Source organism: Osmerus mordax, chromosome 9 (assembly GCF_038355195.1).
Source record: "Osmerus mordax isolate fOsmMor3 chromosome 9, fOsmMor3.pri, whole genome shotgun sequence".
Lineage (NCBI taxonomy): Eukaryota > Metazoa > Chordata > Actinopteri > Osmeriformes > Osmeridae > Osmerus > Osmerus mordax.
In genome coordinates this window covers 18,496,491-18,568,579 of record NC_090058.1, presented here as the reverse complement: position 1 = coordinate 18,568,579, position 72,089 = coordinate 18,496,491, and the positions used below count along the sequence as shown (strand labels likewise).

Here is a 72,089-nt window from a genome sequence, read left to right as displayed (position 1 = left end):
TTCATGGAATCAACAGTAAGTGATCATTTGGTGGGCAGGTCATATACAGGTCTTTAAAATTGGTTGGAATCGGTACCTTAACAATGGCATTGGCTTGTCCTTATAACAGAGTAAGTGCTACTTGTTGGGGTAGTCTTCTGTGACTTTTACATCTGTTATTCATACACATTGTGTTTGTCATGTGCTTCTAAATTCCACTATTACATTGCTTTAAATTGAAGCCTTGATTGATTTCAATGTTCTTCAGTGCTTGTCTTGGGGCAGTGTGGTCTGTCTCTTCCTTTTCTATATTTGACCAGTGTTAGCAATCTTCTTTGCATTTTACACTGCCTGTAGTAAATGTACCTGCATTTAGGTGCAATGTTTGCACGGAGAGTCCCAACCAAATCTGTCTTTGGATTGTTGCGATCGGTACCCTAACAATGGCATTGGCTTGTCCTTATAACAGAGTAAGTGCTACTTGTTGGGGTAGTCTTCTGTGACTTTTACATCTGTCATTCATACACATGTCATTTGTCATGGGCCTCTAAATCCCACACTTACATGACCTTACAGTGAAGCATTGATTGATTTCAATGTTTATAAGTGCTTCTCTTTGGGGTAGTGTGATCTGTGTTTGTTCTTTCTCTATAATTTCCTCTGGTCAATTTCCTCCGTATCAAGTTCATTGAGAATTATCCTTCAACTTGAGTGACTCTCTTTTCTCTAATCACAGAAAGTGCTATTAAGTTGGGGGACATTACCTTAAAGTGAAGCGTTGATTGATTTCAATGTTCATAAGTGCTTCTCTTTGGGGTAGTGTGATCTGTGTCTGTTCTTTCTCTATAATTTCCTCTGGTCAATTTCCTCCGTATCAAGTTCATTGAGAATTATCCTTCAACTTGAGTGACTCTCTTTCCTCTAATCACAGAAAGTGCTATTAAGTTGGGGTATTATTCTTCAACGGATGGCAACTAATTTTATATGACTGTGGGAATTACCAGAATGGCTCCCCTTACAAGATACATTTTTGATGTTCTTTTTCTGAAGTTAATTGAACTTTGTTAGAGTATCAAGTTATTGGGAACCACACATTGCCTGCATGCTCCATTAAGTTTGCATGTATTTACAATAGGTTACAATAGTTGTCTAGAAACTCTATATAGAATGAGTGCTGTATGAAGTTTGCCCCTCTGTAACTGCTGTTTTTGCATCGGAAAAGACTCAAGTCTAGTAGACCATTCAAATAATTGGGCCTTTAAGGCAGAGAACCAAAACTCCTCTCAATCCTAATGTTTTGAATGTGTGAAATAGTTTCTCTTGATTAAAATGACAAACCTTAGATAAAGGCAGAGCACTCGTCAAGCTTAAGTACCTGAGTCGTTCACAGCACAGCATTTACCGACATGGGAGTGGTTGTGTTTGCTGAACATGAACCAATCTTAAGTTCTTCCTGGGAGTTGAGGGCAGCTCCTTGATATAAGAAATACTCAGGAACATGTCTCTAGAGGAAGATGGACTTCATGGAATCAACAGTAAGTGATCATTTGGTGGGCAGGTCATATACAGGTCTTTAAAATTGGTTGGGATTGGTACCTTAACAATGGCATTGGCGTGTCCTTATAACAGAGTAAGTGCTACTTGTTGGGGTAGTCTTCTGTGACTTTTACATCTGTTATTCATACACATTGTGTTTGTCATGTGCTTCTAAATTCCACTATTACATTGCTTTAAATTGAAGCCTTGATTGATTTCAATGTTCTTCAGTGCTTGTCTTTGGGGCAGTGTGATCTGTCTGTTCCTTCTCTATATTTGACCAGTGTTAGCAATCTTCTTTGCATTTTACACTGCCTGTAGTAAATGTACCTGCATTTAGGTGCAATGTTTGCACGGAGAGTCCCAACCAAATCTGTCTTTGGATTGTTGCGATCGGTACCCTAACAATGGCATTGGCTTGTCCTTATAACAGAGTAAGTGCTACTTGTTGGGGTAGTCTTCTGTGACTTTTACATCTGTTATTTATACACATTGTGTTTGTCATGTGCTTCAAAATCCCACTATTATATTACTTTAAATTGAAGCCTTGATTGATTTCAATGTTCTTCAGTGCTTGTCTTTGGGGCAGTGTGGTCTGTCTCTTCCTTTTCTATATTTGACCAGTGTTAGCAATCGTCTTTGAATTTGACACTGCCTGTAGTAAATATACCTGTATTTGGTGCAATGTTTGCACTAAGAGTCCCAACTAATTCTGCCTTTGGATTGTTGCGATCGGTACCCTAACAATGGCATTGGCTTGTACTTATAACAGAGTAAGTGCTACTTGTTGGGGTAGTCTTCTGTGACTTTTACATCTGTTATTCATACACATTGTGTTTGTCATGTGCTTCTAAATTCCACTATTACATTGCTTTAAATTGAAGCCTTGATTGATTTCAATGTTCTTCAGTGCTTGTCTTTGGGGCAGTGTGATCTGTCTGTTCATTCTCTATATTTGACCTGTGTTAGCAATCTTCTTTACATTTTACACTGCCTGTAGTAAATGTACCTGCATTTAGGTGCAATGTTTGCACTAAGAGTCCCAACTAATTCTGCCTTTGGATTGTTGCGATCGGTACCCTAACAATGGCATTGGCTTGTACTTATAACAGAGTAAGTGCTACTTGTTGGGGTAGTCTTCTGTGACTTTTACATCTGTTATTCATACACATGTCATTTGTCATGGGCCTCTAAATCCCACACTTACATGACCTTACAGTGAAGCCTTGATTGATTTCAATGTTCTTCAGTGCTTGTCTTTGGGGCAGTGTGATCTGTCTGTTCCTTCTCGATATTTGACCAGTGTTAGCAATCTTCTTTGTATTTTACACTGCCTGTAGTAAATGTACCTGCATTTAGGTGCAATGTTTGCACTGAGAGTCCCAACTAAATCTATCTTTGGATCGTTGCGATCGGTACCCTAACAATGGCATTGACTTGTCCTTATAAAAGAGTAAGTGCTACTTGTTGGGGTAGTCTTCTGTGACTTTTACATCTGTTATTTATACACATTGTGTTTGTCATGTGCTTCAAAATCCCACTATTATATTACTTTAAATTGAAGCCTTGATTGATTTCAATGTTCTTCAGTGCTTGTCTTTGGGGCAGTGTGGTCTGTCTCTTCCTTTTCTATATTTGACCAGTGTTAGCAATCGTCTTTGCATTTGACACTGCCTGTAGTAAATATACCTGTATTTGGTGCAATGTTTGCACTAAGAGTCCCAACTAATTCTGCCTTTGGATTGTTGCGATCGGTACCCTAACAATGGCATTGGCTTGTACTTATAACAGAGTAAGTGCTACTTGTTGGGGTAGTCTTCTGTGACTTTTACATCTGTTATTCATACACATTGTGTTTGTCATGTGCTTCTAAATTCCACTATTACATTGCTTTAAATTGAAGCCTTGATTGATTTCAATGTTCTTCAGTGCTTGTCTTTGGGGGCAGTGTGATCTGTCTGTTCATTCTCTATATTTGACCTGTGTTAGCAATCTTCTTTGCATTTTACACTGCCTGTAGTAAATGTACCTGCATTTAGGTGCAATGTTTGCACTAAGAGTCCCAACTAATTCTGCCTTTGGATTGTTGCGATCGGTACCCTAACAATGGCATTGGCTTGTACTTATAACAGAGTAAGTGCTACTTGTTGGGGTAGTCTTCTGTGACTTTTACATCTGTCATTCATACACATGTCATTTGTCATGGGCCTCTAAATCCCACACTTACATGACCTTACAGTGAAGCATTGATTGATTTCAATGTTTATAAGTGCTTCTCTTTGGGGCAGTGTGATCAGTCTGTTCCTTCTCTATATTTGACCAGTGTTAGCAATCTTCTTTGCATTTTACACTGCCTGTAGTAAATGTACCTGCATTTAGGTGCAATGTTTGCACGGAGAGTCCCAACCAAATCTGTCTTTGGATTGTTGCGATCGGTACCCTAACAATGGCATTGGCTTGTCCTTATAACAGAGTAAGTGCTACTTGTTGGGGTAGTCTTCTGTGACTTTTACATCTGTTATTCATACACATTGTGTTTGTCATGTGCTTCAAAATCCCACTATTATATTACTTTAAATTGAAGCCTTGATTGATTTCAATGTTCTTCAGTGCTTGTCTTTGGGGCAGTGTGGTCTGTCTCTTCCTTTTCTATATTTGACCAGTGTTAGCAATCGTCTTTGCATTTGACACTGCCTGTAGTAAATATACCTGTATTTGGTGCAATGTTTGCACTAAGAGTCCCAACTAATTCTGCCTTTGGATTGTTGCGATCGGTACCCTAACAATGGCATTGGCTTGTACTTATAACAGAGTAAGTGCTACTTGTTGGGGTAGTCTTCCGTGACTTTTACATCTGTTATTCATACACATTGTGTTTGTCATGTGCTTCTAAATTCCACTATTACATTGCTTTAAATTGAAGCCTTGATTGATTTCAATGTTCTTCAGTGCTTGTCTTTGGGGCAGTGTGATCTGTCTGTTCATTCTCTATATTTGACCTGTGTTAGCAATCTTCTTTACATTTTACACTGCCTGTAGTAAATGTACCTGCATTTAGGTGCAATGTTTGCACTAAGAGTCCCAACTAATTCTGCCTTTGGATTGTTGCGATCGGTACCCTAACAATGGCATTGGCTTGTACTTATAACAGAGTAAGTGCTACTTGTTGGGGTAGTCTTCTGTGACTTTTACATCTGTTATTCATACACATGTCATTTGTCATGGGCCTCTAAATCCCACACTTACATGACCTTACAGTGAAGCCTTGATTGATTTCAATGTTCTTCAGTGCTTGTCTTTGGGGCAGTGTGATCTGTCTGTTCCTTCTCGATATTTGACCAGTGTTAGCAATCTTCTTTGTATTTTACACTGCCTGTAGTAAATGTACCTGCATTTAGGTGCAATGTTTGCACGGAGAGTCCCAACCAAATCTGTCTTTGGATTGTTGCGATCGGTACCCTAACAATGGCATTGGCTTGTCCTCATAACAGAGTAAGTGCTACTTGTTGGGGTAGTCTTCTGTGACTTTTACATCTGTTATTCATACACATTGTGTTTGTCATGTGCTTCTAAATTCCACTATTACATTGCTTTAAATTGAAGCCTTGATTGATTTCAATGTTCTTCAGTGCTTGTCTTTGGGGCAGTGTGATCAGTCTGTTCCTTCTCTATATTTGACCAGTGTTAGCAATCTTCTTTGCATTTTACACTGCCTGTAGTAAATGTACCTGCATTTAGGTGCAATGTTTGCACGGAGAGTCCCAACCAAATCTGTCTTTGGATTGTTGCGATCGGTACCCTAACAATGGCATTGGCTTGTCCTTATAACAGAGTAAGTGCTACTTGTTGGGGTAGTCTTCTGTGACTTTTACATCTGTTATTCATACACATTGTGTTTGTCATGTGCTTCAAAATCCCACTATTATATTACTTTAAATTGAAGCCTTGATTGATTTCAATGTTCTTCAGTGCTTGTCTTTGGGGCAGTGTGGTCTGTCTCTTCCTTTTCTATATTTGACCAGTGTTAGCAATCGTCTTTGCATTTGACACTGCCTGTAGTAAATATACCTGTATTTGGTGCAATGTTTGCACTAAGAGTCCCAACTAATTCTGCCTTTGGATTGTTGCGATCGGTACCCTAACAATTGCATTGGCTTGTCCTTATAACAGAGTAAGTGCTACTTGTTGGGGTAGTCTTCTGTGACTTTTACATCTGTTATTCATACACATTGTGTTTGTCATGGGCCTCTAAATCCCACACTTACATTACCTTAAAGTGAAGCGTTGATTGATTTCAATGTTCATAAGTGCTTCTCTTTGGGGTAGTGTGATCTGTGTCTGTTCTTTCTCTATAATTTCCTCTGGTCAATTTCCTCCGTATCAAGTTCATTGAGAATTATCCTTCAACTTGAGTGACTCTCTTTCCTCTAATCACAGAAAGTGCTATTAAGTTGGGGTATTATTCTTCAACGGATGGCAACTAATTTTATATGACTGTGGGAATTACCAGAATGGCTCCCCTTACAACATTTTTGATGTTCTTTTTCTGAAGTTAATTGAACTTTGTTAGAGTATCAAGTTATTGGGAACCACATATTGCCTGCATGCTCTATTAAGTTTGCATGTATTTACAATAGGTTACAATAGTTGTCTAGAAACTCTATATAGAATGAGTGCTGTATGAAGTTTGCTTGTCTGTAACTGCTGTTTTTGCATCGGAAAAGACTCAAGTCTAGTAGACCATTCAAATAATTGGGCCTTTAAGGCAGAGAACCAAAACTCCTCTCAATCCTAATGTTTTGAATGTGTGAAATAGTTTCTCTTGATTCAAATGACGAACCTTAGATAAAGGCAGAGCACTCGTCAAGCTTAAGTACCTGAGTCGTTCACAGCACAGCATTTACCGACGTGGGAGTGGTTGTGGTTGCTGAACATGAACCAATCTTAAGTTCTTCCTGGGAGTTGAGGGCAGCTCCTTGTTATAAGAAATACTCAGGAACATGTCTCTAGAGGAAGATGGACTTCATGGAATCAACAGTAAGTGATCATTTGGTGGGCAGGTCATATACAGGTCTTTAAAATTGGTTGGAATCGGTACCTTAACAATGGCATTGGCTTGTCCTTATAACAGAGTAAGTGCTACTTGTTGGGGTAGTCTTCTGTGACTTTTACATCTGTTATTCATACACATTGTGTTTGTCATGTGCTTCTAAATTCCACTATTACATTGCTTTAAATTGAAGCCTTGATTGATTTCAATGTTCTTCAGTGCTTGTCTTGGGGCAGTGTGGTCTGTCTCTTCCTTTTCTATATTTGACCAGTGTTAGCAATCTTCTTTGCATTTTACACTGCCTGTAGTAAATGTACCTGCATTTAGGTGCAATGTTTGCACGGAGAGTCCCAACCAAATCTGTCTTTGGATTGTTGCGATCGGTACCCTAACAATGGCATTGGCTTGTCCTTATAACAGAGTAAGTGCTACTTGTTGGGGTAGTCTTCTGTGACTTTTACATCTGTTATTTATACACATTGTGTTTGTCATGTGCTTCAAAATCCCACTATTATATTACTTTAAATTGAAGCCTTGATTGATTTCAATGTTCTTCAGTGCTTGTCTTTGGGGCAGTGTGGTCTGTCTCTTCCTTTTCTATATTTGACCAGTGTTAGCAATCGTCTTTGCATTTGACACTGCCTGTAGTAAATATACCTGTATTTGGTGCAATGTTTGCACTAAGAGTCCCAACTAATTCTGCCTTTGGATTGTTGCGATCGGTACCCTAACAATGGCATTGGCTTGTACTTATAACAGAGTAAGTGCTACTTGTTGGGGTAGTCTTCTGTGACTTTTACATCTGTTATTCATACACATTGTGTTTGTCATGTGCTTCTAAATTCCACTATTACATTGCTTTAAATTGAAGCCTTGATTGATTTCAATGTTCTTCAGTGCTTGTCTTTGGGGCAGTGTGATCTGTCTGTTCATTCTCTATATTTGACCTGTGTTAGCAATCTTCTTTACATTTTACACTGCCTGTAGTAAATGTACCTGCATTTAGGTGCAATGTTTGCACTAAGAGTCCCAACTAATTCTGCCTTTGGATTGTTGCGATCGGTACCCTAACAATGGCATTGGCTTGTACTTATAACAGAGTAAGTGCTACTTGTTGGGGTAGTCTTCTGTGACTTTTACATCTGTTATTCATACACATGTCATTTGTCATGGGCCTCTAAATCCCACACTTACATGACCTTACAGTGAAGCCTTGATTGATTTCAATGTTCTTCAGTGCTTGTCTTTGGGGCAGTGTGATCTGTCTGTTCCTTCTCGATATTTGACCAGTGTTAGCAATCTTCTTTGTATTTTACACTGCCTGTAGTAACTGTACCTGCATTTAGGTGCAATGTTTGCACTGAGAGTCCCAACTAAATCTATCTTTGGATCGTTGCGATCGGTACCCTAACAATGGCATTGACTTGTCCTTATAAAAGAGTTAGTGCTACTTGTTGGGGTAGTCTTCTGTGACTTTTACATCTGTTATTTATACACATTGTGTTTGTCATGTGCTTCAAAATCCCACTATTATATTACTTTAAATTGAAGCCTTGATTGATTTCAATGTTCTTCAGTGCTTGTCTTTGGGGCAGTGTGGTCTGTCTCTTCCTTTTCTATATTTGACCAGTGTTAGCAATCGTCTTTGCATTTGACACTGCCTGTAGTAAATATACCTGTATTTGGTGCAATGTTTGCACTAAGAGTCCCAACTAATTCTGCCTTTGGATTGTTGCGATCGGTACCCTAACAATGGCATTGGCTTGTACTTATAACAGAGTAAGTGCTACTTGTTGGGGTAGTCTTCTGTGACTTTTACATCTGTTATTCATACACATTGTGTTTGTCATGTGCTTCTAAATTCCACTATTACATTGCTTTAAATTGAAGCCTTGATTGATTTCAATGTTCTTCAGTGCTTGTCTTTGGGGGCAGTGTGATCTGTCTGTTCATTCTCTATATTTGACCTGTGTTAGCAATCTTCTTTGCATTTTACACTGCCTGTAGTAAATGTACCTGCATTTAGGTGCAATGTTTGCACTAAGAGTCCCAACTAATTCTGCCTTTGGATTGTTGCGATCGGTACCCTAACAATGGCATTGGCTTGTACTTATAACAGAGTAAGTGCTACTTGTTGGGGTAGTCTTCTGTGACTTTTACATCTGTCATTCATACACATGTCATTTGTCATGGGCCTCTAAATCCCACACTTACATGACCTTACAGTGAAGCATTGATTGATTTCAATGTTTATAAGTGCTTCTCTTTGGGGCAGTGTGATCAGTCTGTTCCTTCTCTATATTTGACCAGTGTTAGCAATCTTCTTTGCATTTTACACTGCCTGTAGTAAATGTACCTGCATTTAGGTGCAATGTTTGCACGGAGAGTCCCAACCAAATCTGTCTTTGGATTGTTGCGATCGGTACCCTAACAATGGCATTGGCTTGTCCTTATAACAGAGTAAGTGCTACTTGTTGGGGTAGTCTTCTGTGACTTTTACATCTGTTATTCATACACATTGTGTTTGTCATGTGCTTCAAAATCCCACTATTATATTACTTTAAATTGAAGCCTTGATTGATTTCAATGTTCTTCAGTGCTTGTCTTTGGGGCAGTGTGGTCTGTCTCTTCCTTTTCTATATTTGACCAGTGTTAGCAATCGTCTTTGCATTTGACACTGCCTGTAGTAAATATACCTGTATTTGGTGCAATGTTTGCACTAAGAGTCCCAACTAATTCTGCCTTTGGATTGTTGCGATCGGTACCCTAACAATGGCATTGGCTTGTACTTATAACAGAGTAAGTGCTACTTGTTGGGGTAGTCTTCTGTGACTTTTACATCTGTTATTCAAACACATTGTGTTTGTCATGTGCTTCTAAATTCCACTATTACATTGCTTTAAATTGAAGCCTTGATTGATTTCAATGTTCTTCAGTGCTTGTCTTTGGGGGCAGTGTGATCTGTCTGTTCATTCTCTATATTTGACCTGTGTTAGCAATCTTCTTTGCATTTTACACTGCCTGTAGTAAATGTACCTGCATTTAGGTGCAATGTTTGCACTAAGAGTCCCAACTAATTCTGCCTTTGGATTGTTGCGATCGGTACCCTAACAATGGCATTGGCTTGTACTTATAACAGAGTAAGTGCTACTTGTTGGGGTAGTCTTCTGTGACTTTTACATCTGTCATTCATACACATGTCATTTGTCATGGGCCTCTAAATCCCACACTTACATGACCTTACAGTGAAGCATTGATTGATTTCAATGTTTATAAGTGCTTCTCTTTGGGGCAGTGTGATCAGTCTGTTCCTTCTCTATATTTGACCAGTGTTAGCAATCTTCTTTGCATTTTACACTGCCTGTAGTAAATGTACCTGCATTTAGGTGCAATGTTTGCACGGAGAGTCCCAACCAAATCTGTCTTTGGATTGTTGCGATCGGTACCCTAACAATGGCATTGGCTTGTCCTTATAACAGAGTAAGTGCTACTTGTTGGGGTAGTCTTCTGTGACTTTTACATCTGTTATTCATACACATTGTGTTTGTCATGTGCTTCAAAATCCCACTATTATATTACTTTAAATTGAAGCCTTGATTGATTTCAATGTTCTTCAGTGCTTGTCTTTGGGGCAGTGTGGTCTGTCTCTTCCTTTTCTATATTTGACCAGTGTTAGCAATCGTCTTTGCATTTGACACTGCCTGTAGTAAATATACCTGTATTTGGTGCAATGTTTGCACTAAGAGTCCCAACTAATTCTGCCTTTGGATTGTTGCGATCGGTACCCTAACAATGGCATTGGCTTGTACTTATAACAGAGTAAGTGCTACTTGTTGGGGTAGTCTTCCGTGACTTTTACATCTGTTATTCATACACATTGTGTTTGTCATGTGCTTCTAAATTCCACTATTACATTGCTTTAAATTGAAGCCTTGATTGATTTCAATGTTCTTCAGTGCTTGTCTTTGGGGCAGTGTGATCTGTCTGTTCCTTCTCTATATTTGACCAGTGTTAGCAATCTTCTTTGCATTTTACACTGCCTGTAGTAAATGTACCTGCATTTAGGTGCAATGTTTGCACTAAGAGTCCCAACTAATTCTGCCTTTGGATTGTTGCGATCGGTACCCTAACAATGGCATTGGCTTGTACTTATAACAGAGTAAGTGCTACTTGTTGGGGTAGTCTTCTGTGACTTTTACATCTGTTATTCATACACATGTCATTTGTCATGGGCCTCTAAATCCCACACTTACATGACCTTACAGTGAAGCCTTGATTGATTTCAATGTTCTTCAGTGCTTGTCTTTGGGGCAGTGTGATCTGTCTGTTCCTTCTCGATATTTGACCAGTGTTAGCAATCTTCTTTGTATTTTACACTGCCTGTAGTAAATGTACCTGCATTTAGGTGCAATGTTTGCACGGAGAGTCCCAACCAAATCTGTCTTTGGATTATTGCGATCGGTACCCTAACAATGGCATTGGCTTGTCCTCATAACAGAGTAAGTGCTACTTGATGGGGTAGTCTTCTGTGACTTTTACATCTGTTATTCATACACATTGTGTTTGTCATGTGCTTCTAAATTCCACTATTACATTGCTTTAAATTGAAGCCTTGATTGATTTCAATGTTCTTCAGTGCTTGTCTTTGGGGCAGTGTGGTCTGTCTCTTCCTTTTCTATATTTGACCAGTGTTAGCAATCGTCTTTGCATTTGACACTGCCTGTAGTAAATATACCTGCATTTAGGTGCAATGTTTGCACTGAGAGTCCAAACTAAATCTGTCTTTGGATTGTTGCGATCGGTACCCTAACAATGGCATTGGCTTGTCCTTATAAAAGAGTAAGTGCTACTTGTTGGGGTAGTCTTCTGTGACTTTTACATCTGTTATTTATACACATTGTGTTTGTCATGTGCTTCAAAATCCCACTATTATATTACTTTAAATTGAAGCCTTGATTGATTTCAATGTTCTTCAGTGCTTGTCTTTGGGGCAGTGTGATCAGTCTGTTCCTTCTCTATATTTGACCAGTGTTAGCAATCTTCTTTGCATTTTACACTGCCTGTAGTAAATATACCTGCATTTAGGTGCAATGTTTGCACGGAGAGTCCCAACTAAATCTGTCTTTGGATTGTTGCGATCGGTACCCTAACAATGGTATTGGCTTGTCCTTATAACAGAGTAAGTGCTGCTTGTTGGGGTAGTTTTTTGTGACTTTTACATCTGTTATTTATACATATTGTGTTTGTCATGTGCTTCTAAATTCCACTATTGCATTGCTTTAAATTGAAGCCTTGATTGATTTCAATGTTCTTCAGTGCTTGTCTTTGGGGCGGTGTGGTCTGTCTCTTCCTTTTCTATATTTGACCAGTGTTAGCAATCTTCTTTGCATTTTACACTGCCTGTAGTAAATATACCTGCATTTAGGTGCAATGTTTGCACTGAGAGTCCAAACTAAATCTGTCTTTGGATTGTTGCGATCGGTACCCTAACAATGGCATTGGCTTGTCCTTATAAAAGAGTAAGTGCTACTTGTTGGGGTAGTTTTCTGTGACTTTTACATCTGTTATTTATACACATTGTGTTTGTCATGGCCCACTAAATCCCACACTTACATTACCTGAAAGTGAAGCGTTGATTGATTTCAATGTTCATAAGTGCTTGTCTTTGGGGCAGTGTGATCTGTCTGTTCCTTCTCTATATTGGACCAGTGTTAGCAATCTTCTTTGCATTTTACACTGCCTGTAGTAAATGTACCTGCATTTAGGTGCAATGTTTGCACGGAGAGTCCCAACCAAATCTGTCTTTGGATTGTTGCGATCGGTACCCTAACAATGGCATTGGCTTGTCCTTATAACAGAGTAAGTGCTACTTGGTGGGGTAGTCTTCTGTGACTTTTACATCTGTTATTCATACACATTGTGTTTGTCATGTGATTCAAAATTCCACTATTACATTGCTTTAAATTGAAGCCTTGATTGATTTCAATGTTCTTCAGTGCTTGTCTTTGGGGCAGTGTGGTCTGTCTGTTCCTTCTCTATATTTGACCAGTGTTAGCAATATTCTTTGCATTTGACACTGCCTGTAGTAAATGTACCTGCATTTAGGTGCAATGTTTGCACTGAGAGTCCCAACTAAATCTATCTTTGGATCGTTGCGATCGGTACCCTAACAATGGCATTGACTTGTCCTTATAAAAGAGTAAGTGCTACTTGTTGGGGTAGTCTTCTGTGACTTTTACATCTGTTATCTATACACATTGTGTTTGTCATGGGCCACTAAATCCCACACTTACATTACCTTAAAGTGAAGCGTTGATTGATTTCAATGTTCATAAGTGCTTCTCTTTGGGGTAGTGTGATCTGTGTCTGTTCTTTCTCTATAATTTCCTCTGGTCAATTTCCTCCGTATCAAGTTCATTGAGAATTATCCTTCAACTTGAGTGACTCTCTTTCCTCTAATCACAGAAAGTGCTATTAAGTTGGGGTATTATTCTTCAACGGATGGCAACTAATTTTATATGACTGTGGGAATTACCAGAATGGCTCCCCTTACAACATTTTTGATGTTCTTTTTCTGAAGTTAATTGAACTTTGTTAGAGTATCAAGTTATTGGGAACCACATATTGCCTGCATGCTCTATTAAGTTTGCATGTATTTACAATAGGTTACAATAGTTGTCTAGAAACTCTATATAGAATGAGTGCTGTATGAAGTTTGCTTGTCTGTAACTGCTGTTTTTGCATCGGAAAAGACTCAAGTCTAGTAGACCATTCAAATAATTGGGCCTTTAAGGCAGAGAACCAAAACTCCTCTCAATCCTAATGTTTTGAATGTGTGAAATAGTTTCTCTTGATTCAAATGACGAACCTTAGATAAAGGCAGAGCACTCGTCAAGCTTAAGTACCTGAGTCGTTCACAGCACAGCATTTACCGACGTGGGAGTGGTTGTGGTTGCTGAACATGAACCAATCTTAAGTTCTTCCTGGGAGTTGAGGGCAGCTCCTTGTTATAAGAAATACTCAGGAACATGTCTCTAGAGGAAGATGGACTTCATGGAATCAACAGTAAGTGATCATTTGGTGGGCAGGTCATATACAGGTCTTTAAAATTGGTTGGAATCGGTACCTTAACAATGGCATTGGCTTGTCCTTATAACAGAGTAAGTGCTACTTGTTGGGGTAGTCTTCTGTGACTTTTACATCTGTTATTCATACACATTGTGTTTGTCATGTGCTTCTAAATTCCACTATTACATTGCTTTAAATTGAAGCCTTGATTGATTTCAATGTTCTTCAGTGCTTGTCTTGGGGCAGTGTGGTCTGTCTCTTCCTTTTCTATATTTGACCAGTGTTAGCAATCTTCTTTGCATTTTACACTGCCTGTAGTAAATGTACCTGCATTTAGGTGCAATGTTTGCACGGAGAGTCCCAACCAAATCTGTCTTTGGATTGTTGCGATCGGTACCCTAACAATGGCATTGGCTTGTCCTTATAACAGAGTAAGTGCTACTTGTTGGGGTAGTCTTCTGTGACTTTTACATCTGTCATTCATACACATGTCATTTGTCATGGGCCTCTAAATTCCACACTTACATGACCTTACAGTGAAGCATTGATTGATTTCAATGTTTATAAGTGCTTCTCTTTGTGGTAGTGTGATCTGTGTCTGTTCTTTCTCTATAATTTCCTCTGGTCAATTTCCTCCGTATCAAGTTCATTGAGAATTATCCTTCAACTTGAGTGACTCTCTTTTCTCTAATCACAGAAAGTGCTATTAAGTTGGGGGACATTACCTTAAAGTGAAGCGTTGATTGATTTCAATGTTCATAAGTGCTTCTCTTTGGGGTAGTGTGATCTGTGTCTGTTCTTTCTCTATAATTTCCTCTGGTCAATTTCCTCCGTATCAAGTTCATTGAGAATTATCCTTCAACTTGAGTGACTCTCTTTCCTCTAATCACAGAAAGTGCTATTAAGTTGGGGTATTATTCTTCAACGGATGGCAACTAATTTTATATGACTGTGGGAATTACCAGAATGGCTCCCCTTACAAGATACATTTTTGATGTTCTTTTTCTGAAGTTAATTGAACTTTGTTAGAGTATCAAGTTATTGGGAACCACACATTGCCTGCATGCTCCATTAAGTTTGCATGTATTTACAATAGGTTACAATAGTTGTCTAGAAACTCTATATAGAATGAGTGCTGTATGAAGTTTGCCCCTCTGTAACTGCTGTTTTTGCATCGGAAAAGACTCAAGTCTAGTAGACCATTCAAATAATTGGGCCTTTAAGGCAGAGAACCAAAACTCCTCTCAATCCTAATGTTTTGAATGTGTGAAATAGTTTCTCTTGATTAAAATGACGAACCTTAGATAAAGGCAGAGCACTCGTCAAGCTTAAGTACCTGAGTCGTTCACAGCACAGCATTTACCGACATGGGAGTGGTTGTGTTTGCTGAACATGAACCAATCTTAAGTTCTTCCTGGGAGTTGAGGGCAGCTCCTTCATATAAGAAATACTCAGGAACATGTCTCTAGAGGAAGATGGACTTCATGGAATCAACAGTAAGTGATCATTTGGTGGGCAGGTCATATACAGGTCTTTAAAATTGGTTGGGATTGGTACCTTAACAATGGCATTGGCGTGTCCTTATAACAGAGTAAGTGCTACTTGTTGGGGTAGTCTTCTGTGACTTTTACATCTGTTATTCATACACATTGTGTTTGTCATGTGCTTCTAAATTCCACTATTACATTGCTTTAAATTGAAGCCTTGATTGATTTCAATGTTCTTCAGTGCTTGTCTTTGGGGCAGTGTGATCTGTCTGTTCCTTCTCTATATTTGACCAGTGTTAGCAATCTTCTTTGCATTTTACACTGCCTGTAGTAAATGTACCTGCATTTAGGTGCAATGTTTGCACGGAGAGTCCCAACCAAATCTGTCTTTGGATTGTTGCGATCGGTACCCTAACAATGGCATTGGCTTGTCCTTATAACAGAGTAAGTGCTACTTGTTGGGGTAGTCTTCTGTGACTTTTACATCTGTTATTTATACACATTGTGTTTGTCATGTGCTTCAAAATCCCACTATTATATTACTTTAAATTGAAGCCTTGATTGATTTCAATGTTCTTCAGTGCTTGTCTTTGGGGCAGTGTGGTCTGTCTCTTCCTTTTCTATATTTGACCAGTGTTAGCAATCGTCTTTGCATTTGACACTGCCTGTAGTAAATATACCTGTATTTGGTGCAATGTTTGCACTAAGAGTCCCAACTAATTCTGCCTTTGGATTGTTGCGATCGGTACCCTAACAATGGCATTGGCTTGTACTTATAACAGAGTAAGTGCTACTTGTTGGGGTAGTCTTCTGTGACTTTTACATCTGTTATTCATACACATTGTGTTTGTCATGTGCTTCTAAATTCCACTATTACATTGCTTTAAATTGAAGCCTTGATTGATTTCAATGTTCTTCAGTGCTTGTCTTTGGGGCAGTGTGATCTGTCTGTTCATTCTCTATATATGACCTGTGTTAGCAATCTTCTTTACATTTTACACTGCCTGTAGTAAATGTACCTGCATTTAGGTGCAATGTTTGCACTAAGAGTCCCAACTAATTCTGCCTTTGGATTGTTGCGATCGGTAACCTAACAATGGCATTGGCTTGTACTTATAACAGAGTAAGTGCTACTTGTTGGGGTAGTCTTCTGTGACTTTTACATCTGTCATTCATACACATGTCATTTGTCATGGGCCTCTAAATCCCACACTTACATGACCTTACAGTGAAGCATTGATTGATTTCAATGTTTATAAGTGCTTCTCTTTGGGGCAGTGTGATCAGTCTGTTCCTTCTCTATATTTGACCAGTGTTAGCAATCTTCTTTGCATTTTACACTGCCTGTAGTAAATGTACCTGCATTTAGGGGCAATGTTTGCACGGAGAGTCCCAACCAAATCTGTCTTTGGATTGTTGCGATCGGTACCCTAACAATGGCATTGGCTTGTCCTTATAACAGAGTAAGTGCTACTTGTTGGGGTAGTCTTCTGTGACTTTTACATCTGTTATTCATACACATTGTGTTTGTCATGTGCTTCAAAATCCCACTATTATATTACTTTAAATTGAAGCCTTGATTGATTTCAATGTTCTTCAGTGCTTGTCTTTGGGGCAGTGTGGTCTGTCTCTTCCTTTTCTATATTTGACCAGTGTTAGCAATCGTCTTTGCATTTGACACTGCCTGTAGTAAATATACCTGTATTTGGTGCAATGTTTGCACTAAGAGTCCCAACTAATTCTGCCTTTGGATTGTTGCGATCGGTACCCTAACAATTGCATTGGCTTGTCCTTATAACAGAGTAAGTGCTACTTGTTGGGGTAGTCTTCTGTGACTTTTACATCTGTTATTCATACACATTGTGTTTGTCATGGGCCTCTAAATCCCACACTTACATTACCTTAAAGTGAAGCGTTGATTGATTTCAATGTTCATAAGTGCTTCTCTTTGGGGTAGTGTGATCTGTGTCTGTTCTTTCTCTATAATTTCCTCTGGTCAATTTCCTCCGTATCAAGTTCATTGAGAATTATCCTTCAACTTGAGTGACTCTCTTTCCTCTAATCACAGAAAGTGCTATTAAGTTGGGGTATTATTCTTCAACGGATGGCAACTAATTTTATATGACTGTGGGAATTACCAGAATGGCTCCCCTTACAACATTTTTGATGTTCTTTTTCTGAAGTTAATTGAACTTTGTTAGAGTATCAAGTTATTGGGAACCACATATTGCCTGCATGCTCTATTAAGTTTGCATGTATTTACAATAGGTTACAATAGTTGTCTAGAAACTCTATATAGAATGAGTGCTGTATGAAGTTTGCTTGTCTGTAACTGCTGTTTTTGCATCGGAAAAGACTCAAGTCTAGTAGACCATTCAAATAATTGGGCCTTTAAGGCAGAGAACCAAAACTCCTCTCAATCCTAATGTTTTGAATGTGTGAAATAGTTTCTCTTGATTCAAATGACGAACCTTAGATAAAGGCAGAGCACTCGTCAAGCTTAAGTACCTGAGTCGTTCACAGCACAGCATTTACCGACATGGGAGTGGTTGTGGTTGCTGAACATGAACCAATCTTAAGTTCTTCCTGGGAGTTGAGGGCAGCTCCTTGTTATAAGAAATACTCAGGAACATGTCTCTAGAGGAAGATGGACTTCATGGAATCAACAGTAAGTGATCATTTGGTGGGCAGGTCATATACAGGTCTTTAAAATTGGTTGGAATCGGTACCTTAACAATGGCATTGGCTTGTCCTTATAACAGAGTAAGTGCTACTTGTTGGGGTAGTCTTCTGTGACTTTTACATCTGTTATTCATACACATTGTGTTTGTCATGTGCTTCTAAATTCCACTATTACATTGCTTTAAATTGAAGCCTTGATTGATTTCAATGTTCTTCAGTGCTTGTCTTGGGGCAGTGTGGTCTGTCTCTTCCTTTTCTATATTTGACCAGTGTTAGCAATCTTCTTTGCATTTTACACTGCCTGTAGTAAATGTACCTGCATTTAGGTGCAATGTTTGCACGGAGAGTCCCAACCAAATCTGTCTTTGGATTGTTGCGATCGGTACCCTAACAATGGCATTGGCTTGTCCTTATAACAGAGTAAGTGCTACTTGTTGGGGTAGTCTTCTGTGACTTTTACATCTGTCATTCATACACATGTCATTTGTCATGGGCCTCTAAATCCCACACTTACATGACCTTACAGTGAAGCATTGATTGATTTCAATGTTTATAAGTGCTTCTCTTTGGGGTAGTGTGATCTGTGTCTGTTCTTTCTCTATAATTTCCTCTGGTCAATTTCCTCCGTATCAAGTTCATTGAGAATTATCCTTCAACTTGAGTGACTCTCTTTTCTCTAATCACAGAAAGTGCTATTAAGTTGGGGGACATTACCTTAAAGTGAAGCGTTGATTGATTTCAATGTTCATAAGTGCTTCTCTTTGGGGTAGTGTGATCTGTGTCTGTTCTTTCTCTATAATTTCCTCTGGTCAATTTCCTCCGTATCAAGTTCATTGAGAATTATCCTTCAACTTGAGTGACTCTCTTTCCTCTAATCACAGAAAGTGCTATTAAGTTGGGGTATTATTCTTCAACGGATGGCAACTAATTTTATATGACTGTGGGAATTACCAGAATGGCTCCCCTTACAAGATACATTTTTGATGTTCTTTTTCTGAAGTTAATTGAACTTTGTTAGAGTATCAAGTTATTGGGAACCACATATTGCCTGCATGCTCTATTAAGTTTGCATGTATTTACAATAGGTTACAATAGTTGTCTAGAAACTCTATATAGAATGAGTGCTGTATGAAGTTTGCCCCTCTGTAACTGCTGTTTTTGCATCGGAAAAGACTCAAGTCTAGTAGACCATTCAAATAATTGGGCCTTTAAGGCAGAGAACCAAAACTCCTCTCAATCCTAATGTTTTGAATGTGTGAAATAGTTTCTCTTGATTAAAATGACGAACCTTAGATAAAGGCAGAGCACTCGTCAAGCTTAAGTACCTGAGTCGTTCACAGCACAGCATTTACCGACATGGGAGTGGTTGTGGTTGCTGAACATGAACCAATCTTAAGTTCTTCCTGGGAGTTGAGGGCAGCTCCTTGTTATAAGAAATACTCAGGAACATGTCTCTAGAGGAAGATGGACTTCATGGAATCAACAGTAAGTGATCATTTGGTGGGCAGGTCATATACAGGTCTTTAAAATTGGTTGGAATCGGTACCTTAACAATGGCATTGGCTTGTCCTTATAACAGAGTAAGTGCTACTTGTTGGGGTAGTCTTCTGTGACTTTTACATCTGTTATTCATACACATTGTGTTTGTCATGTGCTTCTAAATTCCACTATTACATTGCTTTAAATTGAAGCCTTGATTGATTTCAATGTTCTTCAGTGCTTGTCTTGGGGCAGTGTGGTCTGTCTCTTCCTTTTCTATATTTGACCAGTGTTAGCAATCTTCTTTGCATTTTACACTGCCTGTAGTAAATGTACCTGCATTTAGGTGCAATGTTTGCACGGAGAGTCCCAACCAAATCTGTCTTTGGATTGTTGCGATCGGTACCCTAACAATGGCATTGGCTTGTCCTTATAACAGAGTAAGTGCTACTTGTTGGGGTAGTCTTCTGTGACTTTTACATCTGTCATTCATACACATGTCATTTGTCATGGGCCTCTAAATCCCACACTTACATGACCTTACAGTGAAGCATTGATTGATTTCAATGTTTATAAGTGCTTCTCTTTGGGGCAGTGTGATCAGTCTGTTCCTTCTCTATATTTGACCAGTGTTAGCAATCTTCTTTGCATTTTACACTGCCTGTAGTAAATGTACCTGCATTTAGGTGCAATGTTTGCACGGAGAGTCCCAACCAAATCTGTCTTTGGATTGTTGCGATCGGTACCCTAACAATGGCATTGGCTTGTCCTTATAACAGAGTAAGTGCTACTTGTTGGGGTAGTCTTCTGTGACTTTTACATCTGTTATTCATACACATTGTGTTTGTCATGTGCTTCAAAATCCCACTATTATATTACTTTAAATTGAAGCCTTGATTGATTTCAATGTTCTTCAGTGCTTGTCTTTGGGGCAGTGTAGTCTGTCTCTTCCTTTTCTATATTTGACCAGTGTTAGCAATCATCTTTGCATTTGACACTGCCTGTAGTAAATATACCTGTATTTGGTGCAATGTTTGCACTAAGAGTCCCAACTAATTCTGCCTTTGGATTGTTGCGATCGGTACCCTAACAATTGCATTGGCTTGTCCTTATAACAAAGTAAGTGCTACTTGTTGGGGTAGTCTTCTGTGACTTTTACATCTGTTATTCATACACATTGTGTTTGTCATGGGCCTCTAAATCCCACACTTACATTACCTTAAAGTGAAGCGTTGATTGATTTCAATGTTCATAAGTGCTTCTCTTTGGGGTAGTGTGATCTGTGTCTGTTCTTTCTCTATAATTTCCTCTGGTCAATTTCCTCCGTATCAAGTTCATTGAGAATTATCCTTCAACTTGAGTGACTCTCTTTCCTCTAATCACAGAAAGTGCTATTAAGTTGGGGTATTATTCTTCAACGGATGGCAACTAATTTTATATGACTGTGGGAATTACCAGAATGGCTCCCCTTACAACATTTTTGATGTTCTTTTTCTGAAGTTAATTGAACTTTGTTAGAGTATCAAGTTATTGGGAACCACATATTGCCTGCATGCTCTATTAAGTTTGCATGTATTTACAATAGGTTACAATAGTTGTCTAGAAACTCTATATAGAATGAGTGCTGTATGAAGTTTGCTTGTCTGTAACTGCTGTTTTTGCATCGGAAAAGACTCAAGTCTAGTAGACCATTCAAATAATTGGGCCTTTAAGGCAGAGAACCAAAACTCCTCTCAATCCTAATGTTTTGAATGTGTGAAATAGTTTCTCTTGATTAAAATGACGAACCTTAGATAAAGGCAGAGCACTCGTCAAGCTTAAGTACCTGAGTCGTTCACAGCACAGCATTTACCGACGTGGGAGTGGTTGTGGTTGCTGAACATGAACCAATCTTAAGTTCTTCCTGGGAGTTGAGGGCAGCTCCTTGTTATAAGAAATACTCAGGAACATGTCTCTAGAGGAAGATGGACTTCATGGAATCAACAGTAAGTGATCATTTGGTGGGCAGGTCATATACAGGTCTTTAAAATTGGTTGGAATCGGTACCTTAACAATGGCATTGGCTTGTCCTTATAACAGAGTAAGTGCTACTTGTTGGGGTAGTCTTCTGTGACTTTTACATCTGTTATTCATACACATTGTGTTTGTCATGTGCTTCTAAATTCCACTATTACATTGCTTTAAATTGAAGCCTTGATTGATTTCAATGTTCTTCAGTGCTTGTCTTTGGGGCAGTGTGATCTGTCTGTTCATTCTCTATATTTGACCTGTGTTAGCAATCTTCTTTACATTTTACACTGCCTGTAGTAAATGTACCTGCATTTAGGTGCAATGTTTGCACTAAGAGTCCCAACTAATTCTGCCTTTGGATTGTTGCGATCGGTACCCTAACAATGGCATTGGCTTGTACTTATAACAGAGTAAGTGCTACTTGTTGGGGTAGTCTTCTGTGACTTTTACATCTGTTATTTATACACATTGTGTTTGTCATGTGCTTCTAAATTCCACTATTACATTGCTTTAAATTGAAGCCTTGATTGATTTCAATGTTCTTCAGTGCTTGTCTTTGGGGCAGTGTGATCTGTCTGTTCCTTCTCTATATTTGACCAGTGTTAGCAATCTTCTTTGCATTTTACACTGCCTGTAGTAAATGTACCTGCATTTAGGTGCAATGTTTGCACGGAGAGTCCCAACCAAATCTGTCTTTGGATTGTTGCGATCGGTACCCTAACAATGGCATTGGCTTGTCCTTATAACAGAGTAAGTGCTACTTGTTGGGGTAGTCTTCTGTGACTTTTACATCTGTCATTCATACACATTATGTTTGTCATGTGTTTCTAAATTCCACTATTACATTGCTTTAAATTGAAGCCTTGATTGATTTCAATGTTCTTCAGTGCTTGTCTTTGGGGCAGTGTGATCTGTCTGTTCCTTCTCTATATTTGACCAGTGTTAGCAATCTTCTTTGCATTTTACACTGCCTGTAGTAAATGTACCTGCATTTAGGTGCAATGTTTGCACGGAGAGTCCCAACCAAATCTGTCTTTGGATTGTTGATCGGTACCCTAACAATGGCATTGGCTTGTCCTTATAACAGAGTAAGTGCTACTTGTTGGGGTAGTCTTCTGTGACTTTTACATCTGTTATTCATACACATGTCATTTGTCATGGGCCTCTAAATCCCACACTTACATGACCTTACAGTGAAGCCTTGATTGATTTCAATGTTCTTCAGTGCTTGTCTTTGGGGCAGTGTGATCTGTCTGTTCCTTCTCGATATTTGACCAGTGTTAGCAATCTTCTTTGTATTTTACACTGCCTGTAGTAAATGTACCTGCATTTAGGTGCAATGTTTGCACTGAGAGTCCCAACTAAATCTATCTTTGGATCGTTGCGATCGGTACCCTAACAATGGCATTGACTTGTCCTTATAAAAGAGTAAGTGCTACTTGTTGGGGTAGTCTTCTGTGACTTTTACATCTGTTATTTATACACATTGTGTTTGTCATGTGCTTCAAAATCCCACTATTATATTACTTTAAATTGAAGCCTTGATTGATTTCAATGTTCTTCAGTGCTTGTCTTTGGGGCAGTGTGGTCTGTCTCTTCCTTTTCTATATTTGACCAGTGTTAGCAATCGTCTTGCATTTGACACTGCCTGTAGTAAATATACCTGTATTTGGTGCAATGTTTGCACTAAGAGTCCCAACTAATTCTGCCTTTGGATTGTTGCGATCGGTACCCTAACAATGGCATTGGCTTGTACTTATAACAGAGTAAGTGCTACTTGTTGGGGTAGTCTTCTGTGACTTTTACATCTGTTATTCATACACATTGTGTTTGTCATGTGCTTCTAAATTCCACTATTACATTGCTTTAAATTGAAGCCTTGATTGATTTCAATGTTCTTCAGTGCTTGTCTTTGGGGGCAGTGTGATCTGTCTGTTCATTCTCTATATTTGACCTGTGTTAGCAATCTTCTTTACATTTTACACTGCCTGTAGTAAATGTACCTGCATTTAGGTGCAATGTTTGCACTAAGAGTCCCAACTAATTCTGCCTTTGGATTGTTGCGATCGGTACCCTAACAATGGCATTGGCTTGTACTTATAACAGAGTAAGTGCTACTTGTTGGGGTAGTCTTCTGTGACTTTTACATCTGTTATTCATACACATTGTGTTTGTTATGTGCTTCTAAATTCCACTATTACATTGCTTTAAATTGAAGCCTTGATTGATTTCAATGTTCTTCAGTGCTTGTCTTTGGGGCAGTGTGATCAGTCTGTTCCTTCTCTATATTTGACCAGTGTTAGCAATCTTCTTTGCATTTTACACTGCCTGTAGTAAATATACCTGCATTTAGGTGCAATGTTTGCACGGAGAGTCCCAACTAAATCTGTCTTTGGATTGTTGCGATCGGTACCCTAACAATGGTATTGGCTTGTCCTTATAACAGAGTAAGTGCTGCTTGTTGGGGTAGTTTTTTGTGACTTTTACATCTGTTATTTATACATATTGTGTTTGTCATGTGCTTCTAAATTCCACTATTGCATTGCTTTAAATTGAAGCCTTGATTGATTTCAATGTTCTTCAGTGCTTGTCTTTGGGGCGGTGTGGTCTGTCTCTTCCTTTTCTATATTTGACCAGTGTTAGCAATCTTCTTTGCATTTTACACTGCCTGTAGTAAATGTACCTGCATTTAGGTGCAATGTTTGCACTGAGATTCCCAACTAAATCTATCTTTGGATCGTTGCGATCGGTACCCTAACAATGGCATTGACTTTTCCTTATAAAAGAGTAAGTGCTACTTGTTGGGGTAGTCTTCTGTGACTTTTACATCTGTTATTCATACATATGTCATTTGTCATGGGCCTCTAAATCCCACACTTACATGACCTTACAGTGAAGCCTTGATTGATTTCAATGTTCTTCAGTGCTTGTCTTTGGGGCAGTGTGATCTGTCTGTTCCTTCTCGATATTTGACCAGTGTTAGCAATCTTCTTTGTATTTTACACTGCCTGTAGTAAATGTACCTGCATTTAGGTGCAATGTTTGCACTGAGAGTCCCAACTAAATCTATCTTTGGATCGTTGCGATCGGTACCCTAACAATGGCATTGACTTGTCCTTATAAAAGAGTAAGTGCTACTTGTTGGGGTAGTCTTCTGTGACTTTTACATCTGTTATTTATACACATTGTGTTTGTCATGTGCTTCAAAATCCCACTATTATATTACTTTAAATTGAAGCCTTGATTGATTTCAATGTTCTTCAGTGCTTGTCTTTGGGGCAGTGTGGTCTGTGTAGCACAGTCCACAGACAAAACACGGTACCATCACACCTTCTCCTACCCCCGACAAGGAGAGGGTCTTTCCCCTTTGTCCTTCTCCCAGAGGAGAAGCTTCAAAGCTTCTGGCCCAGCATGGGGTCAGAAACAGAGGCCACACGGCCTACAGTATCAGACAAAGGATTTATAAGGAAGAACTTTCTTATGTGGATTTACAAACATATTCTCAAGGACTACATGGCTCATGGACACTATTTCAATGACAGTAGTTGATGTGTTATAATGTGTGTTTTTCTCATTTACTTAGAACATTGTTTAATTGAGGTTTGATTATAACTTCCCTTCAAGGATAGTTAAGTCAGCCAATCTTGATATCAAAATGATTGTACCATACTAACAAAACCATTTATGAATGTTGTATTGTTATATTCTGAAGTTTAAGCATTCCATGGACAGTTTGAAATAACAGAACTCAAAAGGTACAGATACTTCACACCTAGGCAGATATCAGGACGACGCCTAGGTGGGGGGAAACTGACCAATGAAAGAGGTCACCTTCACGGAGACCCCCCCCTTGTTCTTTGGATTATAAAACCCCCAAACGTACAATCACCCTCGCTTGTTCGTAGGATTAAAACTGAGGTGAACCGGTCACTCTCTAACCTATTCCTCTCAATCGGCACATTCACTGAGCGCCCGGAACTTTGACGAGAGATTCCGCTTTCTATTCGTTGGACATAACGAACCTTTGACTCTTTCTTCAAACCGACAAAAGTAACTACGATTTGCAATATTTCTTACTTGTGATATATTGGCATGTTGTGATTAAATTGTTGATGTTTGTTTGTATTTTACAATTTAGCTAACTTAACCCTTGCTAAGTCAGTTACCCTTGCTCGTCCATTGTTACCCCAAAGGCCTACCTGTCCCTCTCTACCCCTCTCTCTCTCTCTCTCCCCCCTTCACACGCGCTCTACACAGCCATTGTGTTGCTCGCCCTCATTTGCATACAGCCACTGTACTACTCTGACTAACCCATAACTTACCTGGTATTTGTTCATTATAATTACATTCTCCTAAATAAATCATTGTGTATAATCCTCACGTATCACTCCCGTTATCTGATCTGCTCTACTTTCATAGAATTCACTACTTAAGATTAGATTGATTATTACGAAGGCTATTATTTCAATATTATTCAATAAGGTTTCCTCTATCCCTTTAACAATAAGAGGTGGTGCCCCCAAGAACTACATGCTTTATTATTAAATTAAGTATTGCTAATCTTAAACGAGCAAACCCCGCTACATATTGGAGCCCCGTGCGAGGTTTTGAAACAGATTGAAATGAGCGATCTATAACGGAGATACATTTTCCGTCTGAAACCCACCCTCCCACCCTTTTGGTTAAATTAACGCTCCGTTGTATTTAACTATTCCCCGAGATAGCTACGGTTTTAAACGCTGTTTGAATACTGTGCTGGGTACTCATTGAATTGGCTTTGTCGTGAACAATTGGCTGTTTGTGTGTAGCTGACTAGCTTCGGAAAAGCTAGACTTGAGCGGAGGTACGCGCGTGCGCAGTGACACTGCGACCCGTCTCATTTCATTTTGTAAAATCTACAAGGCAGCGCTTCCAAGAGAAGGCATAAGTACCTTTTAACGAGTCATAACCACTACTTATATTGGTACCATACACGCTTCGGAAAGGTGTATTATAGTAGTGTTGGCCATTTGGGTTGAGTAAAGCAACCAAGCAACTGATAAGTTGCCATTGTCTAGTTAGAGGAATATAACAGACATTGATCAGTCCAAAAGGACTTTGATTTTGAAGGAGACTACGCAGTTCTCTACATTAAGCTATATGCTTCTACCTTGTTAAACAATTGGTAAATTGATTAACCTAGCTTTTCGGAAAAAGCTTCACTTTGTTTAGCATGTAATTCAACATTAATGTAAACACTCAACTTCTAGAATCAGTAAAGTAACAGTAAAATAATTATTGAGACAGTAGAAGCTGCTTATTTAAGGACCTTTATTGTTGCTTAACCGGAAATAGTTACCTTTCGTCAACAAAGACCTGTAATTTGATTTTCATTCCGCGCACTTAAAAGTGGAAGTGTCAGAATATCGGCGCTGTTGACCATACTGAACTGTAATTCTATTTACCCCTCATCAATATCCAACTTTAACAACAATCGCTAATAAATAATTAAACGTAAAGTGTATTATTTTTAGTTTGCCCACTCTATCTGCGATCAGTCCAAAAGGACTTTTGTTTGGAAGTAGCCGAACAACGCAGCCTGTACTACCACAATATTGTTAAACAATTCCTAAATTCTCTACTCGTTCATAGATAATATAGCAAGATTACTGAAAGTAAGATTTAATATGGGCCTACAAGAATAAATGGTTTATTTTGAATCTTCGAACCTGGATGGTAACTTTAATATTGATTTTAATTTCTGAATATTAATCTCAGTTTTTGATTGTTAATCTTTGAATATTAACTTCTGATTTTAATTTTAATATTAATTTAATGAACATTTTTTTTAAAAATCTTTGATCCTGGGTGGTGACTTTAATATTGATTTTAATTTCTGAATATTAATCTCAGTTTTTGATTGTTAATCTTTGAATATTAACTTCTGGTTTTAATTTTAATATTAATTTAATAAACATTTTTTTTTGATCTTTGATCCTGGGTGGTGACTTTAATGTTAAATTTAATTTCTGAATATTAATCTCAGTTTTTGATTGTTAATCTTTGAATATTAACTTCTGATTTTAATTTTAATATTAATTTGGTAAACAATTTTATCTTTTTTTTGAATCTTTGATCCTGGGTGGTGACTTTAATGTTAGATTTAATTTCTGAATATTAATCTCAGTTTTTGATTGTTAATCTTTGAATATTAACTTCTGATTTTAATTTTAATATTAATTAAAAAAAAAAAAGACAAAAAGAAGGATATATATATTTACCTAAAAGAGAACCACTACAAAACTAAAGTGCCTATCAACATTATCACAATAGCATTGTGTTAATAACTTCCAGTAGCCGAACCAAACATGTCTCACCTCACGGAAGCTGAGAAACTGATAGTCTACCTATCCAAGAAAGAAAACCCAGGATATGTGGAGACCCTGACCGGACTACCTTTCGATACGATCACCAAGAAGACTCAAGAAGTAGTCGCACAAAATGTGGGCCAAATATTGGACAAACCCCAAACCATCAAATGCATATCCAGCCTCGGTCTAAACTATGCTGCACAACTCAGGTTATCAATTGCAGATGTCAAAACACAATGGGAGCAAGCTCTCCAAGATCAAGAAAATGCAAAACAAGAAAAAGAAAGAGAACGACAAAACCAGGGACGGCTGGAACAGGAAACCAGCGACCTGACTAAAGAACTAGATAGAGCTAGAAAACAGCTAACGGAACAGGAAACGCAGCTAATGGAACAGGAAATAACCCTCAAGGATGCCCTCAAAGAAAAAGAAAAAAAACAAGACCGATGGGAGCAAATGGAACAGGAAACCAGCGACCTGACTAAAGAACTAGATAGAGCTAGAAAACAGCTAACGGAACAGGAAACGCAGCTAATGGAACAGGAAACAACCCTCAGGGATGCCCTCAAGGCTAAAGAAATAGAACAAGAAATCCAGGAAACACTGCAACAGGAGAACAAGGAACTGGCTACGGAACTGGGAGACCTAAAAGAAGTAATGCAGGGGGTTCTGGAAAGCAAAAAGGACTCAACCGCCCTCATGGAAAACACAGTGAAGATATTGGATGAAACTAATGACAAAGTAGCAGACTACGACCACCTAAAAGAAGAATTGCAGACTCTCTACACAAAATTCCAACACCTGGACCAAGATCTCTCACACATCACAGCTGACAGGGAGACAATGAAGAAAGACTTACATGAAACAAAAGTGGAACTACTATCTACCATTCATAAGCTGAACAAAGCGAACGCCACGATCCTAGACAAAGAAAACTCAAACACCGACCGAAGGTGGAGAACTGACATCAGAGAAATGGATCTGCAACCAAGAAACCAGTACCCAAGACAGCTGCACTCACCTGAAGCACCCCTCCACTCCGAGTACGAAACAAGAAGACCATATAGGGATACATCCCCTCCCAGCCAATCTCGGTACCAAGCTGACACGAATCCACGAAGAACAAGGGAAACAGAAGATGTGGAGCAGCCGAGCAGAAGACTGGATGACCAGAAAATGGAGCTACAATTCCAACTTGAACGTCGCGGCCAGACCACAGCCCCAAACAGATGGGATGATGATGAACCCTCAAGCCCAGCCCAACAACAGAATGCAAGGAAATCGCATGTACTGCAATCAGCAGCGTCCCTAGATCGGTTATCAAGAATTAGCAGGAACATAGAAAGGTTTGATCCAGACAATCCCACTCAGAGCATTGAGATGTATCTAGAACAACTGAACTACAATCTGGAACGCCTGCCTACAGCTACAGACGCGGACAAGCTGTACCTGTTGAAGAACACCTCTTCCAGCTCAATCAGAGCCCTGCTTGACAGGCAACCTGCTGGAGAACGCCACAGCTATGACATGGCTTGCCGGACCCTCAAGGCTTGGCACTCAGAAAGTAAAGGCTCCTGCTGCACTACCGCCCTGCACACAAAACAAAAGGCCAACGAAAACCCAAAGACATTCTATGAGAGGTTCAGGAAAGCTTATTTTGCAACAGAAAACCAACCCGGAGGAGAAGAAACTCCCATGTTCAAGTCAGTGTTCATCAACAACCTCTCCCAATCCATAAAACCCTTCATGACGACCTTTGCGAACCAGGAAACCATGACGGCTCTGCAGCTAAGGGACATGGCATATAGATCATGGGCGAACAACAACCGAGCTCCAGACTCAAACGTCTATGCGGTGGAATCAGATTCACAACTACAACTAGAAGGAAGAGAACTCCAGACACCCTACGAACCCAGACCCGTCTACAAGCAACCCTCCTATAATGCACGAAACCACTCAACAAGACCCACACCGTACCAAAACGAACACAACAACCCTAGACAACCTCCAGAAACAACAACACACAAACAAGCCCCACAGTTACACACATTTCTGGGTGAGCTTTCCAGAAAAGGAAGAGCTAACCGAAGCTATGTCCCCATCACACTTGAAGATGAAGTGCCCTGCGAAGGATTGCTGGACACGGGTGCAGAAATCTGCCTGATTGCACCCACCTTGGACGCTCAGCTAAAAGAAATAGCCAGATCAAACAGAAGATGGATTAAAAGTGAAGATAGTGAATTCAACATCACAAGCTTCACCCAAAACAAAGCTCCAGTCACAGAGACACTGTACTTGAAGCTAACATTTGGGGAAATGTCCCTAATCCACCCCATCCATGTCTCACCGCTTGAGACCGAAAAACTGCTGATTGGACACGATCTACTCAACAGACTGGAACCCCTCATTGACTTCAAACGAAACCAGATGTGGACCCACGTCAAGAAGCCCTATCCACTGCCTCACCCTGAAGTCCAGAACACAGTCTTCACAGTGGAAGGGGGGGGACATCCCACGTCTAATCCACATCTCTCAGAAGAGGACCCGATCCATGGGTTAGATGGCCGCTCCAGACCGCCCCAGAGCTACGCCACTCACCCATCGAGACACACGGTTCAAAGAGAATCAGCACAACGCCATGACCGTCGGCTGCCATCAGAAACCCACCTGCGACGAAAAGCATCACAGGTCCAAAAGAAGTCACATGATGCCAACTGGATGAGAGTGCAGAAAGTAGGAAAACCTACCATGGCCGACGAGCATCCCAGAAGAAGCACCCCAACTGTGACAAGGTGGCACAAACCCTGGAAGAAAACACCGCTACTCGCGGACAACAGGCCATGCACAGAGGCCTGGCCTGGCCTTATACCAGCAACCTGACCCTGCCAAACTGCTGATGAAACAAGTGCACAACAGGTGCCTTGGCCAAAATGCCTCAAAGTTCAAGAATGAATGTTCCTTTAAACCAAAAATAATAGGAAAATACTGTCATGAGACAAATATGGCTCCACCAATCTATCAAATATTTTAATCTGTTACCAGAAAACCCAACATGAATGACCTTGAGGTACTGTCAAAATAATAGGCTACAACGCCTCATAACCAAACTACCCTGGCCCCTGACAAATGAGGTTTATGAAGGAAGTCAAAGCCCACTTCCACTTCTATTATTTTATTTTAATCTTTCTCCTCTCTCTCTCTCTTTCCTTTTCCTTTTATTTTTTCCTTTCATTTTAGGCATAGAACCTTAGCCCAGAGAAACTTAGAAATAGGACCCAAGTTAGCCCCATTGATTCCTACGTTGTTTAGAGTCCACTCATGCCAATGTGTCCAGTAGAAATGCTATCGTACTGTCGTGTTTGTCTGTTCTCTGCTCTTCTTACGTGCCAACAGCCCAACGACGTCGAGTCATCGGACGTTGCCAGCAGGGGGATATGTAGCACAGTCCACAGACAAAACACGGTACCATCACACCTTCTCCTACCCCCGACAAGGAGAGGGTCTTTCCCCTTTGTCCTTCTCCCAGAGGAGAAGCTTCAAAGCTTCTGGCCCAGCATGGGGTCAGAAACAGAGGCCACACGGCCTACAGTATCAGACAAAGGATTTATAAGGAAGAACTTTCTTATGTGGATTTACAAACATATTCTCAAGGACTACATGGCTCATGGACACTATTTCAATGACAGTAGTTGATGTGTTATAATGTGTGTTTTTCTCATTTACTTAGAACATTGTTTAATTGAGGTTTGATTATAACTTCCCTTCAAGGATAGTTAAGTCAGCCAATCTTGATATCAAAATGATTGTACCATACTAACAAAACCATTTATGAATGTTGTATTGTTATATTCTGAAGTTTAAGCATTCCATGGACAGTTTGAAATAACAGAACTCAAAAGGTACAGATACTTCACACCTAGGCAGATATCAGGACGACGCCTAGGTGGGGGGAAACTGACCAATGAAAGAGGTCACCTTCACGGAGACCCCCCCCTTGTTCTTTGGATTATAAAACCCCCAAACGTACAATCACCCTCGCTTGTTCGTAGGATTAAAACTGAGGTGAACCGGTCACTCTCTAACCTATTCCTCTCAATCGGCACATTCACTGAGCGCCCGGAACTTTGACGAGAGATTCCGCTTTCTATTCGTTGGACATAACGAACCTTTGACTCTTTCTTCAAACCGACAAAAGTAACTACGATTTGCAATATTTCTTACTTGTGATATATTGGCATGTTGTGATTAAATTGTTGATGTTTGTTTGTATTTTACAATTTAGCTAACTTAACCCTTGCTAAGTCAGTTACCCTTGCTCGTCCATTGTTACCCCAAAGGCCTACCTGTCCCTCTCTACCCCTCTCTCTCTCTCTCTCCCCCCTTCACACGCGCTCTACACAGCCATTGTGTTGCTCGCCCTCATTTGCATACAGCCACTGTACTACTCTGACTAACCCATAACTTACCTGGTATTTGTTCATTATAATTACATTCTCCTAAATAAATCATTGTGTATAATCCTCACGTATCACTCCCGTTATCTGATCTGCTCTACTTTCATAGAATTCACTACTTAAGATTAGATTGATTATTACGAAGGCTATTATTTCAATATTATTCAATAAGGTTTCCTCTATCCCTTTAACAATAAGAGGTGGTGCCCCCAAGAACTACATGCTTTATTATTAAATTAAGTATTGCTAATCTTAAACGAGCAAACCCCGCTACATCTGTCTCTTCCTTTTCTATATTTGACCAGTGTTAGCAATCGTCTTTGCATTTGACACTGCCTGTAGTAAATATACCTGTATTTGGTGCAATGTTTGCACTAAGAGTCCCAACTAATTCTGCCTTTGGATTGTTGCGATCGGTACCCTAACAATGGCATTGGCTTGTACTTATAACAGAGTAAGTGCTACTTGTTGGGGTAGTCTTCTGTGACTTTTACATCTGTTATTCATACACATTGTGTTTGTCATGTGCTTCTAAATTCCACTATTACATTGCTTTAAATTGAAGCCTTGATTGATTTCAATGTTCTTCAGTGCTTGTCTTTGGGGGCAGTGTGATCTGTCTGTTCATTCTCTATATTTGACCTGTGTTAGCAATCTTCTTTGCATTTTACACTGCCTGTAGTAAATGTACCTGCATTTAGGTGCAATGTTTGCACTAAGAGTCCCAACTAATTCTGCCTTTGGATTGTTGCGATCGGTACCCTAACAATGGCATTGGCTTGTACTTATAACAGAGTAAGTGCTACTTGTTGGGGTAGTCTTCTGTGACTTTTACATCTGTTATTCATACACATTGTGTTTGTCATGTGCTTCTAAATTCCACTATTACATTGCTTTAAATTGAAGCCTTGATTGATTTCAATGTTCTTCAGTGCTTGTCTTTGGGGCAGTGTGATCAGTCTGTTCCTTTTCTATATTTGACCAGTGTTAGCAATCTTCTTTGCATTTTACACTGCCTGTAGTAAATATACCTGCATTTAGGTGCAATGTTTGCACTGAGAATCCAAACTAAATCTGTCTTTGGATTGTTGCGATCGGTACCCTAACAATGGCATTGGCTTGTCCTTATAAAAGAGTAAGTGCTACTTGTTGGGGTAGTTTTCTGTGACTTTTACATCTGTTATTTATACACATTGTGTTTGTCATGGCCCACTAAATCCCACACTTACATTACCTGAAAGTGAAGCGTTGATTGATTTCAATGTTCTTCAGTGCTTGTCTTTGGGGCAGTGTGGTCTGTCTCTTCCTTTTCTATATTTGACCAGTGTTAGCAATCGTCTTTGCATTTGACACTGCCTGTAGTAAATATACCTGTATTTGGTGCAATGTTTGTGTAACCAATAAACAGAATTTCCTCGGGTTGTGATAGCAGTTTACTATCGATCCAGTTTTATTTAACATTTGCTGAACTGAAATGCGTCTTACTTGATTACAATGTAGGGCAGGAACATCATAAAACAGTAAACCTTAAATCACATGGAAATGTGATTATAGCAATTAGAAAAAAAAAATATATATATATATATTTCCCCTTTTTTTTTTTTTAGGCAGTTAACCAAATACTTAAATGTCTGAACAACACCCTGTTATTCAGAACAAAAATACCTGAAGGAATGTTACTCGTCTTCTTTAATTAAATGTCTCTTTCTCAGTCCATTAAAACAAAATGAATACCGAACGGTCTTCTTATAGAACATAGAACAAATCTTGAAGTGTCCTTATATTGTCTTTAGCAACAACAAAAAATTAAGTAACGTGCTGGCCAGCAATAATATTATAGAGCTCTATATGTGTGTGGTGGTTCAGTAGTTTTGCCTGCAATCCTCAGGATATTCAGAAGATGACGACGGCTCTTCACGAGCTCACGAGCCACAGGAAAGCACTCAGGAAACAGCGGCAGCGTCTCGTTAATGTTCATTCAATCGGCGGAGTTCCTTGCAAACGGTCTTCTTGTGGATAAACGTTACCGACGGACTTTCGGATATTATCCAAAGAAAACCGAGTACTTTGTACGGTAAATATTTCACTTAAAAATACTTTAACAAGTTAAACTCCAAAATTAAACAGCAGGAGAATCACAGCTGGACCACACATTGCTTGCAGGCATTGAAGAAGAGATCTACCCGCGAAAAACTTAGTCTCCAAGGTAACAATAACACACACCGTAAAACAGCAGTCGTAAAGCTGCCGCAACATAAAGTGGTCGTAACCCTTAAAGAGACACACACCAAAAACAGTGATAATACAGAAAAGCATTAGCTGACTGAAAATATATCTGGGTTACATCCTCCCCCACTTAAAATGTGACGTCCCCGTCACTACCTACGGCTAGAGACTGAACTAATCCTGCAATTTGCTGCTGCAAGGACAATAAGAAACCATAAAACAGTGTCTGCTGTGCAGGGGGACTTAAGGTGTGATGTTTACAATGGGCTTTGCGACCAACTTGGTAGTCACTAAGATAAGCTGGTGGTACCCTTGTTCTCTGAGGCCTAGCCTGGGACGGGCCTGGACTAATTACAGTCTCAGTGTCTGACAAACCATGCTGATCTGACATAAATTCAGGGGCATCAGGATTTAGGGGATTTTGAGACTGAGAGGTACTCTGTTCAGGGGTTTCAAGGCTCGTGTTCTGAGTTTCCAAGTCTTGATCCACTTCCATTGAAGACAAATCATCCTCAATATCTCCCTCATCAGTCACCTCAGGAACTTGAGTCGGGATTGCCTGCACAACAGTACTCACAGGATCCGCTTCTAAAGTTGCAGGTAAGAACCCACAGGGAAGAAGCATATCTCGATGCAAAACCCGCTCTCTGCCCTCACCATTATCGGGCCTGACAACATACACAGGGATACTCTCATCCGGCTGTTTGGCAACAACGTAAACAGTGGATTCCCATTTGTCAGAGATTTTGTGCTTCTTCCTGAGACTCAGATTCCTCACAAGGACTCGATCCCCTACCTCTAAAGGCAAGGCGGTCACCTTAGCATCCCAGCGCCTTTTGTTCAACAACTGCCGTTTTTCAGCATTTCTTGACGCTAGCTCATATGCGTGTCTGAGTCTTTTCTTTAGGTCTCGCACATATTGTGTGTGCGTTTTGGGGTTGTGACCCTGAGGGCTGATGCCAAAACAGAGGTCAATGGGGAGACGCGGCTCTCTGCCAAACATGAGTAGAAAAGGGGCTTCGCCAGTCACATCGTTCCGTGTACAATTATATGCATGTACAAGGGGCTTGACATATTTCCTCCATTCCTCTTTCTTTTTGTCCTCCAGCGTTCCCAAGAGGTCGAGCAGAGTCCTGTTGAATCGTTCTACCGGATTCCCTCTCGGGTGGTAGGGTGTTGTGCGAGACTTGGCGATTCCAGCATGCTTACAAAGTTCTGCTACAACTTCTGACTCAAAACAGGCTCCTTGATCACTATGCAGCCTGCGTGGAAAACCATAGTGACAAATGAAGTTTTCCCATAACACTGTGGCAACAGTCTTGGCTGTCTGGTCTCTAGTCGTATATGCCTGTGCATATTTTGTAAAGTGATCAGTTATGACCAATATGTTTCTAGTGTCTCTTGAGTCAGGTTCAATTGTCAGAAAATCCATACAGACTAACTCAAGGGGACCACTGACTTTGATGTTAACTAGTTTGGATGCCTTTTGCACCTTAGATTTTCGTTTGACACATCTTTCACAGCTTTTGCACTTTGTCTCAATGTATTTCGCCATCTTCGGCCAGTAGAACCTTGCTCTAGCTAATTCCAAAGTTCTTTCGATACCCATGTGGCCTGTCTCATCATGAATACCTTGGAAGGCTCGTTCTCTGTGACTACTGGGTATGACAAGTTGAAGAAACGCTTCACCTCTTTGGTTGAGAACCTTGCGGCATAACACTCCATCCTTCAAGAGTAATTTTGATCTCTCACGTAAGAGTTGAGCAACCTCTGGCTCCACAGACGTTTTATCAAATACCTCAGTGTCAGGCTGCTCTTCCAGTATACAAATAACTTGTGCCAATACTGCGTCTTCCCTCTGCAACTGATGCCAGTCCTCCATAGACATTTCTGGCAGAGCTGATTGTCCTGGCCCAGGGACTGGATCTTCCAGATCATCAGGGACCGCACTTTCATGACACAAGAGAGTTTCCACTGCAGGTATGACACTATCCGGATCCCGATTGTCTTGTGAAACTGCATGAACATTGACACCGTGGCGCATACAAAGAGTGCTCACTGTCTCCCCATCCAAAACCTGGAACTCCTCAAGTGAGAGGCTAGCGCGATCTAGCATACCGGAGATTCTCTGGTCCATCTCTCGAGACTCATCATCGTCTTCGGATGGTTCATGAGGCCTCCTCGAGAGCCCATCAGCATCGATATTCAGCACACCAGATTTGTAATGGATGTCAAAGTTGAACAATGATAGAGAAGCAAGCCATCTGTGGCTCGCGGCATCTAGCTTTGCACTTGTCAACACGTATGTCAGAGGATTATTATCCGTTAGCACTTTGAAGTTAGCCCCGTACAAATAGTCATGAAACTTTTCACTGACCGCCCATTTAAGGGCGAGAAATTCTAGCTTATGCACGGGGTAGTTTTTCTCACTTTTAGAGAGACCACGACTGGCGTATGCTACCACTCGGGTTTGGCCATCTTGGACCTGGTACAGGGCTGCACCTAAACCGGTCATACTGGCGTCAGTGTGGAGCACATATGGGAGCTGCCAGTTGGAAAACGCAAGCACAGGGGCAGATGTTAATTTCTCAATAATGAGCTCAAATGCTGCTTGGCAATCAGCGGTCCATAATGCACCAAGTGGATGTGACTGTTTTCTTGGCCAGGAGTTAGGGCCTTTGTGCCTGGGCGCTAGATCTCCTTTCAACAAATCATTTAGTGGCCTAACAACCCTGGCATACTCTCTCACAAATCTTCGGTAATACCCTGTGAAACCTAAAAACGACCGAAGCTCTTTGGCTGTTTGTGGCCGGGGCCATTCTTTTACAGCAGCAACTTTGTCAGGATCGGGTTGGATTCCCTCAGCAGATATCACATGCCCTAGATATTTCACAGAGGTCTGGAAGAATTTGCATTTGGAAGGGGACAGTTTGAGGCCAAAATCAGAGACGCGTTTGAGAACCTTCATTAATCTCTCCTCATGTTCCTCCAAAGAGCCAGAGAATATTATGAGATCGTCGAGGAAAGCAACAACCTCTTGGAGGTTGATACCTTGCATCACCTTCTCCATGGTTCGCTGGAAGGTTGCTGGAGAGTTGGTCAGGCCTTGGGGCATTCTCCGAAATTGCCATGTTCCAAAGGGTGTTGTGAATGCTGTCTTTGGCCGATCAGAGGGTTCAACCTCCATCTGATAGTACCCACTCTTTAGATCGAGTACAGTGAACCATTTTGAGCCTGACAGCAGGGAGAATGTCTCCTCTATACGGGGTAATGGGTAGGCATCTTTTTTAGTCAAGTTGTTCAGTCTGCGGTAATCCACCACCATCCGCAGATCTCCGTTCTTTTTCCGGACAAGAACAATTGGAGAGGCATAGGGGCTATGTGATTCCTCTATGATGCCTATGGCCAAAAGGTCTTGGAGATGCCTTTTTAAGTCATTGAAGTCGGCAGGTGAGACACGTCGAGTTCGCTCTTTGAATGGTACATGAGGGTCAAGCTCTATGCGATGGGTGACTCCTGCAATGTTACCAACATCTAGATCATGTCTAGAAAACGCATCTGGCACTTCTTTGTTTATTCTAGCCTGTATGTGCTCCCTTAGTTCTGGTGCTATGGGGCTGTCGCTGAAATCAGGATAGAAGATTTCAGCTGCTGAATTGATCTTTTCATTTTGTGACACCGACAGAGCATGTGTCTGTGGAAAGGCAACATCTGACTGTTTGTTCTGTTCAAAGTGTGAAACGGGCACTGCCCAGTCAATGGGAGAGCACTCTGCAATGACTGTTTTTGGGTATAAGGTGATGTCACGCTGAGAAATATTTTTGACAGCAAGCTTAAATTTATTGTGGGATTGAGGCTTTACATCCACTATCTGGTCATAGACAATCAGGCCTCCTGGCATGGGTATTTCCTCCGTACCACCCACAAGAGCTTGGAACTCACCTTCACCAGGTTTATTGTGACAGATGCCCTTTAAAGTACAAAGCTCTCCACGCTTCAAGCGTATGGGTACTTTGCTGCTGAGCCTTACACGCAGAACTTTGGCATCTTTTGTTTGGGAGTCAGTCCGGTTGTCACACTCTGCATAAGCCATTAGCCAGCTGGCCTGGATAGAAAGGGTTTCTGGGAACTTAGTTCCGCCTTGCTTAATGCAGTCTTGGATCATTGGACGCAGGACATTAGTACCTACAAGCAAAGAATGCTTGTCATTGTATGACTGATCTGGGCTTACTAAAGCTAAGATGTGAAAACATTGGTTTGTGCCACATTTATCTTTAGGGAACTGCACATCCACTTCAACATAGCCCAAATATGGAACCTTTTGTCCCGCTGCACCTTCAATGTTTAGGGCATCTTTGATAGAGAATAACTGTCGGTGGGGAAGGTAACGGGAATAAAATGACTGGGATATGATTGTTACTTGAGACCCTGTGTCAATTATGCAATTGCATTGGACTCCATCTAACCATGCTTCACTATCACAAGGCTCTCCAACAAGTCCTGCTGGAATCTGAATAGTTGCTGATGCATTTGGGGGTTCCTGCATGCACCGGCTCAAAACAGGGGAACTAGTTTGACACTGAGCTCCTGCTTGTCCCACAGCAGGAGCCCTTAACTGTTTAAAGACAGATTTGGCTGGGGGCTTGTCTGTTGGTAGCTTAGTGGACGTTGGGTTTGTCTAGTTTGGTGTCTCTCACAAAGTTTCTTCTGCACCAGCACAGCATTAGTTTGGTTTGTGCATTGCGGCATCATATGTGACTCCTCTCCACAATTGTAACAAAACCTGCCTGCTTTAATGAGATTCTCTGTGGGCACGGCTTGGAGTGGTGGAGCTGTGTTGCTGCCTTTTGCTTTCGGTGAGAACTTTCGTCCTGCTCTATCATATCTGGGGGGATTGGCATTTAGAGTAGTGACACTTTGCTTTAGCTCAGCCTCTAACAGTCTGATTCTCTCCTCAAGCTGCTCCCTAGTGTTAGCATCGCACACCGCTAGAACTTTGTTGCTAGGGGGCTCAGACTCATCAGTAGTTAGGTGTGTCTTAGTATGAACTTTGGTTGTGCTCCCAGCAGTATGTCGCTTTTTCCTCATTTCCTTTAGCTGACTTTCTTTCTCATAATTTCTTATTTTGAACAGCAACTCCGAGAAAGTGGGCGTGCTCTGGGAGGGGTCATTGAGTTGTTCTTTTAGGTGCAATGTGGTTATCATACTGTCTTCCCAGCAGCCTCTTAGGAACTGCTTTAAAAGTTGAGAATCACCATTTTGTTTAGCCACACCTTTATTTTCAACTACTTCCTGTAACAGAGTTTGGAGTCGACGCAGGTAGTCGGATGCTTTCTCCCCACTGTCCTGATGGGTCTCTAAGAACTGAATATACAGCTCCTCACCTCCTGTAACGTTACCATAAGCCTTGTCTAGTTCATGGAGATAGTCACTTGGTGGGGCTTGGGCTCCAATAGAGAAAGCCACATTTAAAGCAGGGGTATGAAGGCTATCAAGAAGCATACGTCGCTGCTGTGCCTCTGACAGGCTGGAGTCGTTTATTACTTGCTTAGCTCTAAGCCGCCACACTTTGTAATCCACCTCTGTGGAAGGTTTAGGAGAATTTCCAGAGAATGGACGCAGTTCTCTTGCAGGTGGAATGAACACCAGGGAATCGTGTTTTACAATATGTTCCACGATTACTCTCTGAACATCTGCAGGGAGGGGGTCAACAAGCAGAGTGTCATTAGGGGCCTGTCTTGGACTGGATGAATAGCTATCAGCACTGAAGACAACCGGTCTTGGATTAGGGGTAGACTGTGCTTTAAATGCCGGGGCTTCAAGAGCAGATGCTGGGGTAGAAGTTACTGGGCCCTTGTCACTATCCCCTTTTCCAGAAATATGATTCACTGCTACTTGATTCAAAGTAATGGGGCTCATGTTATATGTTAGAGCTAAATCATTTACCTGCTCTCTGAAATTGACTGTCATGTCATTAATAGCACGAGCAAGAGGCACTACATCATCTGTGGGTGGCTCACTGACTGACTTAGGTGGACAGTATTCATCTATCTGCATAACCTCCCAATATGAGTCATCAGCTGGATGCTCGCGGTCTAGAAGCATTGGAGTTAAAGACTCGCTAAACTGACACAGAATGGTATTGGGAAGGCTGTCAATGTGATGCACTCCAACAACATCATCTAGTAATGCAAAAACCCTTTTTACATCTTCCAGTTTAACCTCATCTGGGACACCCTTAAGCATAACTGTGCGCTCTGGGTCAAAACCATACATGTCACAAAACTCCATTTTGTTTTCTCAATTAACCCAACCTTACAATTTTCAGATGATTATACTTTAAAGAGTTTTTATATTTAAGATCAAGTAGACACACTTCAGTCCCTGTTCGGGCGCCAATTTTCGTCTGTAACCAATAAACAGAATTTCCTCGGGTTGTGATAGCAGTTTACTATCGATCCAGTTTTATTTAACATTTGCTGAACTGAAATGCGTCTTACTTGATTACAATGTAGGGCAGGAACATCATAAAACAGTAAACCTTAAATCACATGGAAATGTGATTATAGCAATTAGAAAAAAAAAAAATATATATATATATTTCCCCTTTTTTTTTTTTTAGGCAGTTAACCAAATACTTAAATGTCTGAACAACACCCTGTTATTCAGAACAAAAATACCTGAAGGAATGTTACTCGTCTTCTTTAATTAAATGTCTCTTTCTCAGTCCATTAAAACAAAATGAATACCGAACGGTCTTCTTATAGAACATAGAACAAATCTTGAAGTGTCCTTATATTGTCTTTAGCAACAACAAAAAATTAAGTAACGTGCTGGCCAGCAATAATATTATAGAGCTCTATATGTGTGTGGTGGTTCAGTAGTTTTGCCTGCAATCCTCAGGATATTCAGAAGATGACGACGGCTCTTCACGAGCTCACGAGCCACAGGAAAGCACTCAGGAAACAGCGGCAGCGTCTCGTTAATGTTCATTCAATCGGCGGAGTTCCTTGCAAACGGTCTTCTTGTGGATAAACGTTACCGACGGACTTTCGGATATTATCCAAAGAAAACCGAGTACTTTGTACGGTAAATATTTCACTTAAAAATACTTTAACAAGTTAAACTCCAAAATTAAACAGCAGGAGAATCACAGCTGGACCACACATTGCTTGCAGGCATTGAAGAAGAGATCTACCCGCGAAAAACTTAGTCTCCAAGGTAACAATAACACACACCGTAAAACAGCAGTCGTAAAGCTGCCGCAACATAAAGTGGTCGTAACCCTTAAAGAGACACACACCAAAAACAGTGATAATACAGAAAAGCATTAGCTGACTGAAAATATATCTGGGTTACATCTGCACTAAGAGTCCCAACTAATTCTGCCTTTGGATTGTTGCGATCGGTACCCTAACAATGGCATTGGCTTGTACTTATAACAGAGTAAGTGCTACTTGTTGGGGTAGTCTTCTGTGACTTTTACATCTGTTATTCATACACATTGTGTTTGTCATGTGCTTCTAAATTCCACTATTACATTGCTTTAAATTGAAGCCTTGATTGATTTCAATGTTCTTCAGTGCTTGTCTTTGGGGGCAGTGTGATCTGTCTGTTCATTCTCTATATTTGACCTGTGTTAGCAATCTTCTTTACATTTTACACTGCCTGTAGTAAATGTACCTGCATTTAGGTGCAATGTTTGCACTAAGAGTCCCAACTAATTCTGCCTTTGGATTGTTGCGATCGGTACCCTAACAATGGCATTGGCTTGTACTTATAACAGAGTAAGTGCTACTTGTTGGGGTAGTCTTCTGTGACTTTTACATCTGTTATTCATACACATTGTGTTTGTCATGTGCTTCTAAATTCCACTATTACATTGCTTTAAATTGAAGCCTTGATTGATTTCAATGTTCTTCAGTGCTTGTCTTTGGGGCAGTGTGATCAGTCTGTTCCTTCTCTATATTTGACCAGTGTTAGCAATCTTCTTTGCATTTTACACTGCCTGTAGTAAATATACCTGCATTTAGGTGCAATGTTTGCACGGAGAGTCCCAACTAAATCTGTCTTTGGATTGTTGCGATCGGTACCCTAACAATGGTATTGGCTTGTCCTTATAACAGAGTAAGTGCTGCTTGTTGGGGTAGTTTTTTGTGACTTTTACATCTGTTATTTATACATATTGTGTTTGTCATGTGCTTCTAAATTCCACTATTGCATTGCTTTAAATTGAAGCCTTGATTGATTTCAATGTTCTTCAGTGCTTGTCTTTGGGGCGGTGTGGTCTGTCTCTTCCTTTTCTATATTTGACCAGTGTTAGCAATCTTCTTTGCATTTTACACTGCCTGTAGTAAATGTACCTGCATTTAGGTGCAATGTTTGCACTGAGAGTCCCAACTAAATCTATCTTTGGATCGTTGCGATCGGTACCCTAACAATGGCATTGACTTGTCCTTATAAAAGAGTAAGTGCTACTTGTTGGGGTAGTCTTCTGTGACTTTTACATCTGTTATTCATACACATGTCATTTGTCATGGGCCTCTAAATCCCACACTTACATGACCTTACAGTGAAGCCTTGATTGATTTCAATGTTCTTCAGTGCTTGTCTTTGGGGCAGTGTGATCTGTCTGTTCCTTCTCGATATTTGACCAGTGTTAGCAATCTTCTTTGTATTTTACACTTCCTGTAGTAAATGTACCTGCATTTAGGTGCAATGTTTGCACTGAGAGTCCCAACTAAATCTATCTTTGGATCGTTGCGATCGGTACCCTAACAATGGCATTGACTTGTCCTTATAAAAGAGTAAGTGCTACTTGTTGGGGTAGTCTTCTGTGACTTTTACATCTGTTATTTATACACATTGTGTTTGTCATGTGCTTCAAAATCCCACTATTATATTACTTTAAATTGAAGCCTTGATTGATTTCAATGTTCTTCAGTGCTTGTCTTTGGGGCAGTGTGGTCTGTCTCTTCCTTTTCTATATTTGACCAGTGTTAGCAATCGTCTTTGCATTTGACACTGCCTGTAGTAAATATACCTGTATTTGGTGCAATGTTTGCACTAAGAGTCCCAACTAATTCTGCCTTTGGATTGTTGCGATCGGTACCCTAACAATGGCATTGGCTTGTACTTATAACAGAGTAAGTGCTACTTGTTGGGGTAGTCTTCTGTGACTTTTACATCTGTTATTCATACTCATTGTGTTTGTCATGTGCTTCTAAATTCCACTATTACATTGCTTTAAATTGAAGCCTTGATTGATTTCAATGTTCTTCAGTGCTTGTCTTTGGGGGCAGTGTGATCTGTCTGTTCATTCTCTATATTTGACCTGTGTTAGCAATCTTCTTTGCATTTTACACTGCCTGTAGTAAATGTACCTGCATTTAGGTGCAATGTTTGCACTAAGAGTCCCAACTAATTCTGCCTTTGGATTGTTGCGATCGGTACCCTAACAATGGCATTGGCTTGTACTTATAACAGAGTAAGTGCTACTTGTTGGGGTAGTCTTCTGTGACTTTTACATCTGTTATTCATACACATTGTGTTTGTCATGTGCTTCTAAATTCCACTATTACATTGCTTTAAATTGAAGCCTTGATTGATTTCAATGTTCTTCAGTGCTTGTCTTTGGGGCAGTGTGATCAGTCTGTTCCTTTTCTATATTTGACCAGTGTTAGCAATCTTCTTTGCATTTTACACTGCCTGTAGTAAATATACCTGCATTTAGGTGCAATGTTTGCACTGAGAGTCCAAACTAAATCTGTCTTTGGATTGTTGCGATCGGTACCCTAACAATGGCATTGGCTTGTCCTTATAAAAGAGTAAGTGCTACTTGTTGGGGTAGTTTTCTGTGACTTTTACATCTGTTATTTATACACATTGTGTTTGTCATGGCCCACTAAATCCCACACTTACATTACCTGAAAGTGAAGCGTTGATTGATTTCAATGTTCATAAGTGCTTGTCTTTGGGGCAGTGTGATCTGTCTGTTCCTTCTCTATATTTGACCAGTGTTAGCAATCTTCTTTGCATTTTACACTGCCTGTAGTAAATGTACCTGCATTTAGGTGCAATGTTTGCACGGAGAGTCCCAACCAAATCTGTCTTTGGATTGTTGCGATCGGTACCCTAACAATGGCATTGGCTTGTCCTTATAACAGAGTAAGTGCTACTTGTTGGGGTAGTCTTCTGTGACTTTTACATCTGTTATTCATACACATTGTGTTTGTCATGTGCTTCAAAATCCCACTATTATATTACTTTAAATTGAAGCCTTGATTGATTTCAATGTTCTTCAGTGCTTGTCTTTGGGGCAGTGTGGTCTGTGTAGCACAGTCCACAGACAAAACACGGTACCATCACACCTTCTCCTACCCCCGACAAGGAGAGGGTCTTTCCCCTTTGTCCTTCTCCCAGAGGAGAAGCTTCAAAGCTTCTGGCCCAGCATGGGGTCAGAAACAGAGGCCACACGGCCTACAGTATCAGACAAAGGATTTATAAGGAAGAACTTTCTTATGTGGATTTACAAACATATTCTCAAGGACTACATGGCTCATGGACACTATTTCAATGACAGTAGTTGATGTGTTATAATGTGTGTTTTTCTCATTTACTTAGAACATTGTTTAATTGAGGTTTGATTATAACTTCCCTTCAAGGATAGTTAAGTCAGCCAATCTTGATATCAAAATGATTGTACCATACTAACAAAACCATTTATGAATGTTGTATTGTTATATTCTGAAGTTTAAGCATTCCATGGACAGTTTGAAATAACAGAACTCAAAAGGTACAGATACTTCACACCTAGGCAGATATCAGGACGACGCCTAGGTGGGGGGAAACTGACCAATGAAAGAGGTCACCTTCACGGAGACCCCCCCCTTGTTCTTTGGATTATAAAACCCCCAAACGTACAATCACCCTCGCTTGTTCGTAGGATTAAAACTGAGGTGAACCGGTCACTCTCTAACCTATTCCTCTCAATCGGCACATTCACTGAGCGCCCGGAACTTTGACGAGAGATTCCGCTTTCTATTCGTTGGACATAACGAACCTTTGACTCTTTCTTCAAACCGACAAAAGTAACTACGATTTGCAATATTTCTTACTTGTGATATATTGGCATGTTGTGATTAAATTGTTGATGTTTGTTTGTATTTTACAATTTAGCTAACTTAACCCTTGCTAAGTCAGTTACCCTTGCTCGTCCATTGTTACCCCAAAGGCCTACCTGTCCCTCTCTACCCCTCTCTCTCTCTCTCTCCCCCCTTCACACGCGCTCTACACAGCCATTGTGTTGCTCGCCCTCATTTGCATACAGCCACTGTACTACTCTGACTAACCCATAATTTACCTGGTATTTGTTCATTATAATTACATTCTCCTAAATAAATCATTGTGTATAATCCTCACGTATCACTCCCGTTATCTGATCTGCTCTACTTTCATAGAATTCACTACTTAAGATTAGATTGATTATTACGAAGGCTATTATTTCAATATTATTCAATAAGGTTTCCTCTATCCCTTTAACAATAAGAGGTGGTGCCCCCAAGAACTACATGCTTTATTATTAAATTAAGTATTGCTAATCTTAAACGAGCAAACCCCGCTACATCTGTCTCTTCCTTTTCTATATTTGACCAGTGTTAGCAATCGTCTTTGCATTTGACACTGCCTGTAGTAAATATACCTGTATTTGGTGCAATGTTTGCACTAAGAGTCCCAACTAATTCTGCCTTTGGATTGTTGCGATCGGTACCCTAACAATGGCATTGGCTTGTACTTATAACAGAGTAAGTGCTACTTGTTGGGGTAGTCTTCTGTGACTTTTACATCTGTTATTCATACACATTGTGTTTGTCATGTGCTTCTAAATTCCACTATTACATTGCTTTAAATTGAAGCCTTGATTGATTTCAATGTTCTTCAGTGCTTGTCTTTGGGGGCAGTGTGATCTGTCTGTTCATTCTCTATATTTGACCTGTGTTAGCAATCTTCTTTGCATTTTACACTGCCTGTAGTAAATGTACCTGCATTTAGGTGCAATGTTTGCACTAAGAGTCCCAACTAATTCTGCCTTTGGATTGTTGCGATCGGTACCCTAACAATGGCATTGGCTTGTACTTATAACAGAGTAAGTGCTACTTGTTGGGGTAGTCTTCTGTGACTTTTACATCTGTTATTCATACACATTGTGTTTGTCATGTGCTTCTAAATTCCACTATTACATTGCTTTAAATTGAAGCCTTGATTGATTTCAATGTTCTTCAGTGCTTGTCTTTGGGGCAGTGTGATCAGTCTGTTCCTTTTCTATATTTGACCAGTGTTAGCAATCTTCTTTGCATTTTACACTGCCTGTAGTAAATATACCTGCATTTAGGTGCAATGTTTGCACTGAGAATCCAAACTAAATCTGTCTTTGGATTGTTGCGATCGGTACCCTAACAATGGCATTGGCTTGTCCTTATAAAAGAGTAAGTGCTACTTGTTGGGGTAGTTTTCTGTGACTTTTACATCTGTTATTTATACACATTGTGTTTGTCATGGCCCACTAAATCCCACACTTACATTACCTGAAAGTGAAGCGTTGATTGATTTCAATGTTCTTCAGTGCTTGTCTTTGGGGCAGTGTGGTCTGTCTCTTCCTTTTCTATATTTGACCAGTGTTAGCAATCGTCTTTGCATTTGACACTGCCTGTAGTAAATATACCTGTATTTGGTGCAATGTTTGCACTAAGAGTCCCAACTAATTCTGCCTTTGGATTGTTGCGATCGGTACCCTAACAATGGCATTGGCTTGTACTTATAACAGAGTAAGTGCTACTTGTTGGGGTAGTCTTCTGTGACTTTTACATCTGTTATTCATACACATTGTGTTTGTCATGTGCTTCTAAATTCCACTATTACATTGCTTTAAATTGAAGCCTTGATTGATTTCAATGTTCTTCAGTGCTTGTCTTTGGGGGCAGTGTGATCTGTCTGTTCATTCTCTATATTTGACCTGTGTTAGCAATCTTCTTTACATTTTACACTGCCTGTAGTAAATGTACCTGCATTTAGGTGCAATGTTTGCACTAAGAGTCCCAACTAATTCTGCCTTTGGATTGTTGCGATCGGTACCCTAACAATGGCATTGGCTTGTACTTATAACAGAGTAAGTGCTACTTGTTGGGGTAGTCTTCTGTGACTTTTACATCTGTTATTCATACACATTGTGTTTGTCATGTGCTTCTAAATTCCACTATTACATTGCTTTAAATTGAAGCCTTGATTGATTTCAATGTTCTTCAGTGCTTGTCTTTGGGGCAGTGTGATCAGTCTGTTCCTTCTCTATATTTGACCAGTGTTAGCAATCTTCTTTGCATTTTACACTGCCTGTAGTAAATATACCTGCATTTAGGTGCAATGTTTGCACGGAGAGTCCCAACTAAATCTGTCTTTGGATTGTTGCGATCGGTACCCTAACAATGGTATTGGCTTGTCCTTATAACAGAGTAAGTGCTGCTTGTTGGGGTAGTTTTTTGTGACTTTTACATCTGTTATTTATACATATTGTGTTTGTCATGTGCTTCTAAATTCCACTATTGCATTGCTTTAAATTGAAGCCTTGATTGATTTCAATGTTCTTCAGTGCTTGTCTTTGGGGCGGTGTGGTCTGTCTCTTCCTTTTCTATATTTGACCAGTGTTAGCAATCTTCTTTGCATTTTACACTGCCTGTAGTAAATGTACCTGCATTTAGGTGCAATGTTTGCACTGAGAGTCCCAACTAAATCTATCTTTGGATCGTTGCGATCGGTACCCTAACAATGGCATTGACTTGTCCTTATAAAAGAGTAAGTGCTACTTGTTGGGGTAGTCTTCTGTGACTTTTACATCTGTTATTCATACACATGTCATTTGTCATGGGCCTCTAAATCCCACACTTACATGACCTTACAGTGAAGCCTTGATTGATTTCAATGTTCTTCAGTGCTTGTCTTTGGGGCAGTGTGATCTGTCTGTTCCTTCTCGATATTTGACCAGTGTTAGCAATCTTCTTTGTATTTTACACTTCCTGTAGTAAATGTACCTGCATTTAGGTGCAATGTTTGCACTGAGAGTCCCAACTAAATCTATCTTTGGATCGTTGCGATCGGTACCCTAACAATGGCATTGACTTGTCCTTATAAAAGAGTAAGTGCTACTTGTTGGGGTAGTCTTCTGTGACTTTTACATCTGTTATTTATACACATTGTGTTTGTCATGTGCTTCAAAATCCCACTATTATATTACTTTAAATTGAAGCCTTGATTGATTTCAATGTTCTTCAGTGCTTGTCTTTGGGGCAGTGTGGTCTGTCTCTTCCTTTTCTATATTTGACCAGTGTTAGCAATCGTCTTTGCATTTGACACTGCCTGTAGTAAATATACCTGTATTTGGTGCAATGTTTGCACTAAGAGTCCCAACTAATTCTGCCTTTGGATTGTTGCGATCGGTACCCTAACAATGGCATTGGCTTGTACTTATAACAGAGTAAGTGCTACTTGTTGGGGTAGTCTTCTGTGACTTTTACATCTGTTATTCATACACATTGTGTTTGTCATGTGCTTCTAAATTCCACTATTACATTGCTTTAAATTGAAGCCTTGATTGATTTCAATGTTCTTCAGTGCTTGTCTTTGGGGGCAGTGTGATCTGTCTGTTCATTCTCTATATTTGACCTGTGTTAGCAATCTTCTTTGCATTTTACACTGCCTGTAGTAAATGTACCTGCATTTAGGTGCAATGTTTGCACTAAGAGTCCCAACTAATTCTGCCTTTGGATTGTTGCGATCGGTACCCTAACAATGGCATTGGCTTGTACTTATAACAGAGTAAGTGCTACTTGTTGGGGTAGTCTTCTGTGACTTTTACATCTGTTATTCATACACATTGTGTTTGTCATGTGCTTCTAAATTCCACTATTACATTGCTTTAAATTGAAGCCTTGATTGATTTCAATGTTCTTCAGTGCTTGTCTTTGGGGCAGTGTGATCAGTCTGTTCCTTTTCTATATTTGACCAGTGTTAGCAATCTTCTTTGCATTTTACACTGCCTGTAGTAAATATACCTGCATTTAGGTGCAATGTTTGCACTGAGAGTCCAAACTAAATCTGTCTTTGGATTGTTGCGATCGGTACCCTAACAATGGCATTGGCTTGTCCTTATAAAAGAGTAAGTGCTACTTGTTGGGGTAGTTTTCTGTGACTTTTACATCTGTTATTTATACACATTGTGTTTGTCATGGCCCACTAAATCCCACACTTACATTACCTGAAAGTGAAGCGTTGATTGATTTCAATGTTCATAAGTGCTTGTCTTTGGGGCAGTGTGATCTGTCTGTTCCTTCTCTATATTTGACCAGTGTTAGCAATCTTCTTTGCATTTTACACTGCCTGTAGTAAATGTACCTGCATTTAGGTGCAATGTTTGCACGGAGAGTCCCAACCAAATCTGTCTTTGGATTGTTGCGATCGGTACCCTAACAATGGCATTTGCTTGTCCTTATAACAGAGTAAGTGCTACTTGGTGGGGTAGTCTTCTGTGACTTTTACATCTGTTATTCATACACATTGTGTTTGTCATGTGATTCAAAATTCCACTATTACATTGCTTTAAATTGAAGCCTTGATTGATTTCAATGTTCTTCAGTGCTTGTCTTTGGGGCAGTGTGGTCTGTCTGTTCCTTCTCTATATTTGACCAGTGTTAGCAATATTCTTTGCATTTGACACTGCCTGTAGTAAATGTACCTGCATTTAGGTGCAATGTTTGCACTGAGAGTCCCAACTAAATCTGTCTTTGGATCGTTGCGATCGGTACCCTAACAATGGCATTGACTTGTCCTTATAAAAGAGTAAGTGCTACTTGTTGGGGTAGTCTTCGGTGACTTTTACATCTGTTATTTATACACATTGTGTTTGTCATGGGCCACTAAATCCCACACTTACATTACCTTAAAGTGAAGCCTTGATTGATTTCAATGTTCGTAAGTGCTTGTCTTTGGGGTAGTGTGGTCTGTCTGTTCCTTCTCTATATTTGACCAGTGTTAGCAATCTTCTTTGCATTTTACACTGCCTGTAGTAAATGTACCTGCATTTAGGTGCAATGTTTGCACGGAGAGTCCCAACCAAATCTGTCTTTGGATTGTTGCGATCGGTACCCTAACAATGGCATTGGCTTGTCCTTATAACAGAGTAAGTGCTACTTGTTGGGGTAGTCTTCTGTGACTTTTACATCTGTTATTCATACACATTGTGTTTGTCATGTGCTTCTAAATTCCACTATTACATTGCTTTAAATTGAAGCCTTGATTGATTTCAATGTTCTTCAGTGCTTGTCTTGGGGCAGTGTGGTCTGTCTCTTCCTTTTCTATATTTGACCAGTGTTAGCAATCTTCTTTGCATTTTACACTGCCTGTAGTAAATGTACCTGCATTTAGGTGCAATGTTTGCACGGAGAGTCCCAACCAAATCTGTCTTTGGATTGTTGCGATCGGTACCCTAACAATGGCATTGGCTTGTCCTTATAACAGAGTAAGTGCTACTTGTTGGGGTAGTCTTCTGTGACTTTTACATCTGTTATTCATACACATTGTGTTTGTCATGTGCTTCAAAATCCCACTATTATATTACTTTAAATTGAAGCCTTGATTGATTTCAATGTTCTTCAGTGCTTGTCTTTGGGGCAGTGTGGTCTGTCTCTTCCTTTTCTATATTTGACCAGTGTTAGCAATCGTCTTTGCATTTGACACTGCCTGTAGTAAATATACCTGTATTTGGTGCAATGTTTGCACTAAGAGTCCCAACTAATTCTGCCTTTGGATTGTTGCGATCGGTACCCTAACAATTGCATTGGCTTGTCCTTATAACAGAGTAAGTGCTACTTGTTGGGGTAGTCTTCTGTGACTTTTACATCTGTTATTCATACACATTGTGTTTGTCATGGGCCTCTAAATCCCACACTTACATTACCTTAAAGTGAAGCGTTGATTGATTTCAATGTTCATAAGTGCTTCTCTTTGGGGTAGTGTGATCTGTGTCTGTTCTTTCTCTATAATTTCCTCTGGTCAATTTCCTCCGTATCAAGTTCATTGAGAATTATCCTTCAACTTGAGTGACTCTCTTTCCTCTAATCACAGAAAGTGCTATTAAGTTGGGGTATTATTCTTCAACGGATGGCAACTAATTTTATATGACTGTGGGAATTACCAGAATGGCTCCCCTTACAACATTTTTGATGTTCTTTTTCTGAAGTTAATTGAACTTTGTTAGAGTATCAAGTTATTGGGAACCACATATTGCCTGCATGCTCTATTAAGTTTGCATGTATTTACAATAGGTTACAATAGTTGTCTAGAAACTCTATATAGAATGAGTGCTGTATGAAGTTTGCTTGTCTGTAACTGCTGTTTTTGCATCGGAAAAGACTCAAGTCTAGTAGACCATTCAAATAATTGGGCCTTTAAGGCAGAGAACCAAAACTCCTCTCAATCCTAATGTTTTGAATGTGTGAAATAGTTTCTCTTGGTTAAAATGACGAACCTTAGATAAAGGCAGAGCACTCGTCAAGCTTAAGTACCTGAGTCGTTCACAGCACAGCATTTACCGACGTGGGAGTGGTTGTGGTTGCTGAACATGAACCAATCTTAAGTTCTTCCTGGGAGTTGAGGGCAGCTCCTTGTTATAAGAAATACTCAGGAACATGTCTCTAGAGGAAGATGGACTTCATGGAATCAACAGTAAGTGATCATTTGACCAGTGTTAGCAATCTTCTTTGCATTTTACACTGCCTGTAGTAAATGTACCTGCATTTAGGTGCAATGTTTGCACGGAGAGTCCCAACCAAATCTGTCTTTGGATTGTTGCGATCGGTACCCTAACAATGGCATTGGCTTGTCCTTATAACAGAGTAAGTGCTACTTGTTGGGGTAGTCTTCTGTGACTTTTACATCTGTCATTCATACACATGTCATTTGTCATGGGCCTCTAAATTCCACACTTACATGACCTTACAGTGAAGCATTGATTGATTTCAATGTTTATAAGTGCTTCTCTTTGGGGTAGTGTGATCTGTGTCTGTTCTTTCTCTATAATTTCCTCTGGTCAATTTCCTCCGTATCAAGTTCATTGAGAATTATCCTTCAACTTGAGTGACTCTCTTTTCTCTAATCACAGAAAGTGCTATTAAGTTGGGGGACATTACCTTAAAGTGAAGCGTTGATTGATTTCAATGTTCATAAGTGCTTCTCTTTGGGGTAGTGTGATCTGTGTCTGTTCTTTCTCTATAATTTCCTCTGGTCAATTTCCTCCGTATCAAGTTCATTGAGAATTATCCTTCAACTTGAGTGACTCTCTTTCCTCTAATCACAGAAAGTGCTATTAAGTTGGGGTATTATTCTTCAACGGATGGCAACTAATTTTATATGACTGTGGGAATTACCAGAATGGCTCCCCTTACAAGATACATTTTTGATGTTCTTTTTCTGAAGTTAATTGAACTTTGTTAGAGTATCAAGTTATTGGGAACCACACATTGCCTGCATGCTCCATTAAGTTTGCATGTATTTACAATAGGTTACAATAGTTGTCTAGAAACTCTATATAGAATGAGTGCTGTATGAAGTTTGCCCCTCTGTAACTGCTGTTTTTGCATCGGAAAAGACTCAAGTCTAGTAGACCATTCAAATAATTGGGCCTTTAAGGCAGAGAACCAAAACTCCTCTCAATCCTAATGTTTTGAATGTGTGAAATAGTTTCTCTTGATTCAAATGACAAACCTTAGATAAAGGCAGAGCACTCGTCAAGCTTAAGTACCTGAGTCGTTCACAGCACAGCATTTACCGACATGGGAGTGGTTGTGTTTGCTGAACATGAACCAATCTTAAGTTCTTCCTGGGAGTTGAGGGCAGCTCCTTGATATAAGAAATACTCAGGAACATGTCTCTAGAGGAAGATGGACTTCATGGAATCAACAGTAAGTGATCATTTGGTGGGCAGGTCATATACAGGTCTTTAAAATTGGTTGGGATTGGTACCTTAACAATGGCATTGGCGTGTCCTTATAACAGAGTAAGTGCTACTTGTTGGGGTAGTCTTCTGTGACTTTTACATCTGTTATTCATACACATTGTGTTTGTCATGTGCTTCTAAATTCCACTATTACATTGCTTTAAATTGAAGCCTTGATTGATTTCAATGTTCTTCAGTGCTTGTCTTTGGGGCAGTGTGATCTGTCTGTTCCTTCTCTATATTTGACCAGTGTTGGCAATCTTCTTTGCATTTTACACTGCCTGTAGTAAATGTACCTGCATTTAGGTGCAATGTTTGCACGGAGAGTCCCAACCAAATCTGTCTTTGGATTGTTGCGATCGGTACCCTAACAATGGCATTGGCTTGTCCTTATAACAGAGTAAGTGCTACTTGTTGGGGTAGTCTTCTGTGACTTTTACATCTGTTATTTATACACATTGTGTTTGTCATGTGCTTCAAAATCCCACTATTATATTACTTTAAATTGAAGCCTTGATTGATTTCAATGTTCTTCAGTGCTTGTCTTTGGGGCAGTGTGGTCTGTCTCTTCCTTTTCTATATTTGACCAGTGTTAGCAATCGTCTTTGCATTTGACACTGCCTGTAGTAAATATACCTGTATTTGGTGCAATGTTTGCACTAAGAGTCCCAACTAATTCTGCCTTTGGATTGTTGCGATCGGTACCCTAACAATGGCATTGGCTTGTACTTATAACAGAGTAAGTGCTACTTGTTGGGGTAGTCTTCTGTGACTTTTACATCTGTTATTCATACACATTGTGTTTGTCATGTGCTTCTAAATTCCACTATTACATTGCTTTAAATTGAAGCCTTGATTGATTTCAATGTTCTTCAGTGCTTGTCTTTGGGGCAGTGTGATCTGTCTGTTCATTCTCTATATTTGACCTGTGTTAGCAATCTTCTTTACATTTTACACTGCCTGTAGTAAATGTACCTGCATTTAGGTGCAATGTTTGCACTAAGAGTCCCAACTAATTCTGCCTTTGGATTGTTGCGATCGGTACCCTAACAATGGCATTGGCTTGTACTTATAACAGAGTAAGTGCTACTTGTTGGGGTAGTCTTCTGTGACTTTTACATCTGTTATTCATACACATGTCATTTGTCATGGGCCTCTAAATCCCACACTTACATGACCTTACAGTGAAGCATTGATTGATTTCAATGTTTATAAGTGCTTCTCTTTGGGGCAGTGTGATCAGTCTGTTCCTTCTCTATATTTGACCAGTGTTAGCAATCTTCTTTGCATTTTACACTGCCTGTAGTAAATGTACCTGCATTTAGGTGCAATGTTTGCACGGAGAGTCCCAACCAAATCTGTCTTTGGATTGTTGCGATCGGTACCCTAACAATGGCATTGGCTTGTCCTTATAACAGAGTAAGTGCTACTTGTTGGGGTAGTCTTCTGTGACTTTTACATCTGTTATTCATACACATTGTGTTTGTCATGTGCTTCAAAATCCCACTATTATATTACTTTAAATTGAAGCCTTGATTGATTTCAATGTTCTTCAGTGCTTGTCTTTGGGGCAGTGTGGTCTGTCTCTTCCTTTTCTATATTTGACCAGTGTTAGCAATCGTCTTTGCATTTGACACTGCCTGTAGTAAATATACCTGTATTTGGTGCAATGTTTGCACTAAGAGTCCCAACTAATTCTGCCTTTGGATTGTTGCGATCGGTACCCTAACAATTGCATTGGCTTGTCCTTATAACAGAGTAAGTGCTACTTGTTGGGGTAGTCTTCTGTGACTTTTACATCTGTTATTCATACACATTGTGTTTGTCATGGGCCTCTAAATCCCACACTTACATTACCTTAAAGTGAAGCGTTGATTGATTTCAATGTTCATAAGTGCTTCTCTTTGGGGTAGTGTGATCTGTGTCTGTTCTTTCTCTATAATTTCCTCTGGTCAATTTCCTCCGTATCAAGTTCATTGAGAATTATCCTTCAACTTGAGTGACTCTCTTTCCTCTAATCACAGAAAGTGCTATTAAGTTGGGGTATTATTCTTCAACGGATGGCAACTAATTTTATATGACTGTGGGAATTACCAGAATGGCTCCCCTTACAACATTTTTGATGTTCTTTTTCTGAAGTTAATTGAACTTTGTTAGAGTATCAAGTTATTGGGAACCACATATTGCCTGCATGCTCTATTAAGTTTGCATGTATTTACAATAGGTTACAATAGTTGTCTAGAAACTCTATATAGAATGAGTGCTGTATGAAGTTTGCTTGTCTGTAACTGCTGTTTTTGCATCGGAAAAGACTCAAGTCTCGTAGACCATTCAAATAATTGGGCCTTTAAGGCAGAGAACCAAAACTCCTCTCAATCCTAATGTTTTGAATGTGTGAAATAGTTTCTCTTGATTAAAATGACGAACCTTAGATAAAGGCAGAGCACTCGTCAAGCTTAAGTACCTGAGTCGTTCACAGCACAGCATTTACCGACGTGGGAGTGGTTGTGGTTGCTGAACATGAACCAATCTTAAGTTCTTCCTGGGAGTTGAGGGCAGCTCCTTGTTATAAGAAATACTCAGGAACATGTCTCTAGAGGAAGATGGACTTCATGGAATCAACAGTAAGTGATCATTTGGTGGGCAGGTCATATACAGGTCTTTAAAATTGGTTGGAATCGGTACCTTAACAATGGCATTGGCTTGTCCTTATAACAGAGTAAGTGCTACTTGTTGGGGTAGTCTTCTGTGACTTTTACATCTGTTATTCATACACATTGTGTTTGTCATGTGCTTCTAAATTCCACTATTACATTGCTTTAAATTGAAGCCTTGATTGATTTCAATGTTCTTCAGTGCTTGTCTTGGGGCAGTGTGGTCTGTCTCTTCCTTTTCTATATTTGACCAGTGTTAGCAATCTTCTTTGCATTTTACACTGCCTGTAGTAAATGTACCTGCATTTAGGTGCAATGTTTGCACGGAGAGTCCCAACCAAATCTGTCTTTGGATTGTTGCGATCGGTACCCTAACAATGGCATTGGCTTGTCCTTATAACAGAGTAAGTGCTACTTGTTGGGGTAGTCTTCTGTGACTTTTACATCTGTCATTCATACACATGTCATTTGTCATGGGCCTCTAAATCCCACACTTACATGACCTTACAGTGAAGCATTGATTGATTTCAATGTTTATAAGTGCTTCTCTTTGGGGCAGTGTGATCAGTCTGTTCCTTCTCTATATTTGACCAGTGTTAGCAATCTTCTTTGCATTTTACACTGCCTGTAGTAAATGTACCTGCATTTAGGTGCAATGTTTGCACGGAGAGTCCCAACCAAATCTGTCTTTGGATTGTTGCGATCGGTACCCTAACAATGGCATTGGCTTGTCCTTATAACAGAGTAAGTGCTACTTGTTGGGGTAGTCTTCTGTGACTTTTACATCTGTTATTCATACACATTGTGTTTGTCATGTGCTTCAAAATCCCACTATTATATTACTTTAAATTGAAGCCTTGATTGATTTCAATGTTCTTCAGTGCTTGTCTTTGGGGCAGTGTGGTCTGTCTCTTCCTTTTCTATATTTGACCAGTGTTAGCAATCGTCTTTGCATTTGACACTGCCTGTAGTAAATATACCTGTATTTGGTGCAATGTTTGCACTAAGAGTCCCAACTAATTCTGCCTTTGGATTGTTGCGATCGGTACCCTAACAATTGCATTGGCTTGTCCTTATAACAGAGTAAGTGCTACTTGTTGGGGTAGTCTTCTGTGACTTTTACATCTGTCATTCATACACATGTCATTTGTCATGGGCCTCTAAATCCCACACTTACATGACCTTACAGTGAAGCATTGATTGATTTCAATGTTTATAAGTGCTTCTCTTTGGGGCAGTGTGATCAGTCTGTTCCTTCTCTATATTTGACCAGTGTTAGCAATCTTCTTTGCATTTTACACTGCCTGTAGTAAATGTACCTGCATTTAGGTGCAATGTTTGCACGGAGAGTCCCAACCAAATCTGTCTTTGGATTGTTGCGATCGGTACCCTAACAATGGCATTGGCTTGTCCTTATAACAGAGTAAGTGCTACTTGTTGGGGTAGTCTTCTGTGACTTTTACATCTGTTATTCATACACATTGTGTTTGTCATGTGCTTCAAAATCCCACTATTATATTACTTTAAATTGAAGCCTTGATTGATTTCAATGTTCTTCAGTGCTTGTCTTTGGGGCAGTGTGGTCTGTCTCTTCCTTTTCTATATTTGACCAGTGTTAGCAATCGTCTTTGCATTTGACACTGCCTGTAGTAAATATACCTGTATTTGGTGCAATGTTTGCACTAAGAGTCCCAACTAATTCTGCCTTTGGATTGTTGCGATCGGTACCCTAACAATTGCATTGGCTTGTCCTTATAACAGAGTAAGTGCTACTTGTTGGGGTAGTCTTCTGTGACTTTTACATCTGTCATTCATACACATGTCATTTGTCATGGGCCTCTAAATCCCACACTTACATGACCTTACAGTGAAGCATTGATTGATTTCAATGTTTATAAGTGCTTCTCTTTGGGGCAGTGTGATCAGTCTGTTCCTTCTCTATATTTGACCAGTGTTAGCAATCTTCTTTGCATTTTACACTGCCTGTAGTAAATGTACCTGCATTTAGGTGCAATGTTTGCACGGAGAGTCCCAACCAAATCTGTCTTTGGATTGTTGCGATCGGTACCCTAACAATGGCATTGGCTTGTCCTTATAACAGAGTAAGTGCTACTTGTTGGGGTAGTCTTCTGTGACTTTTACATCTGTTATTCATACACATTGTGTTTGTCATGTGCTTCAAAATCCCACTATTATATTACTTTAAATTGAAGCCTTGATTGATTTCAATGTTCTTCAGTGCTTGTCTTTGGGGCAGTGTGGTCTGTCTCTTCCTTTTCTATATTTGACCAGTGTTAGCAATCGTCTTTGCATTTGACACTGCCTGTAGTAAATATACCTGTATTTGGTGCAATGTTTGCACTGAGTCCCAACTAATTCTGCCTTTGGATTGTTGCGATCGGTACCCTAACAATTGCATTGGCTTGTCCTTATAACAGAGTAAGTGCTACTTGTTGGGGTAGTCTTCTGTGACTTTTACATCTGTTATTCATACACATTGTGTTTGTCATGGGCCTCTAAATCCCACACTTACATTACCTTAAAGTGAAGCGTTGATTGATTTCAATGTTCATAAGTGCTTCTCTTTGGGGTAGTGTGATCTGTGTCTGTTCTTTCTCTATAATTTCCTCTGGTCAATTTCCTCCGTATCAAGTTCATTGAGAATTATCCTTCAACTTGAGTGACTCTCTTTCCTCTAATCACAGAAAGTGCTATTAAGTTGGGGTATTATTCTTCAACGGATGGCAACTAATTTTATATGACTGTGGGAATTACCAGAATGGCTCCCCTTACAACATTTTTGATGTTCTTTTTCTGAAGTTAATTGAACTTTGTTAGAGTATCAAGTTATTGGGAACCACATATTGCCTGCATGCTCTATTAAGTTTGCATGTATTTACAATAGGTTACAATAGTTGTCTAGAAACTCTATATAGAATGAGTGCTGTATGAAGTTTGCTTGTCTGTAACTGCTGTTTTTGCATCGGAAAAGACTCAAGTCTAGTAGACCATTCAAATAATTGGGCCTTTAAGGCAGAGAACCAAAACTCCTCTCAATCCTAATGTTTTGAATGTGTGAAATAGTTTCTCTTGATTAAAATGACGAACCTTAGATAAAGGCAGAGCACTCGTCAAGCTTAAGTACCTGAGTCGTTCACAGCACAGCATTTACCGACGTGGGAGTGGTTGTGGTTGCTGAACATGAACCAATCTTAAGTTCTTCCTGGGAGTTGAGGGCAGCTCCTTGTTATAAGAAATACTCAGGAACATGTCTCTAGAGGAAGATGGACTTCATGGAATCAACAGTAAGTGATCATTTGGTGGGCAGGTCATATACAGGTCTTTAAAATTGGTTGGAATCGGTACCTTAACAATGGCATTGGCTTGTCCTTATAACAGAGTAAGTGCTACTTGTTGGGGTAGTCTTCTGTGACTTTTACATCTGTTATTCATACACATTGTGTTTGTCATGTGCTTCTAAATTCCACTATTACATTGCTTTAAATTGAAGCCTTGATTGATTTCAATGTTCTTCAGTGCTTGTCTTGGGGCAGTGTGGTCTGTCTCTTCCTTTTCTATATTTGACCAGTGTTAGCAATCTTCTTTGCATTTTACACTGCCTGTAGTAAATGTACCTGCATTTAGGTGCAATGTTTGCACGGAGAGTCCCAACCAAATCTGTCTTTGGATTGTTGCGATCGGTACCCTAACAATGGCATTGGCTTGTCCTTATAACAGAGTAAGTGCTACTTGTTGGGGTAGTCTTCTGTGACTTTTACATCTGTCATTCATACACATGTCATTTGTCATGGGCCTCTAAATCCCACACTTACATGACCTTACAGTGAAGCATTGATTGATTTCAATGTTTATAAGTGCTTCTCTTTGGGGCAGTGTGATCAGTCTGTTCCTTCTCTATATTTGACCAGTGTTAGCAATCTTCTTTGCATTTTACACTGCCTGTAGTAAATGTACCTGCATTTAGGTGCAATGTTTGCACGGAGAGTCCCAACCAAATCTGTCTTTGGATTGTTGCGATCGGTACCCTAACAATGGCATTGGCTTGTCCTTATAACAGAGTAAGTGCTACTTGTTGGGGTAGTCTTCTGTGACTTTTACATCTGTTATTCATACACATTGTGTTTGTCATGTGCTTCAAAATCCCACTATTATATTACTTTAAATTGAAGCCTTGATTGATTTCAATGTTCTTCAGTGCTTGTCTTTGGGGCAGTGTGGTCTGTCTCTTCCTTTTCTATATTTGACCAGTGTTAGCAATCGTCTTTGCATTTGACACTGCCTGTAGTAAATATACCTGTATTTGGTGCAATGTTTGCACTAAGAGTCCCAACTAATTCTGCCTTTGGATTGTTGCGATCGGTACCCTAACAATTGCATTGGCTTGTCCTTATAACAGAGTAAGTGCTACTTGTTGGGGTAGTCTTCTGTGACTTTTACATCTGTCATTCATACACATGTCATTTGTCATGGGCCTCTAAATCCCACACTTACATGACCTTACAGTGAAGCATTGATTGATTTCAATGTTTATAAGTGCTTCTCTTTGGGGCAGTGTGATCAGTCTGTTCCTTCTCTATATTTGACCAGTGTTAGCAATCTTCTTTGCATTTTACACTGCCTGTAGTAAATGTACCTGCATTTAGGTGCAATGTTTGCACGGAGAGTCCCAACCAAATCTGTCTTTGGATTGTTGCGATCGGTACCCTAACAATGGCATTGGCTTGTCCTTATAACAGAGTAAGTGCTACTTGTTGGGGTAGTCTTCTGTGACTTTTACATCTGTTATTCATACACATTGTGTTTGTCATGTGCTTCAAAATCCCACTATTATATTACTTTAAATTGAAGCCTTGATTGATTTCAATGTTCTTCAGTGCTTGTCTTTGGGGCAGTGTGGTCTGTCTCTTCCTTTTCTATATTTGACCAGTGTTAGCAATCGTCTTTGCATTTGACACTGCCTGTAGTAAATATACCTGTATTTGGTGCAATGTTTGCACTAAGAGTCCCAACTAATTCTGCCTTTGGATTGTTGCGATCGGTACCCTAACAATTGCATTGGCTTGTCCTTATAACAGAGTAAGTGCTACTTGTTGGGGTAGTCTTCTGTGACTTTTACATCTGTTATTCATACACATTGTGTTTGTCATGGGCCTCTAAATCCCACACTTACATTACCTTAAAGTGAAGCGTTGATTGATTTCAATGTTTATAAGTGCTTCTCTTTGGGGTAGTGTGATCTGTGTCTGTTCTTTCTCTATAATTTCCTCTGGTCAATTTCCTCCGTATCAAGTTCATTGAGAATTATCCTTCAACTTGAGTGACTCTCTTTCCTCTAATCACAGAAAGTGCTATTAAGTTGGGGTATTATTCTTCAACGGATGGCAACTAATTTTATATGACTGTGGGAATTACCAGAAAGGCTCCCCTTACAACATTTTTGATGTTCTTTTTCTGAAGTTAATTGAACTTTGTTAGAGTATCAAGTTATTGGGAACCACATATTGCCTGCATGCTCTATTAAGTTTGCATGTATTTACAATAGGTTACAATAGTTGTCTAGAAACTCTATATAGAATGAGTGCTGTATGAAGTTTGCTTGTCTGTAACTGCTGTTTTTGCATCGGAAAAGACTCAAGTCTAGTAGACCATTCAAATAATTGGGCCTTTAAGGCAGAGAACCAAAACTCCTCTCAATCCTAATGTTTTGAATGTGTGAAATAGTTTCTCTTGATTAAAATGACGAACCTTAGATAAAGGCAGAGCACTCGTCAAGCTTAAGTACCTGAGTCGTTCACAGCACAGCATTTACCGACGTGGGAGTGGTTGTGGTTGCTGAACATGAACCAATCTTAAGTTCTTCCTGGGAGTTGAGGGCAGCTCCTTGTTATAAGAAATACTCAGGAACATGTCTCTAGAGGAAGATGGACTTCATGGAATCAACAGTAAGTGATCATTTGGTGGGCAGGTCATATACAGGTCTTTAAAATTGGTTGGAATCGGTACCTTAACAATGGCATTGGCTTGTCCTTATAACAGAGTAAGTGCTACTTGTTGGGGTAGTCTTCTGTGACTTTTACATCTGTTATTCATACACATTGTGTTTGTCATGTGCTTCTAAATTCCACTATTACATTGCTTTAAATTGAAGCCTTGATTGATTTCAATGTTCTTCAGTGCTTGTCTTGGGGCAGTGTGGTCTGTCTCTTCCTTTTCTATATTTGACCAGTGTTAGCAATCTTCTTTGCATTTTACACTGCCTGTAGTAAATGTACCTGCATTTAGGTGCAATGTTTGCACGGAGAGTCCCAACCAAATCTGTCTTTGGATTGTTGCGATCGGTACCCTAACAATGGCATTGGCTTGTCCTTATAACAGAGTAAGTGCTACTTGTTGGGGTAGTCTTCTGTGACTTTTACATCTGTTATTCATACACATTGTGTTTGTCATGTGCTTCAAAATCCCACTATTATATTACTTTAAATTGAAGCCTTGATTGATTTCAATGTTCTTCAGTGCTTGTCTTTGGGGCAGTGTGGTCTGTCTCTTCCTTTTCTATATTTGACCAGTGTTAGCAATCGTCTTTGCATTTGACACTGCCTGTAGTAAATATACCTGTATTTGGTGCAATGTTTGCACTAAGAGTCCCAACTAATTCTGCCTTTGGATTGTTGCGATCGGTACCCTAACAATTGCATTGGCTTGTCCTTATAACAGAGTAAGTGCTACTTGTTGGGGTAGTCTTCTGTGACTTTTACATCTGTTATTCATACACATTGTGTTTGTCATGGGCCTCTAAATCCCACACTTACATTACCTTAAAGTGAAGCGTTGATTGATTTCAATGTTCATAAGTGCTTCTCTTTGGGGTAGTGTGATCTGTGTCTGTTCTTTCTCTATAATTTCCTCTGGTCAATTTCCTCCGTATCAAGTTCATTGAGAATTATCCTTCAACTTGAGTGACTCTTTTTACTCTAATCACAGAAAGTGCTATTAAGTTGGGGTATTATTCTTCAACGGATGGCAACTAATTTTATATGACTGTGGGAATTACCAGAATGGCTCCCCTTACAACATTTTTGATGTTCTTTTTCTGAAGTTAATTGAACTTTGTTAGAGTATCAAGTTATTGGGAACCACATATTGCCTGCATGCTCTATTAAGTTTGCATGTATTTACAATAGGTTACAATAGTTTTCTAGAAACTCTATATAGAATGAGTGCTGTATGAAGTTTGCTTGTCTGTAACTGCTGTTTTTGCATCGGAAAAGACTCAAGTCTAGTAGACCATTCAAATAATTGGGCCTTTAAGGCAGAGAACCAAAACTCCTCTCAATCCTAATGTTTTGAATGTGTGAAATAGTTTCTCTTGATTCAAATGACGAACCTTAGATAAAGGCAGAGCACTCGTCAAGCTTAAGTACCTGAGTCGTTCACAGCACAGCATTTACCGACGTGGGAGTGGTTGTGGTTGCTGAACATGAACCAATCTTAAGTTCTTCCTGGGAGTTGAGGGCAGCTCCTTGTTATAAGAAATACTCAGGAACATGTCTCTAGAGGAAGATGGACTTCATGGAATCAACAGTAAGTGATCATTTGGTGGGCAGGTCATATACAGGTCTTTAAAATTGGTTGGAATCGGTACCTTAACAATGGCATTGGCTTGTCCTTATAACAGAGTAAGTGCTACTTGTTGGGGTAGTCTTCTGTGACTTTTACATCTGTTATTCATACACATTGTGTTTGTCATGTGCTTCTAAATTCCACTATTACATTGCTTTAAATTGAAGCCTTGATTGATTTCAATGTTCTTCAGTGCTTGTCTTGGGGCAGTGTGGTCTGTCTCTTCCTTTTCTATATTTGACCAGTGTTAGCAATCTTCTTTGCATTTTACACTGCCTGTAGTAAATGTACCTGCATTTAGGTGCAATGTTTGCACTAAGAGTCCCAACTAATTCTGCCTTTGGATTGTTGCGATCGGTACCCTAACAATTGCATTGGCTTGTCCTTATAACAGAGTAAGTGCTACTTGTTGGGGTAGTCTTCTGTGACTTTTACATCTGTTATTCATACACATTGTGTTTGTCATGGGCCTCTAAATCCCACACTTACATTACCTTAAAGTGAAGCGTTGATTGATTTCAATGTTTATAAGTGCTTCTCTTTGGGGTAGTGTGATCTGTGTCTGTTCTTTCTCTATAATTTCCTCTGGTCAATTTCCTCCGTATCAAGTTCATTGAGAATTATCCTTCAACTTGAGTGACTCTCTTTCCTCTAATCACAGACAGTGCTATTAAGTTGGGGTATTATTCTTCAACGGATGGCAACTAATTTTATATGACTGTGGGAATTACCAGAATGGCTCCCCTTACAACATTTTTGATGTTCTTTTTCTGAAGTTAATTGAACTTTGTTGGAGTATCAAGTTATTGGGAACCACATATTGCCTGCATGCTCTATTAAGTTTGCATGTATTTACAATAGGTTACAATAGTTGTCTAGAAACTCTATATAGAATGAGTGCTGTATGAAGTTTGCTTGTCTGTAACTGCTGTTTTTGCATCGGAAAAGACTCAAGTCTAGTAGACCATTCAAATAATTGGGCCTTTAAGGCAGAGAACCAAAACTCCTCTCAATCCTAATGTTTTGAATGTGTGAAATAGTTTCTCTTGATTAAAATGACGAACCTTAGATAAAGGCAGAGCACTCGTCAAGCTTAAGTACCTGAGTCGTTCACAGCACAGCATTTACCGACGTGGGAGTGGTTGTGGTTGCTGAACATGAACCAATCTTAAGTTCTTCCTGGGAGTTGAGGGCAGCTCCTTGTTATAAGAAATACTCAGGAACATGTCTCTAGAGGAAGATGGACTTCATGGAATCAACAGTAAGTGATCATTTGGTGGGCAGGTCATATACAGGTCTTTAAAATTGGTTGGAATCGGTACCTTAACAATGGCATTGGCTTGTCCTTATAACAGAGTAAGTGCTACTTGTTGGGGTAGTCTTCTGTGACTTTTACATCTGTTATTCATACACATTGTGTTTGTCATGTGCTTCTAAATTCCACTATTACATTGCTTTAAATTGAAGCCTTGATTGATTTCAATGTTCTTCAGTGCTTGTCTTGGGGCAGTGTGGTCTGTCTCTTCCTTTTCTATATTTGACCAGTGTTAGCAATCTTCTTTGCATTTTACACTGCCTGTAGTAAATGTACCTGCATTTAGGTGCAATGTTTGCACGGAGAGTCCCAACCAAATCTGTCTTTGGATTGTTGCGATCGGTACCCTAACAATGGCATTGGCTTGTCCTTATAACAGAGTAAGTGCTACTTGTTGGGGTAGTCTTCTGTGACTTTTACATCTGTCATTCATACACATGTCATTTGTCATGGGCCTCTAAATCCCACACTTACATGACCTTACAGTGAAGCATTGATTGATTTCAATGTTTATAAGTGCTTCTCTTTGGGGCAGTGTGATCAGTCTGTTCCTTCTCTATATTTGACCAGTGTTAGCAATCTTCTTTGCATTTTACACTGCCTGTAGTAAATGTACCTGCATTTAGGTGCAATGTTTGCACGGAGAGTCCCAACCAAATCTGTCTTTGGATTGTTGCGATCGGTACCCTAACAATGGCATTGGCTTGTCCTTATAACAGAGTAAGTGCTACTTGTTGGGGTAGTCTTCTGTGACTTTTACATCTGTTATTCATACACATTGTGTTTGTCATGTGCTTCAAAATCCCACTATTATATTACTTTAAATTGAAGCCTTGATTGATTTCAATGTTCTTCAGTGCTTGTCTTTGGGGCAGTGTGGTCTGTCTCTTCCTTTTCTATATTTGACCAGTGTTAGCAATCGTCTTTGCATTTGACACTGCCTGTAGTAAATATACCTGTATTTGGTGCAATGTTTGCACTAAGAGTCCCAACTAATTCTGCCTTTGGATTGTTGCGATCGGTACCCTAACAATTGCATTGGCTTGTCCTTATAACAGAGTAAGTGCTACTTGTTGGGGTAGTCTTCTGTGACTTTTACATCTGTCATTCATACACATGTTATTTGTCATGGGCCTCTAAATCCCACACTTACATGACCTTACAGTGAAGCATTGATTGATTTCAATGTTTATAAGTGCTTCTCTTTGGGGCAGTGTGATCAGTCTGTTCCTTCTCTATATTTGACCAGTGTTAGCAATCTTCTTTGCATTTTACACTGCCTGTAGTAAATGTACCTGCATTTAGGTGCAATGTTTGCACGGAGAGTCCCAACCAAATCTGTCTTTGGATTGTTGCGATCGGTACCCTAACAATGGCATTGGCTTGTCCTTATAACAGAGTAAGTGCTACTTGTTGGGGTAGTCTTCTGTGACTTTTACATCTGTTATTCATACACATTGTGTTTGTCATGTGCTTCAAAATCCCACTATTATATTACTTTAAATTGAAGCCTTGATTGATTTCAATGTTCTTCAGTGCTTGTCTTTGGGGCAGTGTGGTCTGTCTCTTCCTTTTCTATATTTGACCAGTGTTAGCAATCGTCTTTGCATTTGACACTGCCTGTAGTAAATATACCTGTATTTGGTGCAATGTTTGCACTAAGAGTCCCAACTAATTCTGCCTTTGGATTGTTGCGATCGGTACCCTAACAATTGCATTGGCTTGTCCTTATAACAGAGTAAGTGCTACTTGTTGGGGTAGTCTTCTGTGACTTTTACATCTGTTATTCATACACATTGTGTTTGTCATGGGCCTCTAAATCCCACACTTACATTACCTTAAAGTGAAGCGTTGATTGATTTCAATGTTCATAAGTGCTTCTCTTTGGGGTAGTGTGATCTGTGTCTGTTCTTTCTCTATAATTTCCTCTGGTCAATTTCCTCCGTATCAAGTTCATTGAGAATTATCCTTCAACTTGAGTGACTCTCTTTCCTCTAATCACAGAAAGTGCTATTAAGTTGGGGTATTATTCTTCAACGGATGGCAACTAATTTTATATGACTGTGGGAATGACCAGAATGGCTCCCCTTACAACATTTTTGATGTTCTTTTTCTGAAGTTAATTGAACTTTGTTAGAGTATCAAGTTATTGGGAACCACATATTGCCTGCATGCTCTATTAAGTTTGCATGTATTTACAATAGGTTACAATAGTTGTCTAGAAACTCTATATAGAATGAGTGCTGTATGAAGTTTGCTTGTCTGTAACTGCTGTTTTTGCATCGGAAAAGACTCAAGTCTAGTAGACCATTCAAATAATGGGCCTTTAAGGCAGAGAACCAAAACTCCTCTCAATCCTAATGTTTTGAATGTGTGAAATAGTTTCTCTTGATTAAAATGACGAACCTTAGATAAAGGCAGAGCACTCGTCAAGCTTAAGTACCTGAGTCGTTCACAGCACAGCATTTACCGACGTGGGAGTGGTTGTGGTTGCTGAACATGAACCAATCTTAAGTTCTTCCTGGGAGTTGAGGGCAGCTCCTTGTTATAAGAAATACTCAGGAACATGTCTCTAGAGGAAGATGGACTTCATGGAATCAACAGTAAGTGATCATTTGGTGGGCAGGTCATATACAGGTCTTTAAAATTGGTTGGAATCGGTACCTTAACCATGGCATTGGCTTGTCCTTATAACAGAGTAAGTGCTACTTGTTGGGGTAGTCTTCTGTGACTTTTACATCTGTTATTCATACACATTGTGTTTGTCATGTGCTTCTAAATTCCACTATTACATTGCTTTAAATTGAAGCCTTGATTGATTTCAATGTTCTTCAGTGCTTGTCTTGGGGCAGTGTGGTCTGTCTCTTCCTTTTCTATATTTGACCAGTGTTAGCAATCTTCTTTGCATTTTACACTGCCTGTAGTAAATGTACCTGCATTTAGGTGCAATGTTTGCACGGAGAGTCCCAACCAAATCTGTCTTTGGATTGTTGCGATCGGTACCCTAACAATGGCATTGGCTTGTCCTTATAACAGAGTAAGTGCTACTTGTTGGGGTAGTCTTCTGTGACTTTTACATCTGTTATTTATACACATTGTGTTTGTCATGTGCTTCAAAATCCCACTATTATATTACTTTAAATTGAAGCCTTGATTGATTTCAATGTTCTTCAGTGCTTGTCTTTGGGGCAGTGTGGTCTGTCTCTTCCTTTTCTATATTTGACCAGTGTTAGCAATCGTCTTTGCATTTGACACTGCCTGTAGTAAATATACCTGTATTTGGTGCAATGTTTGCACTAAGAGTCCCAACTAATTCTGCCTTTGGATTGTTGCGATCGGTACCCTAACAATGGCATTGGTTTGTACTTATAACAGAGTAAGTGCTACTTGTTGGGGTAATCTTCTGTGACTTTTACATCTGTTATTCATACACATTGTGTTTGTCATGTGCTTCTAAATTCCACTATTACATTGCTTTAAATTGAAGCCTTGATTGATTTCAATGTTCTTCAGTGCTTGTCTTTGGGGCAGTGTGATCTGTCTGTTCATTCTCTATATTTGACCTGTGTTAGCAATCTTCTTTACATTTTACACTGCCTGTAGTAAATGTACCTGCATTTAGGTGCAATGTTTGCACTAAGAGTCCCAACTAATTCTGCCTTTGGATTGTTGCGATCGGTACCCTAACAATGGCATTGGCTTGTACTTATAACAGAGTAAGTGCTACTTGTTGGGGTAGTCTTCTGTGACTTTTACATCTGTTATTCATACACATGTCATTTGTCATGGGCCTCTAAATCCCACACTTACATGACCTTACAGTGAAGCCTTGATTGATTTCAATGTTCTTCAGTGCTTGTCTTTGGGGCAGTGTGATCTGTCTGTTCCTTCTCGATATTTGACCAGTGTTAGCAATCTTCTTTGTATTTTACACTGCCTGTAGTAAATGTACCTGCATTTAGGTGCAATGTTTGCACTGAGAGTCCCAACTAAATCTATCTTTGGATCGTTGCGATCGGTACCCTAACAATGGCATTGACTTGTCCTTATAAAAGAGTAAGTGCTACTTGTTGGGGTAGTCTTCTGTGACTTTTACATCTGTTATTTATACACATTGTGTTTGTCATGTGCTTCAAAATCCCACTATTATATTACTTTAAATTGAAGCCTTGATTGATTTCAATGTTCTTCAGTGCTTGTCTTTGGGGCAGTGTGGTCTGTCTCTTCCTTTTCTATATTTGACCAGTGTTAGCAATCGTCTTTGCATTTGACACTGCCTGTAGTAAATATACCTGTATTTGGTGCAATGTTTGCACTAAGAGTCCCAACTAATTCTGCCTTTGGATTGTTGCGATCGGTACCCTAACAATGGCATTGGCTTGTACTTATAACAGAGTAAGTGCTACTTGTTGGGGTAGTCTTCTGTGACTTTTACATCTGTTATTCATACACATTGTGTTTGTCATGTGCTTCTAAATTCCACTATTACATTGCTTTAAATTGAAGCCTTGATTGATTTCAATGTTCTTCAGTGCTTGTCTTTGGGGGCAGTGTGATCTGTCTGTTCATTCTCTATATTTGACCTGTGTTAGCAATCTTCTTTGCATTTTACACTGCCTGTAGTAAATGTACCTGCATTTAGGTGCAATGTTTGCACTAAGAGTCCCAACTAATTCTGCCTTTGGATTGTTGCGATCGGTACCCTAACAATGGCATTGGCTTGTACTTATAACAGAGTAAGTGCTACTTGTTGGGGTAGTCTTCTGTGACTTTTACATCTGTCATTCATACACATGTCATTTGTCATGGGCCTCTAAATCCCACACTTACATGACCTTACAGTGAAGCATTGATTGATTTCAATGTTTATAAGTGCTTCTCTTTGGGGCAGTGTGATCAGTCTGTTCCTTCTCTATATTTGACCTGTGTTAGCAATCTTCTTTGCATTTTACACTGCCTGTAGTAAATGTACCTGCATTTAGGTGCAATGTTTGCACTAAGAGTCCCAACTAATTCTGCCTTTGGATTGTTGCGATCGGTACCCTAACAATTGCATTGGCTTGTCCTTATAACAGAGTAAGTGCTACTTGTTGGGGTAGTCTTCTGTGACTTTTACATCTGTTATTCATACACATTGTGTTTGTCATGGGCCTCTAAATCCCACACTTACATTACCTTAAAGTGAAGCGTTGATTGATTTCAATGTTCATAAGTGCTTCTCTTTGGGGTAGTGTGATCTGTGTCTGTTCTTTCTCTATAATTTCCTCTGGTCAATTTCCTCCGTATCAAGTTCATTGAGAATTATCCTTCAACTTGAGTGACTCTCTTTCCTCTAATCACAGAAAGTGCTATTAAGTTGGGGTATTATTCTTCAACGGATGGCAACTAATTTTATATGACTGTGGGAATGACCAGAATGGCTCCCCTTACAACATTTTTGATGTTCTTTTTCTGAAGTTAATTGAACTTTGTTAGAGTATCAAGTTATTGGGAACCACATATTGCCTGCATGCTCTATTAAGTTTGCATGTATTTACAATAGGTTACAATAGTTGTCTAGAAACTCTATATAGAATGAGTGCTGTATGAAGTTTGCTTGTCTGTAACTGCTGTTTTTGCATCGGAAAAGACTCAAGTCTAGTAGACCATTCAAATAATTGGGCCTTTAAGGCAGAGAACCAAAACTCCTCTCAATCCTAATGTTTTGAATGTGTGAAATAGTTTCTCTTGATTAAAATGACGAACCTTAGATAAAGGCAGAGCACTCGTCAAGCTTAAGTACCTGAGTCGTTCACAGCACAGCATTTACCGACGTGGGAGTGGTTGTGGTTGCTGAACATGAACCAATCTTAAGTTCTTCCTGGGAGTTGAGGGCAGCTCCTTGTTATAAGAAATACTCAGGAACATGTCTCTAGAGGAAGATGGACTTCATGGAATCAACAGTAAGTGATCATTTGGTGGGCAGGTCATATACAGGTCTTTAAAATTGGTTGGAATCGGTACCTTAACAATGGCATTGGCTTGTCCTTATAACAGAGTAAGTGCTACTTGTTGGGGTAGTCTTCTGTGACTTTTACATCTGTTATTCATACACATTGTGTTTGTCATGTGCTTCTAAATTCCACTATTACATTGCTTTAAATTGAAGCCTTGATTGATTTCAATGTTCTTCAGTGCTTGTCTTGGGGCAGTGTGGTCTGTCTCTTCCTTTTCTATATTTGACCAGTGTTAGCAATCTTCTTTGCATTTTACACTGCCTGTAGTAAATGTACCTGCATTTAGGTGCAATGTTTGCACGGAGAGTCCCAACCAAATCTGTCTTTGGATTGTTGCGATCGGTACCCTAACAATGGCATTGGCTTGTCCTTATAACAGAGTAAGTGCTACTTGTTGGGGTAGTCTTCTGTGACTTTTACATCTGTTATTCATACACATTGTGTTTGTCGTGTGCTTCAAAATCCCACTATTATATTACTTTAAATTGAAGCCTTGATTGATTTCAATGTTCTTCAGTGCTTGTCTTTGGGGCAGTGTGGTCTGTCTCTTCCTTTTCTATATTTGACCAGTGTTAGCAATCGTCTTTGCATTTGACACTGCCTGTAGTAAATATACCTGTATTTGGTGCAATGTTTGCACTAAGAGTCCCAACTAATTCTGCCTTTGGATTGTTGCGATCGGTACCCTAACAATTGCATTGGCTTGTCCTTATAACAGAGTAAGTGCTACTTGTTGGGGTAGTCTTCTGTGACTTTTACATCTGTTATTCATACACATTGTGTTTGTCATGGGCCTCTAAATCCCACACTTACATTACCTTAAAGTGAAGCGTTGATTGATTTCAATGTTCATAAGTGCTTCTCTTTGGGGTAGTGTGATCTGTGTCTGTTCTTTCTCTATAATTTCCTCTGGTCAATTTCCTCCGTATCAAGTTCATTGAGAATTATCCTTCAACTTGAGTGACTCTCTTTACTCTAATCACAGAAAGTGCTATTAAGTTGGGGTATTATTCTTCAACGGATGGCAACTAATTTTATATGACTGTGGGAATTACCAGAATGGCTCCCCTTACAACATTTTTGATGTTCTTTTTCTGAAGTTAATTGAACTTTGTTAGAGTAT

At 39.7% G+C, this 72,089-nt stretch overlaps 1 long non-coding RNA gene across 1 annotated transcript; it reads left to right on the top strand.

The window, feature by feature from the left end:
• The first annotated feature begins 34,752 nt into the window (after positions 1 to 34,752).
• Positions 34,753 to 41,668, top strand: LOC136949246 (uncharacterized). Its single transcript, XR_010877415.1, has 4 exons — positions 34,753 to 34,921; positions 35,430 to 36,073; positions 36,196 to 36,301; positions 41,225 to 41,668. It is a non-coding gene; the product is annotated as an uncharacterized lncRNA (long non-coding RNA).
• Positions 41,669 to 72,089: the final 30,421 nt, after the last annotated feature.